Raw genomic sequence first — 62,921 nt, 5'->3', positions numbered from 1 at the left:
TAATTTTACGGCTGTCAAGTATAATTGAGGGAAAGAAATGTCCTCTTTTAACTTTATCGCTGCTCTCATTTCATATAAGCTGCTTCTATAACCTCAAGTGAAGCAATAAGCCAAAAACTGTTCCGGCCTCCCCTTAGAGAGCTTATGTGTCTTTATTCATCCTTAAAAAGGAGGGAGATGACGCAAGCGGGCAGCAGACACTTGACAAGATCCTTTCGGCTCCATTCCGGGTGCTGCTTGACGCAGATGTATTTTATTTCCTCCTCTCCGATTCATAAAAGCTACCTATTCAGTACCAACCACCCCCCCCCCGCCCTCCCCTCGCCTTTTTCTATGTGAGGAGGCGTGCTTGGATTGAGCGATGATAGTGAGGTTGTGGGGCAGAAGCTGAGTCAGAGTGAGATTGAGTGGGTGTGATAGATGAGACATTTTGCAGACAACACACACCCGGGGCTCTATGGCTGCCTGAGGTGCCCAAAGCCAAAAGGAGCCTTATATAATGAAGATGCATTCACAACGTTGTCATAAGTGTTTAGGAAAAAAAATTTAAAAGGTGGTGATTTGCTGCTGAGAGAGCCTCCAAAGCCTTCCAAGCTCTTTTTCTATATTTTGGCCTTGGACTGCATGACTTTGGTCCTCATCATGTACGAACGGCTGCGTAAGCCGCGCGCCTCTGCATAAAGCGTCCATCCGTCCATCCATTTTCCACACTGCACATGAGGTTCATGATCAGCGGCATCGCTTCTCAGCTATGGGTGAAAGGCGTAATACAGCCCAGATTGACATATGTGACAACCTCCAATTCCTCTTTTCGGAGACAAATCAGGAGTGAAAAGGTCAGGACACATTGAAAAATAGCGGGTGGGGGGGGGGACTTTACATTTACACAGTGTTTTTCAGAGTATGACTCACCATTCTTACATCATGCCCGTTTATTATTACAAAAAAATGGGGGGAAGGTAAAACAATGATCATTTGTAGAATTATCCATATTTGAATTCTTGACATGGGTGCGCCGTTAGTGTCTCCCTCCCTCTGTTCCTTGCTGTGTTCCTCGAGAATGTAAATGTTTTCAGTTTACTGGAAAAATGGCCGGTTCAATTTCGATGAAAATTCAATGTTTTCATTCACAGTCACATACTTTATTTATTTATTTATTTATTTTACTGCATTTACCGCTTCGTTCTGTCTTTTCCCTCTGCAACCACGTTCTGCCCAACTGCGTTTTTTCCAATATCCATCATCATGCATATAACCACGGAGTGAGTATATAAAACTCCTCTGTTAAACAGAAAAATGCATATACTCTCTCCCGAATGACCAACCAGATGCACAGGACGGTTTTATAAAACAAGCAAACACACGAGCAAACAAACAAAATGGCTGCAGGACAAACACAAACGGTGAATAAACAGTCAGCAGGGCTGAAAAAACAAAACAGTACCTAAAAAAAAAAACTGGTACACAAAATAGGAAGGCAATAGAGGAAAGCAATGAACAAACAATGTGCCACGCTCCGGCATTGTCCGACAACAACGGCGCTTAGATATCAGATGATTAAAAGCAGCAGTAAATGAGTTCGGGAAAATTTTGAGTATCAACAATCGCCGCGGCAGCTGAGGAAACAGACAAGCCAGCAGAATAGGCAGGCAAAAAAACAGGAACATTTTGACATGGTATCTCAACAGTTTATTCATAGTCGGTAGTAATGGCAAATGACAACCAATAAGTATCGGAAATCATTAGCTTTGATCGTGGCTAGATTTCACATCTATTCAAGTGTTTCTCATGTCTTCTTGTGAAGAGACATTCACATGTCCTGAGTTTAATGTGTCAATTGAAACGTTTAAATCAGTTCATATTCGATCATAATTTGATTTTATTGTCTATTTCATAGCGCAAACTGTTAGACGTTTGGGTTTAACATGTGAGCGTAAGACCTCTGTGTCTGTTTTTCCTTTTTCGTAATGCGACCGCATTTGTTGTTAGTCGTCGATCTTTGACGTCACAGGTTATCGTTGCAGTCGGTTCAGAAATAGACGCGTGCGTGAGTGCCGTCCAACCACTCGAGGCTTGGAAGACTTTCGTCTGTTTACCACTCACACATGCAAAACTCGATCCCTCACTCCGAGGAGAGAACTTTATAAAAGCAAGAAAAGTAAGACTGGTTCGCTGGCTGTCTAGCTGCACACAGTGACGTGTCGTAAGGACAGCACAGAGTTGCCTACCATTGTTATGCTCTTAATCGCTCTTGTAGAATGCGGGGCGCTTCTGCAAATCTCCCCATACATGAAGAACGCTTCATGAAATAACCCTATTAGGGTGACAGCTATCGAAATAAGTCCATTAGTGGGAAACATTCAACCGTTTGTCCTGCGTCTTCTGTTGTGAAATCTGTCACGTTAATGAAACGATTTTCAAACTCAAAACGTCATTAAATGTCACCGTGGGCTGCTGAGATGCATCTTGAGATCCGTCTTCCATTTCTAATCTTTTGGCTTGCCTCGGAGCTAGACTGCGCGTTATCGTCCTTGTGCCAGAACTCAGTTTGTCTGGAGCTGTCAATCACACCGATACGCTTCCCTCGCCTGCTTCAGTATGATGAGCTTTTAGATGTCAATTTCTGCTTTCTAAATCACTTTTGCTTTGAGACGCAACAGGAAGCTAACCATGATTGTCTAGCTTCCATAATACAAGATAGGACAGCAAGTCATGGCTGTTTATGGAGCAATACATCATTTCTTTGGCACTAGGATCAAGGTCTGTTGCTGACTCTTTAGTTATTGTACGAGCGATACGCATTTTCTCTTCCAATTCGTACCTTGGCACTCAACATTTCTATTTTCACATTACATTTGCTTGGCCGTGAGAGCGGTACAGAAGTGGCTGTTTATTCCTCGTGGATGTAGCGGTGTAACATCTAATTCGCGCAGCTTGGAATGACTGATTTAGGAGCTGCTCTCGTGAAACACTGTGATAAATCACAGGGACCCGAGTTAGGCTTCCTATTTCTGCCCAAAAAAGGTGTTTACAACATCGCTTGCAGCAAACTCCCGTCTCAAGCCGTTTGGGGGAAGGCGGGCTTCCTATTTTTATTGAGTCTTGACAGACTGCAACTGGCAGACGACCAATTCAGGACGGATCCCGCTTCTCACCCAAAATCAGCTGCGATACGCTTCACTCAGCAGAACTTAATGATGAAAAGTGGTTCCGTTGTAGTGAGAAGCTTGCTTCCTGTCTGCTTCAAAATATATTTGTTTGATTCATTGTTCTGACATCTGTCCATTTACCAAGCAGAAATGAGTCTTATTTAAACTGCTGTCTATGAAGGGTGGAATGCAATGAAAGTTTGACTTCATGTATTTATTTTCTCATCAACACAATCAGCGCTCTCTCGTCTGGCGTATTTGGTCTTGTGTCGCATAGTGTGACATCACAAACGATCGGTGTATGTGGAGCTGTTCGGACTCAGACGTACCCTGCCCAAATCTGATATGAATCTGTGGTTCTCAACCCGTCTGATTTTATTTTCTTTGGGACTGGTCAGACCAGTGTTTTTCAAACTTTTTGGAGCCAAGGCACACTTCTTTCTTTGAAAAAAATCTCGCAGCACACCACTAGCTGAAAATGTGACCCCCCCCCCCCCCGCTTATTTTAACAATTAATGTGTTATATTGTTACTATAACCGTTTTTAACATTGAAGAATGACGTTATAACAGCTTGAATTGGAATCAAATGAACACAAAGAAAATAGTATTGTATCCTCTTTCATATTTATTGTTTCACCGTCGTCCTGCATTCATGCGTCACAAATTCGCTTGTCTCTCGTCGAACACAAGGCAATTGGCTAGCTGTTGCTGCTCCCTAGCGGTATGGGAGGGTACTGCATGATTACTTTCTGGGCGAAAGACCGCACAGGCATACAAATTGGATATTTTCCCGCGGCACACGGGTTGAAAAACACTGGGCCAGACGACCAAAGAGCCATTCCGTTTCACACTGGTTTGGCTAAAAATCGATTTTGACTTGACAATTAGCGGACTTTTAAGACTTGGCCAAGGAGCACGAAAAGGGGCGGGGGTGAGGGGGGGGCATTACACGAAACCGAACTTAAAACAAAACATGGATCATGACATACACGCAGTTCAGCTCAGCGATCGTCACTCGCATTCTACCACCCGGAAGTGGACTTGGAAAAAGTCGCGACTTGCTCTCATTTTGAGGGAGAGAGAAGACCTCAGTTGTTTGCCACACGCGTTTCAACCTGCTCTGATTGGGCTTCACTTTGGCTCCCTCTGCAGGTTTTACTGCCAAGGAACAGAGAGAGATTGGCGGAGGGAAGGGGGCAGGCGGGAGAGGGAGACAGGTAGAGTCTGAGCAGGGGCGGGGAGGGGAAGCGTAGTCGCGGCTTCTCGCCGGGACACATTAAAAGAAGGTCAACGAGAAGATGTGATGGATTGCTGATGGCCGTCTCTCCTCTCCGTCATCTAATTGCACGCGCAGAAAGCAGGTGGTGTCCAGCCTACTACAAGCTTTCCCGTCTACGTCTACGTCTGCACGCGCCGCGCCTTGCCATCCGCCGCCGGATTTTACGCGCCGGAGAAGGAAAGAAAGAGACGTCATGATCAATGAGACGCCGAGCGTCTTTTTATTGCAGCGCGCGCCGACGCCGATGTGCTCGTGTTCCCGGGACCGCATTTAAAGGCCAGATGACTTAAAGCGGTCATCGCACGCGAGGTTGTAACTACGGCACTTGTTCCCTCCAAAGATCATTGTTACAAACCATGGCTGACCAGGTAAGGCGACACCTCCTGTTTTCCACACAGCACCTAATAGCCTCCCCTCGGACACGCGCGCACACAACAACATAGTCGATTAGTATCAAACTATTGGTTCTTTTTCGGCTTTTTTTCTTTGTTTGTTTGTTTTGTTTACCTGCCATTGTCTCGGTCTTGGTGTGGTAAATAAATGACCGTTCACTGTGTGCAGCTTAAGATTCACTCACTTAAGGTTAGTGCATGTGGAAAGTATGCTTCTCCATAAATGAGTTTTTACTCTTCAGTCACGTTACGTCAACTGTTTAACTGTGATAGCAAACCGTCGGTAAAAAAAAAAATCAAAATCACCAATGCCATTTTATCCTGCATTTCGTCCCTCCGTAGCCTATAAAAGACTCTGCACGGCTGCCTTTTACCCAGATGCAGCTGAAGAGCAGAAGCACGAAAAACATTGGCTGGAGAATTAAATTTGCATCGCGCGCTGTTGTTTGGCCTAGTTTTTTCTCCAGCCTGCAGAGAGAGGCAGATTAACCCCTGACAACTGGCTCAGCCTGCGGTCAGGGTTACCTCAGCCTGCACGTATGGCTCCCCTGAGCCTGCTGACAACGGAGGCCATGCTTAATTGATTAACCCTTTCAATTAACCGAAATGACCTCGCTGAGTAAGCCATGTGTAATGTGTAACATGTGTAAAAAAAATAAATAAAATACTACTACTCTGCGAATACAATAAATCGCTTTAAAGCATCGCACAATATTCTAAATTACCGCACTGCGCCGTACTATATTGCACTGTACTGCACTAACATTGCATAACTTATATGAACATTACATGCACCACCGTGTGCTATTATTTTATACATTTTGTATAGGTATATATATATTATAATTGGACATTGACGCTGTGTGCTCCTTTACTGTGATATACCTGCGATCTAAATTGGCAGATCGATGCACATCAGACACAGTGTCAATGTGGTTCCCGGTGTTTTAAGGCGCAGTCGAATACAAAATCAAAGTTCCCCCAGTTCATAAAAGCGAGTGGATTCTGTGAGGTTTGTTCCCACTTTGTAAGGCAGGTGTTAATTGAATATTGTCGTGGAGAAGTGAAGGGACTAAATGACACATTTGCTCTAATTCCGTGTCACTAAAGCACTTAGCTGTGGCCTGCAGGCAAACGTGTGGGGATCTGCAAGACAAAAATCGATTTTTGTCTTCATATTGATGAGCGTCGCCGTTGCCTGACCGGCTGCAGCACTCGCACAAGGTGCTTGTGTGTTAACATTTTCTCAGGCCGGGTATAATTCGGAACCACATTATCATCTTAAAAATTTTTTTTTAAATTATTATAATTTTTTTTCAAGGACATAATGTTAGATTTTTCAATCGCAAGGCATGCACCACCCTTGTTTTTCTGTCCCGCCTTTGTCTTTTTTTTTTTTGCGCGTCCATCAGGATTTGTTTCTTGTCTTAATCTCTCCTCGCCTTATCAACCTGCTGTTGTTTAACATCGACATTCTTTCAGCAGCTCCGAGAGTGTCCGACGCTACTTTGGGTCCTCACACTCACACACACACACAAATGCATATGATAAAATGCCATTTGTTTTCATCTACACATCTTTTTTTTTTTTTTTTTTACCCATCTAGTACAGTATGTTTCTCACCACCGCACCCCCCCTGCGACGAGGAAGCACACCCCTTCCCGTCAAGCACCAGCTGCGGAGAGAAGAGGCCGTGTCCGAGGACTGCGATTGGATCCCGGGATTGGAGGAACCTGCCACCTTGCCGATCAGTGACACGACATTGCCCGGCGATGAATCGTTCGGTCAAACGCCAGCCGGCCAGTCCACTTACCACAGTCAGGGAGGGGCACTGAAGATTGTGCTACTGGGACAGAACGGTGTGGGCAAGTCGTCACTGGCCTTGTCGCTGGCCGGCCAGTCGGACAGATCGCTCTCCGTAGACTCCGAGACCCAAGCATGCGGTAATGGCTCATACGTGTGTTGCTGAGTGCGTGTGAAGTACACGGCATGGAAGTTCTCCCGTCAGTCGCGGCTCGAATCGTGTTTTTGAGAGGATTTGCTCGGAAAATTGCACTTTTCGGCGGGGCGGAGGATATATGCTACAATGAGTCGTGCCCCTTTAGCACTGGAAACTAACAATGAAGCAGTGAGAAACCTTTTGTACGTCGATTCTATACAACATGTAGGGAGAGACACCACGACCTCAATTATTTAGTGCTAAATTCCCCCGCCATCCCCTTCCACCTCTTCCTCCTGCTCCAGTGACCTCAATTAGTCAATAGAACTGCCTGTCAAACTGTAATGTTAATAATCAGTCCTCAATCACCCGTTTATTGAATCCCTCCGCCGCTGCCCACGAGGTGCATCTTCACTTCTGCGCAGTGCTCAGACTCGCAGCAGAAAAAAAAAAATTCTCACTCTTCGCTGCTTGGTGACTTTTGTGCTTGCTCACTGGACAGATGTCGGCTTCATCTGTGCAGACCGTTTATTGCGTTCCTTCTGCAAAATGTGCGTTGGGCTGCTTCGCCCTCCTCTGAAAATCCGACCCAAAAAAAAAAAAACCTGTACAGGACTTAATTCGCACGCTGCGATGATCGGGGTGCCACAATATCAGTTTCATCAGTGGATGCGTACTTTTTTTGCAATCAAAACATGGTCCGATCAAGTGATTGGCAGTGCAAGACGGCTCAAGGCTGTTTGCGGCTAAAATAAGTGAGTCATTGATCGGAGGCTTTTCCGGTCTTTGCGGTGGCTTGGGCTTTAATGTAGTATTTTTAAAAGTGTAATCATTCGTGGAAGCTTGTAGTTTACTCGATAGCAGGTGTCGTAGCGTTGGTGCAGAAATAAAAGCAAATTACACAACAGTCAGTGCTCAAACGGGAAAAAAAAGTGACTGACTGGCAAAGGATCACCCACTAGCCTAACTGGTCGCAGTCTAAATATTATTTCACACGTTTAAAAAAAAATGTGGCCAATGTGGAAACCCCACTTGATGGCACGCATTCACACCATCACCACACTCGCTCGCTGCCAAATTTAGAAAATTTCGACGACGTAGTCAAGGACGTTTGCTGCAACTTTGATTGGCATTTTCTGAAATGTTAATGTAGCCTGAAAAATGTTTTTCGGAGAGCAGATGAGACGGTTGACATTTGATTCCGGTCCAGGTGTCTTTCTTCTCATCTTTGTTTTTGCCGCATCTTATTTTCCATACCGACGTCTCATGCGGTGAATATTCACTGTGCCCGTTTGACTACTTGCTTGCAGGCGAGGGCTACGAGTGCATGGTCACGATTGATGACGAGGACAGCAAAATCGTCGTTTTTGACAATTGGAAACAGGTGAGTGATCGGTTTTCGGCTTCCCATGTCAGTCGCGAGTCGCGGCGCCTCACAACACTTAGTCCTTGGCCCTTTGGCCTCGCGAACTGGACTTTGTGGTTCCTTATTTAGCAGGGACAGCGGTATTAAATAAACAGCAGCATAAAAGGGTGGGAAAGGTTAGCCTTTAGGTTTAGGGGGTGTGGTTTAGCGTCTTCTTTCACGCGCACCCTTCCCCCTTTTAACGTCTGCCTTTCCTCTCTGTAAGCAGCTTGTCGGCACAGCATCAGTCAGCCGAGCCGAGCGCTCATTCAAGTCACACGACAACATTGACAAATTTAGGACTCGGTGGTGAGATAAGGTGCCTCTCATTATTAGCCCCCCTGGCCATTTTGGAGCAAACTGAAGACTTAAGTGTGCCTTATGGTCTTGAACATATGATAGCTAGAACGCAAACCATACAAAAGATGTGGAAGAATTTGATGCGTGTGATACAGATACAGATATATTTTTTGAAAGCATGATGTAATCACTGCCTATTCATCTAATTGGCAAGGGCTTCGGCTAAGTCTGGATGTAACCTAGTCCAGATGTCCACCGTGGCCCTCAGGGGCTCCCACCTCGAGTTGAAATTATTCACGCTCATCTTTGAGAACTCAAGTGAGAGCACGCCGGCTTGGCCTTGGAGAGTCGCCTCCTTCTCTCTCTAATTGTTTTGACGTTTCCTTCTTGTTGTGGCCGTCCCATCTGAGTCAAGCGATCCCCTCACGCGGCCTTGCAGCTTCGTCCCGCTGGCATTTTTCTGCTCTTAACTCTCCTCGAGCGTTGATTGCCTCGCTTATTCCGTGCGTGTTGAGGCGAGGCGAGGCGAGGCGAGGGTATGAAGGCTGGAGCCTGCGCAGGAGCGGGCCAGTCATCAGTTGGGGAGGGGGGGGCGAAGGACCGGATGGTGTCCTAAATAATCCACCAGTGCATGCTCATATGTCCTTTGTTTGTTTTGGATGAACAGCATGTACGCGTATAATTCCAAACCGAGGGGCGTGTGCAGGCGGATCCTCCACCGCCGCATGACATATGACGCGGCCTTGCCCCCCCCCCCCCCCCCCAAGAAACTTGGAAAACTATGAACACCTCTAACAAAAAACTGTTGAAATGAACCAGACTTATACAAACAAGATCTAAATTGCTTTTTTGACCGACTTTAGCGTGTTTCAAAAAGTGGAAGCGGCCTTTTCAAGTGGCCCTTTCATCATTCCGTTTTTCTGTATGCGGCCCTCAAACGAAAAAGTCCGGACACCCCGGCCGTAGGGCGTCATTTTCTCCCGGGCCAATGTGAGCAGCACATTTTCTTGCCATGCAAACTGCGAAGAGAGCTTCCGGCAAGCTGTTAGATTCCCCCCCCCCCCGCGCGATTGTTCCTTCAAGTGCTTTCTTGGATTGCACTGATTGACACACGAAAGGCCATCAACCCAGCGAAACACTTCACAGCGCTGTGTCGACACCGCGTGTTAGAAAGATATTGGCGTACGCGAGAACGGGGGCGGACCAGACGGCTTGAGTCTTTTCAGTGTTGTTTACGTCACCGGGCGGGTTTAAATAAGTCAGCCGTGATTCCGAAAATAGAAACTCTGGGGCCTGGTCTTGACCCAGCCGGCCGATAATGTCTTCCGCGTGTAGATGAACTTGATTTATGTGATGTCGTTGGCTAAAAGAGAACATTAGCAGTCAGTTATGTAAAGGACCATGAGAGAAATTGAGGTCGCCGAAGACCAGAAGGGTCCTTGCCCGCGTGTGTCCTACATTGGGCTCTCATTTCCGCTTCACGTCGTCCTGGATGTATTCCCGTACCCGTATCGGATGTCCTCCGTTTTGATGTGATGGATTCAGATTCCAATACTGACTCACGCCAACCGAAAGGTACAGCCCGAGAAATGCACGACAGTGATGCTGATTTGCAGCAAAGGGTGAGAAGAGCGGAAAACAAATGCTCGTCCCTTACGGGGCAGAATGTGCATCGTGTTGAAGACAGTCACGGGGTGTGGGGGGGGGGGGGGACTGAATTTGGAGGGAGTTCATCGCCGCTTGAGTACATTTCTGTTTGTTTACTACTCAAGGCCTGGACGAATTGTGCATTTTAAATGTCGAGGGAGCTTTGGCGATGAGCTTCTTTTTGAGAAGGTTTTGTATCTTCCAGCCTTGACTGACTTGTTCTGAACTATCCGCCGTTGTCGGTTTCTCGCCCTCATCCACTGAAACGGTTACACCTCATCACTTTGTTTTCATCTGAAATATTTCCACTTGTGTGTCAAGATATCGATCAAGATATCAACATTTGCAGCCCTCGAACCAAATGCATTCCTCTTCAAATGGTTTCAGCTGAAATGCACCACCTTGCGCTGTTTGTCAATCAGAAAAACAACCACTTTGTTTCAATGAGGATGTTCGACTTTGGCTAGTGTGATGAAAAGAAGTTTTTCTTTTTTGTTTTTTCTCAATTTCAACCCTGTGTTGATGTTGATCGCATCACAAAAGACTTTCATCCTACAGATCGAGTAAACGCTTGATAGTATTTGTTGAATACCACTGGCTATTTTTCCTCTTGCAGTGAGCTGAAGTTAGCTGAACAGAGGGAGGGGGGGTTTGCCCAACCTTTTTTTGACCGGCACTGTCGGTTCAAGGGGACCTGCTTTTTTATTTTAGTTTTTTAAAATCCTGACATGAAAATGAAACTAATCGGATGCTTAGGGTGCAGTGTGCACTACCCCCAAAATATATCCTATTAATTTCCCATTCCCCCCTACTACCCCTCGCGATCGACTTGGGACCAGTCCGCGGGCTCCCAGTTGATCACGATTGACCGGTTGGCCACCCCTGCTGTAGAAGAAATATTTTTGTAATTGTTTTTATTAAGCACTAATGTTTCCTTGTATCCTGAAGGGCAGCGCAGTGAGTCATGATTTACAAGTCTGCCGCCATGAGAGGTTCTGGGTTCGGACCTCTGCATGGAGGCTGCACCTTCTGCAAATTTTTCTCTCCGCGGCCGAACGCTCGGACTTTGGTCGACATTCAGAAACATGCTTGCTAGTTGATTACCGAAGGCCGAAACTTGTCCACCGGTGTGAATATGAGTCTGAATCGTCGTTCATAAAGCCAAATATAAAGGCACTGCGAACGAGTGGGGCCCAAGAATGCGGGATAGGCTCCGGCTCACCCGTGACCCGAATGAAATGGAAAACGCGTAAATGGAATTGAAATCCCCTTGGATCTCTTCCAACAATGAAAACGAAGGTCAGTCAGCATTTTTGATGGTGGTGGGGATTTACGAATAAGCGCAGGCAGATGGAGGGGGGCAGGTGATGAGTCAGTGCCGGCCAGATGGCCTCGAGTAGTCTCCTCCCTCGGGGGGCGGGGGGTGTTTTCTCTGCAGCAGTAAACAAGGCAGAGAAAAAGAAGGAGATATGAACTCAGCATTCTTCGCCTTGTCATCCTATTACGAGATCTCAGCCGTGTGGAGAGAGCAAGCGCTTCATTTGCATTTCCACACAGTCGGGGTTCTCCTCACTCCCGATCTCACTTTTGCCGCTTTCCTCCCCCATAGTCTTATGGAGCATCTTCACGACTTTGCTTATTTGATTTCCCTGTGAATGACTCTTTATTTGGACACGGTGACATGCAGAGAGACCCCAAAGGCAGCAAGTGCAAAAGTGGTTTGAAGACACATTGTCAGCGTCCCGCTTTGCGTGTTGGGCGTACGCACGGCGGCGATGCATCGGAGCTTCGGTCTCCATTTAAAAACCTTCAAGATGATTGACTTGTTGTGTCAGTCGTGGGCATCGGTTTCAGTTGTGCATAGTAGAGACGGAGAATGGTATGAACCGCACACACGGGGGAAACTGCCGCCTCTAAAAATAGCGGAATCATAGTTGGTCTCAAGGAGGAGTTGCGCGTCATGCAAATGATGTCTGATAAGTGAGTCATTGTCCTCAATTCAAGTTTGTGTGCCATCGCGTTTGGCTGGTGGGTGCTTGTGACTTGGGGACGGATCGCTTGATTGTTTCCAAGAAAAGAAAGAAAGAGCCTGTATTTGTCCCGGATGGGGAAACAAAATGATTCCCACGCATTTGACAGTCCCCCTTTGAAGCCGAAAGCTGCAATCAGAAGAGCGTCCTGCTTCGAGTTTAGAAAAATGGAAACATTGGAGTAACCTCGAGTTTCAAGAGGCGGCCTTTTTTCCCCCACACTGACATCATTGATGCTGCTCGCCTTGACATCTGTCTGAATATCAGAATATGAAGATTTTTTGGGGGGGGCAGGGGGGGGGTTAAAAATAGCCAGATTATATGTACTAGAATATTAACAGAGTTGAGCTCAATCCTTCTGAACGTTTCTTTTCGACACCCGCAGCAGAAATTGAGCAATTCTCCGAACCATTTTCCACTGCTAGAACAGATTGGCCTGTCTCATGACAACAACATTTATCTTTGCGCTGGAAGCCCACAACTATTTCTGCACAAGATCAACAACACAAATGAAAAAGAAAGAGGCCATTTTGGGGGATTGACCATCATATCAACATCATCACTCTGTCGAGTTAGCCAGCAGTGGGGCAAAGCAAATAACCACAAAAGTCCTATCTGGAAATTATCCGCAACGCAGGGCACGCCCCAGAACGCTACAAGTGGTCAATTATCGGAGTGATCAATTTCTTTGATCTACCTCCGTAATATTCCACTCACAAAACGCAAAATCCTCCTTAATATACTGTACATGGTCGTTTTTTTTTCGGGAAAAAACGCCTAACTATACATGGTCCTTTTTTTGGCTAAAAACGGCTTAATATACTGTACATGGTCGTTTTTTTCCTCCACAAATGCCTTACTATGCATGGTGGGGGTTTTTTAAAGCAAAAAACGCCTTCCTATACATGGTCAATTTTTTTTGGCTAAAAATGCCTTACTATACTTGGTCATTTTTTTCGGCTAAAAATGCCTTACTATACATGGTCGTTTTTTTTCGGCTAAAAACGCCTTACTATACATGGTTGTTTTTTTCGGCTAAAAATGCCTTACTATACATGGTTGTTGTTTTTCGGCTAACAACGCCTTACTATACATGGTTGTTTTTTTCGGCTAAAAATGCCTTACTATTCATGGTCGTTTTTTCGGCTAAAAACGCCTTACTATACATGGTCCTTTTTTCTGGCTAAAAATTCCTTACTATACATGGTCGTTTTTTTGGCCTAAAAACGCCTTACTATACATGGTCGTTTTTTTCGGCTCAAAACGGCTTGCTATACATGGTCGTTTTTTTCGACTAAAAACGGCTTACTATACATGGTCGTTTTTTTCGGCTAAAAATGCCTTACTATACATGGTCGTTTTTTTCGGCTAAAACGCCTTACTACTCACGGTCGTTTTTTTCGACTAAAAACGCCTTACTATACATGGTCGTTTTTTTCGGCTAAAAATGCCTTACTATACGTGGTCATTTTTTTCGGCTAAAAATGCCTTACTATACATGGTCGTTTTTTTCGGCTAAAAATGCCTTACTATACATGGTCGTTTTTTTCCGGCTAAAAACGCCTTACTATACATGGTTGTTTTTTTCGGCTAAAAACGCCTTACTATACATGGTCGTTTTTTTCGGCTAAAAACGCCTTACTATACATGGTTGTTTTTTTCGGCTAAAAACGCCTTACTATACATGGTCGTTTTTTTCGGCTAAAAAATGCCTTACTATACATGGTCGTTTTTTTTGGGCTAAAAATGCCTTACTATACATGGTCGTTTTTTTCGGCTAAAAACGCCTTACTATACACGGTCGTTTTTTTCGGCAGGCTAAAAACGCCTTACTATACATGGGCGTTTTTTTCGGCTAAAAACGCCTTACTATACATGGTGTTTTTTTTCGGCTAAAAATGGCTTACTATTCATGGTCGTTTTTTTTCGGCTAAAAACGCCTTACTATACATGGTCGTTTTTTGGCCTAAAACCGCCTTACTATACATGGTCGTTTTTTTCGGCTAAAAACGCCTTACTATACATGGTCTTTTTTTTCGGCTAAAAACGCCTTACTATACATGGTCGTTTTTTGGGCTAAAAACGTCTTACTATACATGGTCGCTTTTTTCGGCTAAAAACGCCTTACTATACATGGTCGTTTTTTTGGGCTAAAAACGCCTTACTATTCATGGTCGTTTTTTTCGGCTAAAAATGCCTTACTATACATGGTCCTTTTTTCTGGCAAAAAATTCCTTACTATACATGGTCGTTTTTTTGGGCTAAAAACGCCTTACTATACATGGTCGTTTTTTTTCGGCTCAAAACGGCTTACTATACATGGTCGTTTTTTTCGGCTCAAAACGCCTTACTATACATGGTCGTTTTTTTCGGCTAAAAACGCCTTCCTATACATGGTCGTTTTTTTTCGGCTCAAAACGGCTTACTATACATGGTCGTTTTTTTTTCCGGCTCAAAACGCCTTACTATACATGGTCGTTTTTTTCGGCTAAAAACGCCTTACTATACATGGTCGTTTTTTTCAGCTAAAAACGCCTTACTATACATGGTCCTTTTTTCTGGCTAAAAATTCCTTACTATACATGGTCCTTTTTTTGGGCTAAAAACGCCTTACTATACATGGTCGTTTTTTTCGGCTCAAAACGCCTTACTATACATGGTCGTTTTTTTCGACTAAAAACGGCTTACTATACATGGTCGTTTTTTTCGGCTAAAAACGCCTTACTATACATGGTCGTTTTTCTCGGCTCAAAATGCCTTACTATACATGGTAGTTTTTTTCGGCTAAAAACGCCTTACTATACGTGGTCGTTTTTTTCGGCTAAAAACGCCTTACTATACATGGTTGTTTTTTTCGTCTAAAAACGCCTTACTATACATGGTCGTTTCTTTTCGGCTAAAAAATGCCTTACTATACATGGTCGTTTTTTTCGGCTAAAAATGCCTTACTATACATGGTCGTTTTTTTGGGCTAAAAACGCCTTACTATACATGGTCGTTTTTTTCGGCTAAAAACGCCTTACTATTCACGGTCGTTTTTTTCGACTAAAAACGCCTTACTATACATGGTCGTTTTTTTCGGCTAAAAACGCCTTACTATTCACGGTCGTTTTTTCGACTAAAACGCCTTACTATACATGGTCGTTTTTTTCGGCTAAAAACGCCTTACTATTCACGGTCGTTTTTTTCGACTAAAAACGCCGTACTATACATGGTCGTTTTTTTCGGCTAAAAACGCCTTACTATTCATGGTCGTTTTTTTTCGGCTAAAAACGCCTTACTATACATGGTCGTTTTTTTGGGCTAAAAATTCCTTACTATACATGGTCGTTTTTTTTGGCTAAAAACGCCTTACTATACATGGTCGTTTTTTTTCCGCTAAAAACGCCTTACTATTCACGGTCGTTTTTTTCGGCTAAAAACGCCGTACTATACATGGTCGTTTTTTTCGGCTAAAAACGCCTTACAATATATTCATGGTCGCTTTTTTTTCGGCTAAAAACGCCTTACTATACATGGTCGTTTTTTTGGGCTAAAAATTCCTTACTATACATGGTCGTTTTTTTGGGCTAAAAACGCCTTATTATACATGGTCGTTTTTTTCGGCTCAAAACGCCTTACTATACAAGGTCGTTTTTTTTCGACTAAAAACGGCTTACTATACATGGTTGTTTTTTTCAGCTAAAAACGCCTCACTATACATGGTCGTTTTTTTCGGCAAAAAACACCTTAATATACATGGTCGTTTTTTTCGGCTCAAAACGCCTTACTATACAAGGTCGTTTTTTTTCGACTAAAAACGGCTTACTATACATGGTTGTTTTTTTCAGCTAAAAACGCCTCACGATACATGGTCGTTTTGTTCGGCAAAAAACACCTTAATATACTGTACATGGTCGTTTTTTCCATCAAAAAATGCCTTACTATGCATGGTGGTTTTTTTTTAAAGCAAAAAACGCCTTCCTATACATGGTCAATTTTTTCGAAAAAAACGACCATGTATAATGCAGTTTTTTATCGAAAAAAAACGACCATGCATAGTAAGGCGTTTTTTGCTGAAAAAAAACGACCATGTATAGAAAGGCGTTTTTTATCGAAAAAAAGACCATGTATAATGCAGTTTTTTATCGAAAAAAAACGACCATGCATAGTAAGGCGTTTTTTGCTGAAAAAAAACGACCATGTCTAGAAAGGCGTTTTTTATCGAAAAAAACGACAATGTTTCGTAGCTCGTTTTTAGCCGAAAAAAAAATGACCATGTATATATAGTAAGGCATTTTTAGCCCAAAACGGCCATGCATTATAGTAAGGTGTTTTTAGATGAAAAAAAGGACCATGTAAAGTAAGGTGTTTTTAGACGAAAAAAACGACCATGTATAGGAAGGCCTTTTTTATCGTAAAAAACGACCATGTATGTTAAGGTGTTTTGAACCGGAAAAAAAAACGACCATTTATAGTAAGGCGTTCTATATCGAAAAAAAACCAACCATGTAGAGTAAGGCCTCTTTAGCCGAAAAAAAGGACCATGAATAGTAAGGCTATTTTAGCTGAAAAAAACGACCATGCATAGTAAGGCGTTTTAGCCCAAAAAAACGACCATGTATAGTAAGGCATTTTTAGCCCAAAAAAATGACCATGTGCAGTATATTAAGAAGTTTTTAGCCCCAAAAAAAAGGACCATGTATAGTAAGGCATTTTTAGCTGAAAAAAACGACCATGTATAGTAAGGCGTTTTTAGCCGAAAAAAACGACCATGTGCAGTATATTAAGAAATTTTTAGCCCCAAAAGAAAAAAGACCATGTATAGTAAGGCGTTTTTAGCTGAAAAAAACAACCATGTATAGTGAAGCGTTTTTTTCAATTAAAAACGGCTTACTATAAATGGTCGTTTTTTTCCGGCTAAAAGCGCCTTACCTATACATGGTCGTTTTTTTCAGCTAAAAACGCCTTACTATACATGGTCTTTTTTTTCGGCTAAAAACGCCTTACTATACATGGTCATTTTTTTTCGGCTAAAAACGCCTTACTATACATGGTCGTTTTTTGGCCTAAAACCGCCTTACTATACATGGTCGTTTTTTTCGGCTAAAAACGCCTTACTATACATGGTCTTTTTTTTCGGCTAAAAACGCCTTACTATACATGGTCGTTTTTTGGGCTAAAAACGTCTTACTATACATGGTCGCTTTTTTCGGCTAAAAACGCCTTACTATACATGGTCGTTTTTTTGGGCTAAAAACGCCTTACTATTCATGGTCGTTTTTTTCGGCTAAAAATGCCTTACTATACATGGTCCTTTTTTCTGGCAAAAAATTCCTTACTATACATGGTCGTTTTTTTGGGCTAAAAACGCCTTACTATACATGGTCGTTTTTTTTCGGCTCAAAACGGCTTACTATACATGGTCGTTTTTTTCGGCTCAAAACGCCTTACTATACATGGTCGTTTTTTTCGGCTAAAAACGCCTTCCTATACATGGTCGTTTTTTTCGGCTCAAAACGGCTTACTATACATGGTCGTTTTTTTCGGCTCAAAACGGCTTACTATACATGGTCGTTTTTTTGGCTAAAAATGCCTTACTATACATGGTCGTTTTTTTCGGCTAAAAACGCCTTACTATACATGGTCGTTTTTTTCGGCTCAAAACGCCTTACTATACATGGTCGTTTATTTTGACTAAAAACGGCTTACTATACATGGTCGTTTTTTTCGGCTAAAAACGCCTTACTATACATGGTCGTTTTTTTCGGCTAAAAACGCCTTAATATTTACGGTCGTTTTTTTTCGACTAAAAACGCCTGACTATTTATGGTCGTTTTTTTCGGCTAAAACGCCTTACTATACATGGTCGTTTTTTTCGGCTAAAAATGCCTTACTATACGTGGTCATTTTTTTCGGCTAAAAATGCCTTACTATACGTGGTCATTTTTTTCGGCTAAAAATGCCTTACTATACATGGTAGTTTTTTTTCGGCAAAAAACGCCTTACTATATATACATGGTTGTTTTTTTCGGCTAACAACACCTTACTATACATGGTCAGTTTTTTTCGGCTAAAGATGCCCTACTATATACATGGTCGTTTTTTTCGGCTAAAAACGCCTTACTATTCATGGTCGTTTTTTTCGGCTAAAAACGCCTTACTATACATGGTCCTTTTTTCTGGCTAAAAATTCCTTACTATACATGGTCGTTTTTTTGGGCTAAAAACGCCTTACTATACATGGTCGTTTTTTTCGGCTCAAAACGCCTTACTATACATGGTCGTTTTGTTTCGACTAAAAACGGCTTACTATACATGGTCGTTTTTTTCGGCTAAAAATGCCTTACTATACATGGTCGTTTTTTGGGGCTAAAAACGCCTTACTATACATGGTCGTTTTTTCGGCTAAAAACGCCTTACTATTCACGGTCGTTTTTTTCGGCTAAAAACGCCTTACTATACATGGTCGTTTTTTTCGGCTAAAAACGCCTTACTATTCACGGTCGTTTTTTTCGGCTAAAAACGCCTTACTATACATGGTCGTTTTTTTCGGCTAAAAAATGCCTTACTATACATGGTCGTTTTTTTCGGCTAAAAACGCCTTACTATACATGGTCGTTTTTTTCGACTAAAAATGGCTTACTATACATGGTCGTTTTTTTCGGCTAAAAATGCCTTACTGTACATGGTCGTTTTTTTGGGCTAAAAACGCCTTACTATACATTGTCGTTTTTTTTCAGCTAAAAACGCCTTACTATTCACGGTCGTTTTTTTCGACTCAAAACGCCTTACTATACATGGTCGTTTTTTTCGACTAAAAACGGCTTACTATACATGGTCGTTTCGACTAAAAACACCTTACTATACATGGTCGTTTTTTTCGGCTAAAAACGCCTTACTATTCACGGTCGTTTTCTCCGACTAAAAACGCCTTACTATACATGTTCGTTTTTTTGGGCTAAAAACGCCTTGCTATACATGGTCGTTTTTTTTGGCTAAAAACGCCTTACTATACATGGTCGTTTTATTCGGCTAAAAATGCCTTACTATACGTGGTCATTTTTTTCGGCTAAAAATGCCTTACTATACATGGTCGTTTTTTTCGGCTAAAACCGCCTTACTATACATGGTCGTTTTTTTCGGCTAAAAATGCCTTACTATACATGGTCGTTTTTTTTTCGGCTAAAAACGCCTTACTATACATGGTTGTTTTTTTCGGCTAAAAACGCCTTACTATACATGGTCGTTTTTTTTCGGCTAAAAAATGCCTTACTATACATGGTCGTTTTTTTCGACTAAAAATGGCTTACTATACATGGTCGTTTTTTTCGGCTAAAAATGCCTTACTATACATGGTCGTTTTTTTGGGCTAAAAACGCCTTACTATACATGGTCGTTTTTTTTCGGCTAAAAACGCCTTACTATTCACGGTCGTTTTTTTCGACTCAAAACGCCTTACTATACATGGTCGTTTTTTTCGACTAAAAACGGCTTACTATACATGGTCGTTTTGCAAAAAACGCCTTACTATACATGGTCGTTTTTTTCGGCTAAAAACGCCTTACTATTCACGGTCGTTTTCTCCGACTAAAAACGCCTTACTATACATGTTCGTTTTTTTGGGCTAAAAACGCCTTGCTATACATGGTCGTTTTTTTCGGCCAAAAATGCCTTACTATACGTGCTCATTTTTTCGGCTAAAACCGCCTTACTATACATGGTCGTTTTTTTTGGCTAAAAATGCCTTACTATACATGGTCGTTTTTTTCGGCTAAAACCGCCTTACTGTACATGGTCGTTTTTTTCGGCTCAAAACGCCTTACTATACATGGTCGTTTTTTTCGGCTAAAAATGCCTTACTATACATGGTCGTTTTTTTCGGCTAAAAACGCCTTACTACTCACGGTCGTTTTTTTCGACTAAAAACGCCTTACTATACATGGTCGTTTTTTTCGGCTAAAAACGCCTTACTATACATGGTCGTTTTTTTCGGCTAAAAATGCCTTACTATACGTGGTCGTTTTTCTCGGCTAAAAATGTCTTACTATACATGGTCGTTTTTTTTGGCTAAAAACGCCTTACTATACATGGTCGTTTTTTTCGGCTAAAAATGCCTTACTATACGTGGTCATTTTTTTCGGCTAAAAATGCCTTACTATACATGGTCGTTTTTTTCGGCTAAAACCGCCTTACGATACATGGTCGTTTTTTTTGGCTAAAAATGCCTTACTATACATGGTCGTTTTTTTCGGCTAAAACCGCCTTACTGTACATGGTCGTTTTTTTCGGCTAAAAACGCCTTACTATTCACGGTCGTTTTTTTCGACTCAAAACGCCTTACTATACATGGTCGTTTTTTTCGACTAAAAACGGCTTACTATACATGGTCGTTTCGGCTAAAAACGCCTTACTATACATGGTCGTTTTTTTCGGCTAAAAACGCCTTACTATTCACGGTCGTTTTTTTCGACTCAAAACGCCTTACTATACATGGTCGTTTTTTCCGGCTAAAAACGCCTTACTATACATGGTCGTTTTTTTCGGCTAAAAATGCCTTACTATACATGGTCATTTTTTTCGGCTAAAAATGCCTTACTAAACATGGTCGTTTTTTTCGGCTAAAAATGCCTTACTATATACATGGTCATTTTTTTTCGGCAAAAACGCATTACTATACATGTCTAAAAACGCCTTACTATACATGGTCGTTTTTTTCGGCTAAAAATGCCTTGCTATACATGGTCGTTTTTTTCGTCTAAAAACGCCTTAATATATATGGTCTTTTTTTCGACTAAAAACGCCTTCCTATACATGGTCGTTTTTTTTTCGATAAAAAACGCATTACTTACCATGTTCGTTTTTGCGCTTACACTTATAATCCCACGAGGGAGACTTTAGTCTCGACACTGTTTCCTCCCACAGAAACCAAATATGTGGAAAAAAAATAGCCGTTGTGTGATCCAGCCTATCGTGTGTTGTGCTTGTTATGGTGTATGCACTGCTGTTTGTTTTTTTTTCCTTCCTGTCTGTGAGCCGGTTCTGCACGGGGGATTCGTGGATGACAGATGGCGTGCTCTTGGTGAACAGAGCGAAGCGGCTTTATTAAAAGAAAGGAAAAAAAATGCCAAAGGTTGGCACTGCCCTGTGTTACTCTGCCCATGATTGCATTTACTCGCTTTCCAACGGAGAACTCCATTTGGGGGAGGGGGGATGCACAGCGATTCATCTCTGTGTCGTTCCCTTTGCTGAGCTTGTTTTCATTCTTCTTCCTTCTTCATTGAGATCATGACAGAGGGCTGGCGCCCCCCCCCCCCTCCTGTTTGCTCCTCGTTTCCTTTCTTGTGCTCCGTCAAACAGATCACCAAGACACTCCCCACAAATATCCTGCTCCAGGGTCTGATCTGATACTCCTGGGCCATTTGGGAGATGGTGAATTTTTCAGGCGACTCGAGCTCTCCTGAGGGCAATCGTTTACCTTGGGGACGATGGATGTAGGGCAAGGGCAGTTACGCACTCACGCACAAACGGCACACACAGTCAAGATGCGGTCCAAAGCAAAGCGCTCAAAAGGAGATTCCATTTTCTCCTTTAAGGATGAGACATTTGTTTGTGTCATTTGTTTGGATTTGTTTGCAGAATTTAAAAAAAGAAAAAATATTAGATTGGACATGGTTGTTGGTTTCGTTGTTTTAAAATGAGATTCGACAATTTTTATTCCCTTTTTGATTTTCCCAATTTTTAGGACAATTCTGTGATTTGTACATGTGGTCGCCCTGTACGAAGGGCAGCACGGTAGTGGTTAGCATGTCTACTTCCTTCCGCCTATCTTTCTTCCAATTTTCAAGATGTGTGTGTGTGTGTGAATCGTGATTTGTCTCTATGAACATTGTCGTCGTCTGGTCATTTGGAGGAAATAGTTTGCTCTTCACTCAAGATGACCAGCTTTACTTGAAGAGCAGTATGCACCCACGTGACTGTTACGTCCTTGTCACGCGATGGAAGCCTCAAGCCTCAAAATCTGTTCTGATGTGTTTGATGATATGAGATAAGAATCGGTATATTTGCGTACCCCCACTTGGAGTGATGGCCCCTTGGCGTTGCCGCTCCAAGACACCAACACTAACATGAGCCATTTTATGAAGGCCTACCACTGATCTACGTCGATATACAGTAGCTGATCGATTCGGGGCCAAAAAGCAAGAAAAATGGCCCTTAGCAAGCACAAGTTGCTCTTTCTGCTCCAACCACTCTGGCCAATTGAACCTCTGTGACAGGAAAACCCATCGGGATGTTAGCGTTCACTGCTAAAAGGGTCAGGCGATTTAAAATGGAGCGTGACATGCATGGAAACAAGTTGAGCATATCGTAGGACAGCTATATAAACTTCAGCGCCACCCACCACCTTTCGGTGACCAAGTTCTAACGGAGCAAGGACACATTTCCATTTCGATTGATTGCTTTGGCGAGATCTTTTACTGACCTCTTGTCTTAGCCAAGTAATACTCTGCCCACATCCATCTGCCACAGCTTCATGCCCTTTTACGTGTGCTGTGCGTTTTCACAGGACCTGTGCACTCTGCGGTGCGATGTGTGCATCCTGGTCTTCTCCGTGACTGACAGGCGAAGTTTCCATCGCACCGCGCAGCTCCGCCTTCTCCTTAGGGAGTCCCAGCCTCACACGCCAATCATCCTCGTGGGCAACAAGAGCGACCTTGTTCGCTCTCGTGAAATCAGCACCGAGGGTAGGTACGGCGGATGGAATCGCTCGCGTCCACATGCACACAAACGCATCAACCCAGCCCTCCCATGAAAAGCCATTATCCAGCCATGGTCGAGTGGGCTATCTCGCCCTGGCCAGGCGGCTCACGCTTTGTCGTTTTTTTTCTCCACATATAGCAGCAGTGCACATGTTTTGTTTGTTTTTATTTTGTTACAGCAGATACTGGTATTCTAGGAGGCTAGAACGTGGATCTTCAGATTTCCTAAATCAACAACATATGCACAAAACTACTGCTGCAAACTGAGTGTTATATGTATCAATGGATGCCTACATACTTTATAGATAGACAAGTAGATTTATACACACACACACAATTAATTAAAGGAAACCTACAATGTCAATCATTGTCACTAAAAAAGAGCTTGTCTTTTTTTTTTCCTCCCTGGAAAAACAAAACCAAACCCTGTGCACCTCACCACAGCTAATGGCAGAAACACAATTACCGCCTCCCCGTGGTCAAAATGAAATGATGCTATCCAGTGTGCATCGGAGATGTCCTTAATGGATTTCTCATTTTAAAACGAGACAATAAAGAAGTCTGATGGTTACAGATTCAATCTCTCAGTAATTTTTATTTCATCTCTGTCTTTAACACTTGGAGTCACCAGAGTGGCATGCGATTGTAATTCTTTTCGGGAAAACCAAGTGCCCATTTAATATCTGCCTGGCCCCATATAAAGTCTTATTATGCCGTGTCCAATAGGCGTAACATGGCTCGGGGGAAATTCCACATCTTCGAGATTGATGATTGTCAAGGAAATGAACTCATCATTAAAAAATAAAAATAAAAAGATTTGTGAACCACATTCATGAGCTCCACGAGTAGCTATTCTCGACAATATATTTTCACTTCATATATACTGAACACATCCATCCATGGATGGATGTATTGAACATAGCATTCATTCTGCTTGAAAACGCATAATGGCGATGTGATGGCAAAACAGGCATACAAAACAATAACTAGCATTAGAAAATAAAGACAACTTTGGTGAGCCTTACTATAGTACAGTAGTAATCAGGACATTAAAAAACAAACTACTGACGGGCTCAAATATTGAAATATTGTCAAAAGCAGACTTGATATGGCTGCTTTTACTTTGCTAAACATACAATAGCGGAAAGCTTTTTGTTCCCATGGCTTGGTCCTGAGTTTTCCTGGAAAGGTCATCCCTTTGTCAGGAATCACAATTTCAGCAATCCTTTGCAGAGGTCTTTTTTTTTTCTCAAACAGAAAAAAAAAAAAAGTCATGAATTTTGACCAGGATGTGTTTATAATATTTGAATGCGCCTGACACTTTGTGCAAAATATCCACGAGAAATCAACACCCCTCTTTTTGCATCAGAGGCCCAATCCAGCGCCATGATGTTCGACTGCCACTACCTGGAGCTCTCGGCCTCACTGGAACACGGCACCAACGAGCTGCTGGAGGCGGCCGTCCGGGCCGCCAGGGGCGACTGCGTCGGACCCGCCTGGGCGGACGGCGATCCCGCTTCGGGCCGTCGGGAAAGCTTGACCAGTCGGGCCAAGCGGTTTCTGGCGGGCCTCGTGCCGCGTTCTTACGGGCGAGAGCGTGACAGAGGACGCTATCGGGAGATGAGCCGCCACCGGGGCAGCAAGATCCTTCGCCAGAAGTCTCGCTCCTGCCACGACCTCAGCGCACTGTGACAGACAGACAAGGAGACCGGCTCAAGACACACTTCAACACATTTATATATATATACACACACACACATGCACGCACACCAGTCATGCCGGAGGGGGAGGTGTGAAATGTGAACTGGAAGAAGATACACAGGAGCAGGAACGACAGGGAGATAGAAAAGACGCAAATGGCTGCACATGCTCTCTCAGGCTGAAGCTTTGTGGCCCCTCGTGCTGAACGTCCTTCAAAATCAGCCATTTGGAGATAAAGCAAGGGGGGTGGGGGGGCTCCAAAAGAGTACGTAGCCGGCTGGATCGATTTCATGAAAGAACGTAACCTTGAACTTTCGCACACAAAACCCCCGAATCAGAAAGGGAACACGCTGGAATGAGTTCAGATCCAAACAATAACAACCGTCAGGATTCACTTTGACCTCAAGAAAATAGCACATTTCATTTTTCACCTCAGGAGTGGACATTTTGAAGCCGATATTTTCTCTTTTTTTTTTTTTTAATTCAGTTGACTGGATCTCTTTCAGAGCGCGACCGTGTATTCGTTTGCAAATAATCAGGGATTGAAGATGAGTGGTGAAGTACCTCCGGCGTGATGACTTTTTGTTCTTTTCTTGAGGAGTGCAGCCACGCGGGGTCTTTACAGTCTTTTGTTTTGAATACACGGCACTTCTCCTCTCCCGACTTTTTCCGATCTGATGAAGGATGGAACTAAATCACCACTGCCACATCCCACCTGCTCTTTCTACCTGTTGGGAGATGCAAATGGAAGGACACGAAAAGGACATACGGGAGGAAGGGAGGTCACAAAGAGACACACTCAAGTAGCACGCACCGATGATGCAGACTGATTAGCGAGCTCACGTTAACGTTTTGTGGATCCTGTTTTAGAGCATGCCCAGTAGACGGCTGGCCCTGGAGGTTGATGGGTCGGACTGGACCTCGCTGGCCAATAGGGTAACGCACAATCTAGCTAGTAAAACTATCGCAAAAGCAAGACCCTTTATTTCACCTCCTTAGCCGTTGATGCATTTTTTTTTCCGCCCCTCTCGACATCCTCTCTTTCTCTTCCTGAGTGTTTATCTCTCATGGTTGCCCAAGCCATATGATTGCTGATTGCATCATAAGCAAATCAGCACCGAGAACCCTTTACTGCAAGAAGCGGAGTCAAGAAGGCTTTTCGGGAATGAATAATAGTGAGGTTTGGGGTCAAAGGTCACTCGGAACATTTAGCTTGATCACAGAAAAAAAAATCCAAACTCCCCGTCGACGTTTCATTTCGGTCATGTTTCTCGCTCCATCCGCTGGCATTATTGTGATGTCTGCTCAGGCTGAATACTGTGGAGGGGGCAGCGGCGCAGGTGAGCAGACGAGGACGTTCTGGAAACGAGATCTCACGAGAGGGGCCGTCACCGACACGGGCCCGCTTGTTGGTCACACTCGGCTAAGCACCCACATGGCTTTCCACTGAATAAACTTTGCTTTGACGTCCCAGTATTGCTCGTTTTCTCTTTTGTGACGCTCTCATCACTCCATCACATCTACTCCGCTCGATTCTCCAGCGGTGAACTTTGTTTGACCCCATGGATGGAAATTCACAGCCAGCATGGGTTTCAGAACACAAAAGAGAAATCCTTTCACATCAACCGTTAGAGGAGCCGTCTTCTGCGGGTCAACGCTTAGAAGAAGCGATCTCATTCCTGTGCAGATTAAAAGATATTGCACTTAATAGACGGTTTGGAGCAACTGGAGGCTTGGGAGTCCGACTTGGAATCAGGGACACATTGTCACTGCACTGCTAATCGTAATCTACCGAGAAGGACTTTGTGATTGGATTTAAAACAAAGTACACAACAAAGGCAGTAGCAAAAAGGTACACTTGAGCTCCCTGTGACTCTACCTTGATACCTAAAAGGTATTGGGACACTTAAAAAATATATATTATTTCCCTCCTGCAACCTAGTAGGTCAGAAGTCTGAATAGCAAAAGCTCGGTTTCAATCACTATCAAGGGGATCCACGAGAAGACCCTTGAGAGGAAGAAAAACTGGCAAAGAGACGGGGACTTTGAAAAGAGAGAGAAGAGGTTAGAGAAATGCTTTGAGGAGTAACGGTTGCTTGGATACTGTTGTCTAGGCGACCACGAGTCCCGAAGTCCGTTGGAATCTGGAGTCTTCTCTATACGTATTCATGTTGACCTTCTCCTGTTTAACTGGTTTAACCAGTCGATGAGGGCAGAAGGAGAAAGAAGACCGGATGTGTGTGTGTGTGTGTGTGTTTTTTTAAGGTTGGATTTGATTCCACAAACAATCCGATCCAATTTCATTTTGCGACGCCGGTTCACTCACGCTGTGGCAGCACTCCTGCCGGTCTCTCTCTTTGTCTCTGACTCATTCAGTGGGGATGTACACTCTAATTTCTGGATGAAAATGACATTTCGGGGCGGGGGCACTGCTTAAAAGATGAAAAGCCTCAATTGTTTGCCACTGAATGCTTTTTGAATGATTTCTCACTTTCAGTGATTTTTTATTTTTGCATAAGCAATGAGCTGTACAAGAGCTGCTGACTACACTAGAATACACCACCACCGTGGTGCCAATTTGGCATGGATGGGAAAGGTTTAGATGAAGAAAGATACGGTGTCAGGGGGCAAAAAAAACCGGACTCATCGATGTCTTCATTCTCTCTGTTCAAAGAATTTACATACAAGTAAGGAACATTATGAACGTAAAATATTTTTCAAATCAAACAATGGAACGACAAAAAACAATTTTAAATGTTTTTTTTTGGGGGGGGGGGGGTGTCACGGAAGAAAATCACTGAAAAGCTTGCGTTTCTTCGACTGGCCAGTTTGAATCTCTTGCCACTGGGCTCGTCTGTTGATGAAGTGGGAAAGAGCAAATTTGGCCCATATGTGGCGAGCAAACTGATCTGACCTCAGCTGGCTTTCACTTGGCACTGAAAGGGAGGGAGGAGAGAAGTTCATTAACATATGGTATATACATGGAAACGACCCCAAAAAAATGTACATTCATATTATTACCAAGCTCCTGTGCAATGGTTTGCCTCTGGCTGACCGATGCGCTGCTCCATATGGCCTCCAGTACTCGGCTGCCCAGTTTGGAGCATGCCATTCGAACATACTGACCCTTCATGGAAGGAAATAAATAAATACGATATATTTGGAGATGTGCAGAAGACTATCAGAAAGGATATATATATATATATATACTGTATATATAAAATAAATGTAGGCTTCTTTATATAGAATCTTTTTTAGCATTTTCAGATAACACAAATTTGGGATCTTTCGATTTACTTGAGAAATATTGTACAGTATATCGGTACTGTTTGGTAGAAGCATGCTCCCAGCAAATTTGGTCATAAAAGGGAGCCAGCTATTGTAGCCGGAATTGCATACAGGTGCGTTAAAACGCAGATGAACCAAAAAGCGGGCCATTTTTCACTGTTTGAATGTTTGACCTCTAGGCAGGTCAATAGTTCTCGTTCACAGAATCAAAACGGGGAAAGTGCTCGTACCTCCAGCCTCTTGAGGATCTTGCCTCTTCCCTTGTCGCTGGATGTGCTGATGAGAGCCTGAAGGACGTGGCTGCCGGCGGGGTCAGACGCCAGAGTCAAGAGGTCCGCTGAGGTCAGTGTGCGCAGACTGCTGAGGAGGACGGAGCGCTCCCGGAACCTGGTGAGCGCCTGCACCAGCCGGGAGCCGTGGTAACAGATGGACGACAGAGGGACCTAGACGACACAAGCCACGCCGGAACCCGTTGCGCGTGTGACATTAGTTTAACGTGAAAATGCCCGAGGGCTACGCAGTGGCTCGGCCCATTTTAAAGCCACCGAGGGTGACTAGACCGTTCGTTCACGTGATTGAAGCGCTCGGTGGAAAAACAAGTCCTTTGACGTCGCGTTGAAATATTTACTGAGCCTCAAAGTGGAAAACAAAATCGTCGCACCAAAGACGTGTGAACCGTTCGAAAATAATTAACGTGCAACGTGGCGAAATCAAAAAGCGCAGGGCAGGTTTGACCCCGAAAGAGAAGGCTGGATCTCGTCAGCTCACCTCGAGCTGCACGCCGCCCTCTGCTGTGTCAGAGCGGTAGTACACATCATAGGTCAGGAGGGACATGAAGAGAGGGAGGCAGTGGACCTGCCGGGAGCCGGGCTCTGCGCAGTGAAATGCCTGAGAGAACAGCCGACGATGACGAGAGCTGACTTCGGCAGAATCGGCATACAAGAGGGTTTTGTTGACAAAACAACGTCGAGACGTACACTGAGTAGACACTGCATCAACTCCGCTTGGCGCTCTTCACCTTCCGCACAGCTTTCCGCCAGTTGCACAATCACACCCATGTGACCTGCAGCCATGATGGCTTCCAGGCCTTGGACTAACTCGTCGAATAACCTCGGGAACTTCGAAGAGAGAGAGAAAAGCCTCAGTCACCCTTCCCAGTTGGCCAAATTGGATTTTCATTTGAAGCCTACCAGTTTGCATTTGGCCGAGGCTGCCGTCAGCCTCTGGACGGGGAAGTTGGCGATGGGGTGGAGAGCGAGGCCGACCAGGTGACCCTTGAGGTGATGCTTGTAAAGCTCTCGGAGAAGAGATTTGGGTGAGAGCTGAAGAATGGTCTCAATGAGGTGACTCGAAGCCTGGTCCTTCAGAAAAACCAGAAGGGGACTGAGGAATGGTGGAAAAACAAAACAGAGCAAAATGAGAAATTGCTCCCCCTGCCCTCCTCCTTCTGTTGTGCAAATAGAAAGAGAAAATCCAAGCTGGACCTCATTCCTGGAGCGGCGGGGCAACTTGTCAAGAATTCCACGATGCGCTTAATGAGCCGTTTGCAAAGTTTGGGCCGTTTCCGGTGACACACGGTCAACATGGTCTGGAACACTGCACTGGCAACCGAGTCGGTGATGCTTACTAGCAAGAGAAAACACCAAAAGACATAAATAAATAAGACATTTAAAAAAAGTCTTCAAACTGAAACCTTTGTCTCTCCAATAAAAGCATTTGAATGTGCACAGTTTGTAGTTGAGCCACTAGATGACTGTCCTCCAAATGAGCATTTTCACAGCATCATTGCCGTTCTTATTTCATTTCACCCGCTGACAGCTATCATACAAACGAACGCGCCGAGCTCATCCCTGCGCCGGTGCGTGTACAGCTTTAAAAACAAATCACGTGACCGCTGCGTGAACTGCGTTGAGTCGGCAAAAAACACGCCAAACCGTGCGAGTCTGTGGACGCGATACAACCTGCTGAAACGATTTAAAGCTCACGGTTCCTTCCTCCAGGGGAGACCAAATTTTACTGGATGATGATCTTAAAATGGCATTTTAACATTGAAAAGACACGCCCTGCAAACGGCTTTGTAGTAAGGTTAATGAACACATGGAGGCAAACACTGGAATCTTAAAACATGTTAGTAGATACTGTACTAGCTTGTAAGATCAGTCCAAAAAAAAGGGGGGGGGCAGCATGTATGCTAGACTTACATTTCACGTTGTCCATCAAAGTCTCTGTGAGACTTTTTAGTTCATACCAAAAAGATGTCGGAATCTCAAAGTCAGTCAGCTGAGGAGCAGCATTGCGGTCTTTTGCACCTTGTACAAAAACAAAACAAAAAAACATACACATCAACAACGCCAAATAGCATATCATATACAAAATGTGCGTGAAACCGCATGTGTGCGTGTGTGTGTCTTACCTGGACGTGAATCAGTGCGGGGAGGCCCAACACAGCCTGCCAGCACATGCAAAAGTGTGCGGACGACGTGCGAGCCATGGACATGTCTGATGAACTCTGCGCTGTTGTCCCTCACGACTTGACTTAATGACAACAGCTGGACCTCCAGAGCCTCCTCACGCTCATCTTCATCTTCCTTTGCTCCTATGATTCAACACATACAGTACGAAACAACATGATCAGAACAGCAGTTCTGAGTTTGAGCAATTAGGTGGCTTAAAAAAACAAAAAAAAAACAAACGGAGATGAAAGAAATATGATGAGAGCCACTCGGAAGTAAAGCCATTGAGCATACCTGTCAACCTGGACACCTGTCTGATGGCGCTCTCCACGACATGGCCGCCGCAACGGTCACAGGAGATGCTTTTAAAGTCGCACCCCGATTCTTCACCCAGCTCAGCCATGACTTTTGCCACCTGATCAGGATTTGACAGCGGGAGCAGACGTTGCAGCGTGATACTTCCGGTGCGATCCATTGCCACCAGGCTTGCTTTACCTTTGACTTCACTTAGAACATTTTCGACAAACATATCTGCGGAAAAGACGGGAACGTGTCAAACACAGTTAATGCTGTGCACTGTTAGATGACATTTAATGTGTGTGTGCCTTTGTGATGAAAAGGGTGTCGGAGAATTATTCAATACTACAGTTAAAAAAAATATATAATTATTATTGAAGTCGTAGTTAGTGGCAAGCAGTGTAGAACTGCACTGGAACATACTAAATTGTGACTGCATGTTACCTGTAATGGAGAAAATCTTACTAGATTATAAGGTCTAAAATGATCTCGACATGATATGGCCTGAATCGAATTCTCCATCAAAATGCACTCCAACTTGTGACATGGCTTCAAACTCACCTCTCTCCTCAGCATCTTCAAAGTCTTCATTCAATCGCTCCCCAACTCGCCGGTAATAACCAACACTCAGCGCGTCGAGACGCTTTTTCCCAGCATCTCCTTTGGCTTTTAAGTCATCATCAGCTTTTTTCCTCTTGCTGTCTCCTCCATAGCCTCCTTTCTGGCCTCTCTTTTTATTACCTCCTTTTAGGGGCTTCTTCAGTTCTGCCTTTCCCAACATCCTCTGAATGAGAACAAAATGCAGCTTAGACAATCGACAACAAAATCCTCCTGAGGCCTTTTTTTTATCTTTTAAAATTATTTGGCCAAAAAGGATGACAGATGAAGTGAGACGGTATCAGTTTGGTATTTCGCTGTTCTGCTGACTTTAACTAGAATGTTATGAGAAAACTATTTGGGGGTGCAGGATTCACAACAATAGCAAACGTGCAAAGTGATTTTAAGTGTGGTGTAGTCAGTTCCAAAACAAAAACAGTCTACGTGCAACGACGAACGTCGTCAAAGAAAGGGCGTGTAAACCAAAGCGATTCAAATACGAAACTACTAAATTCATGTTGCCAGTTCTAAAATCTAAACTACTTGTCGCAGTCAATTCGATTTCAATCCACGCTGCAGCAGTTGAATCAATGTAATACTTAACAGTTTCTTCGATTATTATTTGGTGGTGAATTGGCTGAGCACATAAGTGATACAATTGGTTTTGTTGTATATTTTAGAAGCCTCAAATCACATCGAGAAACTTGGTTCATAGTGCCTACTGTATCTGCTGGTTTTGTGAACATGTATAACATAGCTAGGTACTGATAGATTTCGAGTACGTCAAATTAGATATACATCAAAACGTCCTAAATTAGTTATGTAAAGCATTTTAGAACGAAATTTAACATGCATAGCAAAGTCCAAAACACGACAAAAGACGTACTCACGTGCAGTGCACAAGTTGAGCAATCCTACTTCCGGGTGTAGAGCGGAACCTTTCTTCTTCTATGATTTGTCAGATTACAATATTGTAGAATTCCGCCACCTACAGGATCGGAACGTCGCACAAGTGACGTTGACAATGCATTCGTTTCCAGTCGTTTTTTTAAATTTTGCTGCTCATGGATATTTTCCACGAGATGAATATAAAAAACGATCAAACAACACGGCACATTATTTTTTTTATTCTTATATGAATCTTTGTCATACTCATGTACAGTGTAGTTGATGTGTAAAGAATTGTTTTGTAGCATTAAAAAGAGCACTGAACAAGTCTCTCAAGACACCAACATTTCAAAGTTCGTTTTTTTATTTCTTTGCCTCAGTGCAAGGGAACGTTAACAAATTTAAACGTAAAAAAAGGGATTCCGACCATGATCTGTAAGAAATTGTGAACGTGACATTTTTCCCCCCGCTAAATGGTCCAAAATCAGATACATGTCGTGAACTTTCTGTTCCATCTTCTCCTCATCTGCATCTATGAACAAAGCAAACATCAAATTAGTGATACGAAATATTAAATTATTCAACAAGAGTTTCCAGAGAAAGTAAACGGTTCACATAGACACAAGTCACTTCAATAAACTACCACTCCACGAGCTACATAAAAAAGGGCTTGATGGAGGATGACCCAATTTATTATGAATTGTTGTAGTTGGTACATGAACTAAATAATTGTTCTGTATCATTCCAAGTTGTATGTAATGTTTGTTTACCTGGTGGTTTTGTGATGCAAATGGGCCAGTGCTTACTCAGCCCGTCACTGTAGTGTGAGCTCAAGCAGTTTTAAAAGTGAGTGGAAATGTTTCAGACATCGTGACTTTAACGCGATATTTTGCAATTATTTCAAGCAATTTCGTGGCTCTTTCCATAAAGTGACCAGAGAAAAATCTCGTGACTTTTTCTGCTGTTACTAGAAGCTATTCAGGGACTGTGGCTTCTTCCCAGTTGCAGACTAAAGACGACCACTAGGATGATGTATTAAACTCCAATTTGTGTGCAAAACTGTGGAAGTAATGCATGCTATGCACCCATTGATGACAACTTCGCCAAACAATCAAGTTTGTGCCATTTATCAGACCCTGATAATATCATGTCAGCAACTGCGAATCTGAGCATCAGCCCAGGTTAACTTTTGTGCTTTCATGTAGTTTGACCGTTGCTTGAAAATGGTAACCCTTCGTCTAGCTGCCAAGCCTACAGGCAGAGAAAATGTTGCGTTGGAGATATTTCGCAGAAATTCTATCACAATTTCTTCAGTAATAACAGTATCCTTGCAACGCGCAATGGCTCTCTGTATCTGTGGGTTATAATTTTTATTGTTGTTGCTGTAATGCTAGTGTGGCTCAAACGATCAGAGATAAATTCATTGTGTTTTCACTTTAGTAAGTCTGCACAACACTTTGGGGGAAATTTGTGACCACTGGGGCTCAAAGTCAATTATCTAAAAACGTATCACACACACACACACCTTCCATCAAGGGGATACTGCAAATTAAAGCAATATGTTCAACCAATGAAATTCATGACGACGAGATGCAGGACAGTGTGGGCGAACAGAAAGTCAGCAAAGGCTCTCTCTGGTGAGATGGACAAGAAGTCTCCTTTGTTCTGTGGGTTGATCTGGATACGCAGACACACTGCAGAGACATAAGACATACACGATTAGCATTCATGTGTACTGTTCTATTCTTTGCAGCTATAGCACTTTAACCGCAACAGACAATTCTTTGGATAATTAATTGGCACGCCTAACACCTCTGTTATAATTCTGCAAATGCATTATTAGCAGGTTAGCTGACCTCGCTTTTCAAAGCCGTAAAAATGGTCACTTGCCCAACTCGTTCAATGAGAAGTCATCTCAGTCCAATACAGTGTTCTTTTACCGGCGTGAATCATTATTGTGTGCCTACACTATGCTGGCGAACTAGGTCGCAAGTTCGCAGTGCAGATCGGAAAATAGATAGTTACAAAATAAAACATGACACTGTTAAATGACAGTTTACCTGCGAGAATGAAAGAGCCCACGCACGAGATGAAGCCAGATAGAAAGCTGTTGAAGGGGAACGTTCCAACGAGCAGACAGTAGAGGAATTGCAGCGCTCCCGTCAGCATGACATACAACAAATATGCGTCCACCACTTTCAACTTATTGGGCGTCGTAGCGGCGTATTCTTCAAGAAACCGAGAAATGACTGATACAACTGAGGCCGACATGGTTGCGCTTGGTCAATTATTTGGTCAAGTGCGGGCTTCAATGGAGGATTCAGCGCCGTAGAAGCTCGACGTGTCCGTAAAACACGGAAGTGGTCATCGTGCAACAGAAAAAAATCATCCGGCCGCAACGTTGAGTCGGAACGCAAGGAGAGCGAGCATGGATTTGTTGAAACACAGATATGTCACTCTGATACTATTTTACTAAAGCTGTACATGTATTTTAACAACTATCTCTCTTCTTACTAGTCTAAAAAAAAATAATAATAATTCCACATGCCTTTACTGTGTTGGTTTTCTATATAGGTGTTGCTCATTTGAATCTGATTTTGAATTTGATTTTTTTTTAAATATATACATTTAAATAGTTCTGTAGCAATGATGATTATACGTGAGTCCATTCATCCATCCATCCATTTTCCGAACCGCTTGATCCTCACTAGGGTCGCGGGGGGTGCTGGAGCCTATCCCAGCCGTCTTCGGGCAGTAGGCGGGGACACCCTGAATCAGTTGCCAGCCAATCGCAGGGCACACAGAGACGAACAACCATTCACGCCCACACTCACACCTAGGGACAATTTAGAGCGTCCAATCAGCCTGCCATGCATGTTTTTGGAATGTGGGAGGAAACCGGAGCTATACGTGAGTCGTTGAAGTTTAATAAATGTCGTGGTGGTGTTGAAGATTGCGTCATCACGGTGTGAAATGCTTCCGCCGACTCGAGTTGGTTTTGAAACGTGACGTTTGAGTGAGAGCTCCTCTTATTTGTCGATCTTTGTACTAAATCAGCTGATCCAAGAACGCCCAAGTTGCTAAACATTGGAATCTGCAGCAGCTCACGACGAGACGGTGACAGGAAGACGCAAGCACAAATAAATAACGAGTATAACCTGACCTCCTATTGTATGTAGTCACCAGGATACTTCTATGAATGGATCCGACTCCCTCTACTCCGGCACCGGCAGCATTCCAAAGCGACTGCGAGACAGGGTAAGGTTGAAGTTATTTCAATGCCCCTGCTGCACTAATTTGACAGAAGGCAAGGCCTTCGCGATTCATATTTGATTATTTTTTGAGATATGGATGTGAGTGCAATTTGTACAATGAATTGAAGCTGTCGTTGTACTAAATCGTAAACGTGGACACTGTTTGTCAACTAACAATATAGTTTTAGCGTTCGTTAAAAATGGGCATTTTTTATAGTTTGCATGAATAATTCATTATTGCTCAAATAGGAACAGTAATCAAATAAATGTACGTAGCGCACGGGCGCTGTGCTGCCATTAGGTTTGTCGAGCAAGTACATTAACATAATTCATACCTGTCAACTTTTCGGAGCACCAACCTGTATAAACTACCAAAAAAAATCCTTATAAAGGACCTTAAAAAATATCCTTATAACATACCAAAGCATTTTATATGTCAAAATAACGGCAGAAAAAAACCCACGAAATTTTCAATGATATTTATTGTAGATCTCCATAATACAATGTCTGGTTAATGTCTAATCATCATTCTACTTAGTGGCATTACTGTGTTCAGAGTTGTATTCCTGCGTTACTTTTTTCACCAACTCCAAATGCTGACCCATCGGCTCGAAGTTACAGCATCCATTCATATTTACTTTCGAAATGAAAGCATTCGAGTAGACTATCACCATTCTGGGCAAAAGCAAACGGAACTACCTGTTGGGCGGGAAATTTCAGAATCCGTATGATTTGTGCGATACGGCCATATACGTCAGATTCACCACAAAATCCGTATGAACTATGGCTAAACCGTATGAGTTGACAGGTATGATAATTAATCATGTGTCGTGCCAAAGTCTTGAAGCAAAGTGAAGCCTTATTTATTTGCTTTGTTTTTCTTGGACAGGCCAGGTTCTGTTTGGGGCTGGTGGCCTTCCTGGCGCCCAACATCCATGTCCCTATTGAAGGCTACGGAGAGCAAGATTCTTAGCTGTATGGTAGTACTTCCATCTCCTCACGCATCATACACCCCCCCCCCCCCACCCCCCAGCCTTTTCAGGCAGAATCTGAAAGTTTGAACACCTCTGTACCTCCTCAGAGAGAAAGAGAATGCATTTCAATTGTTGGAGAGAAACTAATCTGCTTGCTCAGCATTGTCGGGATGTCGGCATTTTAAAACAAGTGTAAGAAAAGAAGCCATCCTAGCCATTTCTAGCACCCAGTCGGGAGTGTACTTATTTTTTTCCTTAGTTATTCAGAAGAATTACGCAGACATAACACACCGGTAATTGGTTTTCACAAAGCCTGTTTCAGGGATAGCATTATTGGCCTAAGAGTTCCGTTTTGGTGGAGAAATTGTTTCCCACAGCTACATTTTTCAATGGTATAGCTGACGGCACACATTGGGGCTAAGCGGCGCAATGGCCGATTGCATCTTGCACATGGAACTGCTATGGAAAACCTTGTTTTGTGTGGCACTTTGGAATAAGAACAATCCCTTCCTACAGGGCAGTGAAGGAGCAGGAAGAGTTTTTTCCCCCACCTCATGATGAAGACAGACATATTTCGTATTTTTTGTCCTTTGCAGATGTCTGCACTACACTGAGTTCCCTGCTAACTTTCATTGTAAAGGCAAATTGTTGTTGGAACAGCTCATGTATTGAATCACATTAGACTACAGCGATGATGTATCTAAAATGTGTTTCTCAGCTTCCTCAACACCTTCTAGAAGTTTTTTAAAATCTCTCTCTCTTTCATTTTTCTGGTTCCAGGTATTCAAAATAATCTGTGGGCCAGGTTTGTGACCCTTCCGTCCCAAGATCGAATATGGACTCTGACGCTTACCAACAAAACGGTCCCAAAACCCGCAGAGCAAGGTGCTCCTCTCTGCCTATCCTTCTTTCCCACTTGTGTATCAGAGTGCAACATGCCGAATTCTTTCCAGATTTTTCAACTGTATCGTGTATCTTATCCCCACTGTGACACTTGTTCAGGTCGTGGTCTTCTCCAATGTTTACTGTATATGAAGTGACAGCAAGAAACAAAAATTGATATCCCTTTAAGGAGAAATAGCTGAGCAATGACATATCCCAGGGAAATGAAATTACATAGGCCTCATGTTGATAAAGAATTGGTTTTGTTTTTAAAATCCAAACAATTCTGCCAAAAAAAAAAACCAAGCATACTAGTTTGAACATATTCAAACACACAAAATGCCTTTTCGTTGCTCGTGAAAGTCCTTGTTGAACTTGAAGCTTAATTAATCATTAAACAGAGTTTGTTTATTTTCATTCTCACAGTTTCATTCTTGCTCTTGGATTATGAAAATGATGCGGATTCATTTGCACCTGTTGTGTGATAGATTCCAAAATGCCACTGGTGATGGTCCATGGCTTTGGAGGAGGGGTAGGCCTATGGATCCGGAACCTGGATGCGCTGAGCCGCTCGCGGCCTGTGTACGCCTTCGACCTCCTCGGTTTTGGCAGGAGCTCCAGACCTTCCTTCCCTTCTGACGCTGCCAAAGCAGAGGAGCATTTTGTCAACTCCATTGAGCAGTGGAGACAATCCGTAGGCTTGGAGAACATGATTCTGTTGGGCCACAGCTTGGGCGGATACCTGGCGACGTCCTATGCCATCCAACACCCTTCAAGGTCATTCGAAAGATTATTCAAGGCACACAAAGTTGCTCAATGTCATCGATTGGACACACCTAGTTTCTGTGTTGTCGTGGACATCTTACTCGGGACTCGGAATACACAAGTCTCATCCTCATATTCTTGCTTCTTTCACAAACGATATTTGAATTGGGTTTTCTTTTCAGTCAAAGTAGTGCAACTGGACTGCACCTGAACCTGGAATGTAGGCTTTATTTAGTTATTATTCACAAAACTCATATTTCTGTCATGCAGTCACACATCTACAATATGTTTTTTTTTTTTTTTTGCCTTAGATGTTAAAAATACTGTAGCAATCGATTATGCAATCGTGTTCATTCTTGTGCTCTCTTCCAGAGTGTCGCATCTCATCCTGGTCGATCCCTGGGGTTTCCCCGAGAGACCACAGATCCAAAACCATGAGAACCAAGGTCAGACCACAGAGTTGGTCAAGAGGCCGTCTTCACCTCGCTGGGTGAAAGCCATCGTTTCCGTCGTCTCCCTCTTCAATCCTCTGGCTGTCATCCGAGCCGCGGGCCCCTGGGGTAAGACCTACTATCTATGCACGGGCCTTCTTTGCAGCATGTAACCTCCAGGTGTCAAAGTCAAGGCCCGGGGGCCAGATCTGGCCCGCCACATCATTTTATGTGGCCCGTGAAGGCAAGTCAAGCATATCAAGTTCGATGATGCGTGCTAAAGTCTGAACTAAAAATGTCAAATTGTCATATGTAATCCACAATAACAGTCATTATTCTTGACTTCTGATTTTGAAACTAGTTATCCATTAATTTGGTGTGTGCTGTGTATGTAATATGTGGAGGAGATTAAACATGTATATGGTTTCCCCAAATTCATAACGGCCCTCCAAGGGAAACCGTAACTACAATGTGGCCCGCGACAAAAATGAGCTTGACACCCCTGATGTAACCCATCCTCTTACTTCACAGTGTGTCCTTTCTTCAGGTCCGGGTTTGGTGAACCGATTTCGTCCGGATTTCAAAAGAAAATTTGAAGACCTGTTTGATGACGACACCATGACACAGTACATCTACCACTGTAACGCGCAGCCCCCGAGGTATGTCAAGGCACAGTTACACGACAACGAGACGAGTGAAGTTGGGACGTTGCGTTCAACATGAATAAAACCAGAATGTCATGATTTGCAAATCGCGTTCAATCTATAGTGAATTGAATACACCACAAAGACTGATGAACTTTGTTTTTTAGCAAATAATCATTAACTTGGATTTTTTCAAAAAAAGCTGGGACAGGTGGCATCAAACACCCGCAACATCTCACGGGTAAACGGGCGCCATGATTGGCTATTAAAAGGAGCTTGCCTGAATTGTTCAGTCATTCTCAAGCTGAGCTGGGCTGACGTTCACCTCTTTGTGAACAACTGCGTGAGAAAATAGCCAAACGAAGCGCTGTGAGCGTCAACTTCAAAATGAAAGCCAGACAAGTAATACCTGCACCCCGATATCGAAACTCTTTACTTGACCTCCCTTTTCAAATTATGTCCATTTTGTTTTCCTTCTCCGTTCCCAGTGGCGAGGTGGGTTTCCGGGCCATGTCTGAGTCTTTGGGTTGGGCCAAGAGACCTATGCTGCAGCGCATCCATTTGTTACCCAGCTCCATGCCGCTCACCATTCTTTACGGAGCGCAGTCGTGGGTTGATAGTTCCTCTGGGGACAAAGTGGTTCAAGTTCGGAGCCCCGCTCGCACCAAAGTGCTGGTGAGTGCAGCAGTCTCCGTTCCGAGGCAGTTATCGAATTATCAATTGTAAATTGGCTGCCCTGCTTGAAATGACTCTCGCTCTTATGTAATTCACGCTTCAAAAACTATTTATCGGGGAAAGCCATATTGCTCCTGGTGGTCATCTTTATTTCCTTTTACATATCAGTCATCTTGAAATTTGTTTTCCTCTGCAGCTGATAAATGATGCCTCTCACCACGTGTATGCCGACCAACCGGAGAAGTTCAACAGAGTGGTCGAAAATCTATGCGACTCAGTTAACTGAATCGAGTTTGTGGGTAGTAAAACTGTATATGTCCACTACGTACTGTCTGCATAAAGCCAAGTTCCCAAAGGTTTCTGAAAGTGCAGTGTATCTTCGGATAGTCTTCCATGAGTAGGAATGATGTTTTGTCCTCATGTCATATCAATAAGTTTCATTTATTTAATAAAAACTTTTTTTATTGAGCAGTTCATGTCTTTTTCTCTTCAGGCATCCGCAATATTGAACTCTTAAGTGTATTTCCATTCTTGGCGGGAATGAAAAGGCAGGCAATTTGTTGTTTTTCATTTGCTAGATTTAAGCATATATGACTTGGGGAGGGCGGGTGGTGATTATTACTGTAATATTTAGCGTTTTGGCCAGATAAAATATCCATTCATATTTAGTTAGTGTTTTTCTTTTGATGATTGCCTCTGTAAAATTCAGATTTAGCTTGTGACCGAATTTTGTACTTTGAAAATAAAACACTTTCTCTCTGCTGTGTGCGAAGAATGTTTATGAAAAAACAGATTAAACAGAATTATGCATAATCCACGAATAATCCGAATTTAGATTCAGCAATTTTGTTTGTAAATCTTTTCATCATCTTGTACAAAGCGCAATTGGTTGTATGCATTTTTTGTCATGTAGTACCAGCTTGAAATCATTTAGTCCTTTCTAGCCCTAAGGAATTTCTACTGATTTTTGATTTTATACCAGACTTCTTTTTTACGTGGCTCGCTCCTGAAATTGTGCGATTTCAACTCTACCGCTAGATGGCAGCGGTGTTTCTTGGTTAGCCCCACATCTTCGATTTGAAGACAGATGTCCGGGAAAAAAACAAACACACACAGTGTTTGTTTTTGTGACACACTTAACGATCGCCTTATGCGTAGCAATAGTCGCCGTTGAAATCTTTTACAGATTCAAATATGAGTTTGTCATATTTTAAAGTACTGCACGTTGAAGCAGTGTAAACTCAGTGCAATGTCTCTCAAGCATCTGCTTCATTATAGATTGTGAACATAGATTCTGTATAGTGTGGCGATTGATGGGCTAATCTAGATTCTCTGTCCCGATAACTTTGGAACCATCTCAAGTCCGGGAGACATCAGCTCACAAATAACATCTGTATTTGTTTTTAGGCATTTTACTCATGAAAGCACATTTGTTTCCGGAATGCTTTGAGGTTGCTAGGTTCCCACCGAACTGAATAATGTTTTAGGATTCCAAATATGCAGGCTCAGACAAAGTGTTATTGTAAAAATCCATACTAAAGAAAACCGCAGCAACAAAGTATAAACGGAAATCGCTGGTCAGAAGGAGGAACGAACAGCGCATGAAACAAAAAGCACTTGCAAGGTTCAATAGAACACAGAATATTCGCAAAACGAAATGTCAATAACACGAAAACAATCAAGAGCAATAGTAAAATAACAAAATACTTACAAACAGGGAAACGAGAGTGACTACGACTTGTATTATGAGGTCAAGAAAATAACACTTGAAACTCACCAGCAAGCAAGGTCAACAATCCCGACAAGGAATTGCCTAAAACGGAGTCCTTCAATACCCAAACCAAGCTCGATGTGGTAACGAGGCCCAGGTGCACCTGGCTGGAGGGAAACGCCCTTCACTCCAATTGGCGTTGGAGCGCAATCAAGACGGACATGACGGTAGCTATCGTTGCCCTGTTTCTCACTCATGTCATTTATGTTATCCCTTCTCACCTCGACAATTACCGCCTCGCCCAATGGCGAGTGAAAAGAACTCAATTCAACCTTTTAGTGTCCAGCTATAGTTTTATCATCATCATAGGCCATACAAAAAATAAATAGTAAAATGGTAGTGGAACAGGTTCCTTCACATTTTATCGTCAGTTCGGTGAGGTTGAGTAGACTGTAAAAGCAAAAGGGGTCAGCTCCATAGGGGTCAGTGTTTTCCATTCTCACAAGGATACCTGACAGTCTTAACATGATACAGTAGTGTGCTTACTTCATCGTTAGTGTACACATGAACATCAATACTATTGTGAAAGAAGCAAAACAAAGTGTTATAGTCCTCTATGGTAATGCAGGAGGCGACACGTGAATGAGGCTTCTGCATTATGCCCTTTTGAGCAATATTCTTTCACAAACAGGAGAAGTGTGTCTTTTAAGAAATAAAGCAGAAGAAGAAATTGCCACTGAGGCCTTTAAATTACAGTGCATCCAAACCTTCTGTGCTCTCTTGGTGTCCTTATGAGGTTCTCTTTGTCTGGGAACACGTTTCACATGCTTATGTCAGTTACAAACACACAGTAGAAAAGGGAATTAAAAATGTTTGTTCAGTTATGCTTTTTCAGTGCGAAAAAATTGTTTTGACCGTCATCGTAAAATTTTTTTGATTAAACAAAACAAAAAAACAAAAAAACGTCTTTTCAGTAACACGAACACTGTGCGGTGTGTTTGAAGCAAAAATATTATCATTTCCTACTCATGTTTTTTTTGCAGCTGCACAAAGTGCAAATGACCATATATATAAACAGAATACTTCATATTGACTTCATATTTTACAGGCGTCAGTGAAGAATGTGACAAGAGGCGATGCAGCTAGCCGCCCCTCATTGCTCCAGAACAACAATGTCGGCCACTCCGTGCACTTGCGTCAGCTGTTTGCAGTCGAGAGATGCCACCAGTTTCCTGGGCCCGGGTTGGGTCGGGATGAAGTGTTCCGTCAGCGTCACGGTGGAGTGACCGCTCACGTCACTAAGACAAATGAGTGACAAGTCAACCATCAAGTAAACGGATCGATAGAAGGAAGTATGTGTTTGAATTGGATAAGCGGTCCTACCCCACAAACACTTCGTGGCCTTTCTGCAGCCCGAGTCCTTCCACTCTGAAGAGCACGCCATTCAGCATCCTTGGCAGCGGGTTCGTGAACGTGATCTTGGCTGCCATTTCCTTACCGACCACAGCTTCTCCCAAAGGCTGCGGAGCATCGATCCCAAATTGATAAGCACATATGCAAACAAATCTGATCGGGCCGTGAAGTGAAGTGAAAAGCCCACCGTGATGTTGAGATCAGGTGTCAGGAGCCTGAAGCACGTCTGGTTGGCTAACACTTGCTTGGTCTCGTTGACTCTTCCGGACAATGTCAGCATCAGTGCTGCCTGATCCACCAGCTGGTTCTGGTATTGTTGATAAGGCAAAACCCACTCGATGGTGTGTTCTGTGTGAAGACAGAGAGGAACGAGTTGGAAAATGCTGGACCCTCGCGAGCATAGACAACCTTCAACACTCTTCGTTGTTGTTGAAGATGTTACTGCTGCCGGGAATTGGCCAGTGGTCTTACCGGTCCTCTTCTAGAACAGCATATTTGTACAGACGTGTCCTTTTTCACATATACATACGCAAACCATGACAGCGGTGGTATCTTCTTGGAATCAGATGTGACTTTAAGGCTTTGGCGTGACATTTTCACTGCGGATGCTAAGCTCTTTTGTAGTCAAACGATGGGATCACAGCAGTAAAATAGACTCGGTGTGCAATTCACCGGCTGCACTTGCGCAATCAATGAAACATTTCAACAAGAGTTCCATCAATATCGTTTATAATGATGCGGTGCAGTCCCACACCTCTTCAAGCTGAAATCGCACTCGTGGAAACAAACACTGCACTTGTTAACTTTGTAAAGGCTGGATTGTGAGTCTTTTTTGCACTTTCAAATGTTACATAAGACCTGCACATTATTTAATCCATCCATCCATCCATCTATCCAGCCAACCGAATCCAAACCCACTCGTCCCTCCATCTTTTGTGCCATTCGACCCATTGAGGATCACAGGAAGCTGGGGGCTGGGGCCTATCCCAACTGACTTGGGGCAAAAGGCGGACTCCACCCTGAATTGATCACCAGTCAATCATAGTCATCTACAGAGAAACATGCAAACAACATGCAAACACACTCACATTCACACTGTCATGGAGTGGTAACTGAACCCACGCTGCCTGCACGAAAGTCATGCGACTACAGACCACCAGACCGTACTGGAAATCAAGTTTATACCTGAACAATTCAAAGCCACCTCGATGAGCCTCGCGGGTCCATTTTAGTGAAAACCAACCTTCATTCGGCAAAAGCTCCACTGGCAACTGCTCCTTCTTGATGGTGCCCTTCACCACACCGGTGTAGTACATGACAGCCACCTGACAGTGCAACGTAGTTCTACGGGGCTCAGAGCTCAGGTTCTTCACCACGATACCCAGCCGGGCGTCGGCCCCCATTCTGGGCCCCTCTCCCTCCATCCTCACTTCCATACGGACGTCCTCTGCCATGGGCGCGGAGTAGACATCCGGCTTGCTGCCAAAACGACAGGCAGTCTCTACGGCGATACGCTCCTCCTCTGAACCTGGGGAAAAAAAAGAGGCGGGAGAATGAGTCAGCGGATTGTAGAGTGATAATGATAGTGCTTAATCAAAGTTAACAACGATCCATCGTAATGCAGTATTCACCGATGAAGCCCACTTCATGAGCGTAGCACCATTAGAAAAACAAAACAGGCGCTGGTACCTTCTTGATGTTTGTACAAATGAGTGATGTCAGCGCGCTGGTCAGAGCCCACTGCTTTCGTGCTGATAGCGTGGCCAACGGCCTTCTTCTCACTGTGGATCTGGCTGAATGTACCATCGGGATTCCTTTGCCAGTAGATCTTGTCACTGTTGACCTAATAAAGGAGTAACATTCCAACCGTCAGAGAACAGGGTTGACTTGCCTTTTATAGAGCCGATGAAGTCTACAGAAAGCGAGGACATATGACGACTAGCCCACCTCCGCAAAAACAAACGGTGTGTCATGTTTGAGGTAGACTTGGCCAGAGCGGATGGCGGTGACAGAGGCAGGGCCACAGCGGAAGGTACCCTGGCTCGTCTCCTGGGGGGTGGAGTCGACAGCTTGCCAGCCCCCGTGACCGTGGGGCAAGTCTGGCCTGGCCATCCAGCAATCATTCCATACGTGGAAATTCCTAAATAGCAACAGGTATAACATAAATATCATTCTATACATGCTCTAGCTTGGGTTTTTTTCTTGGCAAAATTGAGTTAATGCCAGTATGAAATTGATAACCTGTCACAAGATGTCTGTGAATGTGCTTTTTCTAAACTTGCATAAAATTGTGTAACTTTTGTTGGCAAATACTTGTTAAGAATTGCACCTGGTGGGATGTAATGGATGGATGAATGGCTATCTATCTATCGATTAACTAGCAAAATAGATAGCTAGCTATCTGTCTCTCTAGCTATAATAAAATAGCTAGCTAATATGAAATAGCAAGCTAATATAAAATAGATAGCAATGCCTCGCGCCAGACTTGCACTAATCATGAAAATAGAACTCCGTGAATGAAACAGATTTATGGATGTATGAACCTACAGTGTCGCTTACAAGTTACGTTGCATAATATTCTGTTACTTTTCATAGCTTATCAGTTTAATACGGGCAAACTCATTTTGAGTTAGCTCACAAATTTTGAGAGTATTTTGCAAAATGACCAGTCGCCTTCTTATTGAGAGATGAGAATTTTTCGTGAACTCTAAAAACAGATGATTGAAGTAGCATGACAAGTGCCCCCCCTCAAAGTCAAGTGGATCTTTTAGCATATCTAAATATGAAGTGGACTCTGGTATGGAGCAGGCCATTTTGCCAAAGCATGATGTCCCGGGTCATACCACGTGACGTAACTTACCAGACGGTATCGCTATTGAGGTAGTCGATTGGCTCCATATGCTCATCAAAATAAACATCCGTTGTGAGGGACACATCGGTGTCATGAGCGGACTGGAAGTTGGTCACGCTGCGAGCAGGTATGCCGAGACAACGGAGAACTGTCAACATCAATAAAAAAGACAATGATCTAGTTGTGAAAATGAATTTGAGGGATGATTTCATGTTTCAATTTTGAGTCCAGTTTCCTGAGCACAGCGTGTTATTTCTCTTCCGGTGACATTTGCATGATTGTACTGCACTGTGCTTTGCTGGTTGAGTGAAAGCGATACACGTTGCTGTACGAACGCCCAAAGTAGAAGGTATGACAGGAATGTCAGTGTGAAGTATTTGGGGTGCAAATGAATTATGGCTATCAGTGCTTAGGTCAGCTGCATGGCTACCCTGCGGACACGCACACACATTGAGGTTTGCAGCCTGAGTGAATGAAACGGGCCCGGCAGAGAGAACAGCGCCAGTGTGGAATAGGTCCCACTATAAATGCATCTGGGAGGGGGTCTCGGAGTCTTCGAAATTTCCCAGTCACAAGTAGGAACAAAATGTTTACTCGGAAGACGGCAAATCTGGCACTGCTGAGGTCAACCCTGTCAGCATACAAGAAATATGGCTTCACACTTTCCTTCCTATTTGCTCCCACGCTCACCTGATGTTGTGACTCCAGAGAAGACCCAACATTGCCCATATGACACGGGCATTCCATTGGAGGAGTGGTATTTTCTCAGAATCTCCACACTGCCGCTCCATGCAGCCGGAGACACCCCATCAGAGTAATTCCCGGACCATTTTCCGATTAGAACTCCGTAATCGTCTAGGGCGTTTATCTGGAGAAAATATATGCAATTGATGTACCCCAAATACCCACATAGTCTTCAAGTATGTGTCAATGAGTACGATGCCTTACCATGGCTGATATGACCCTGACAACATTTACAGGATCCCCTCGGCCAGATGGAGGCATGTCACTCTTCTCCAGAATGAATAGACAGGCTTCCAAGATTCCCTCTTGAAACTGCAGCGAAGAGACATGATCATTTTTTTAATGTCATATTTTACATTAACATTTAAGGTATCGGCACTGACACTGACACAAACAACAGGATGACGCCACAAAACAGGGTCTGTTGTCATTTCTATTTTGGCAGGATTTGGCCATTTTTAAAATAAGTGATTTTGTACTATCCAGAGTGTCCTTACTTGACCAAAATTCCATGTGCGGGCTCCAATTTGATTCTCAGTTCCATAATAAATTCTTCCAGTGTCATTCAACACATACTCCTTCCTCTCCTCTTCATCATCCAGGAATACTGTGTCCTCTGAAAGAGACCACCATTTGAAATTGTTACATTTCCTTTGGAGTATGATGATGATTATTATTAAGAGTAGAAGTAGTGGTAGTAGTTGTTGTTTCTCATCCGCATTAGTTTGTCCTTGAGGTCACAGTTTTGGCTTCCTCCCTTTCTGTGAAAGAAGCCCAGAAAGCCTGGCCTTTGATGACTAAATCACTGAAGAATGTGATTCCTTTTCACTCAAAATGGCAGAATTTCAGTAGCGCCAGGAAATGGTTCACAAATATGGGCCCCAGTTTTGCCGGGGCAGAGTTGGATGTTGATCCTGCACATGTGGCATTTTTATCCCAGCTCTTCTATCGGATTGTTGCTACAATGGACGGGAAACATAACACGGCAAAGATAGACAAGCAGACACGGTAAATATAAGGTGTTTATGACACCAAAAAAAAAGTGGAAGGAAGCGCTTCCAGTCATGAGGGACAGTTAAGAGAAAGAGGGGAAGTGTGATTGGGGGAGCGGGGGGGAGTAAAGCGAGCCATCTTGCAGGAGATCTTTGGCATCTGCGATTCTTGCCGTTCACTCCTCATTGAATATTTCTGAAAAGTATGTTGGAACAGAAACTTGCAGGAGGATCGGGAGGAGGGGAGGGTTCTGCGGTGAAAGTTTGTGTGGAGGTCATTGGGTGGGGAGCGGCAAAACTGGGTGGGGGAGTCTTATTTAAGAAAGAGGAAACACAGTTCAGTAGGGTAGAGGACAGGTTGTCACGAGCTGTAGAACTGCATGCGCTTGGATGGCGGTGTTTTACGCATTATTCTGGTCGCACAAGAGCACGAAACGTAAACATTCGCTGCGCTCTGACCACAAGACTTTGATTCCGTTCACTATCTCACCTGCACACCAAGGGTTGAAGAGCATGATGATGTTCTTGCCAGAGGTGTAAATATTTGGAGTTTCATTTTTCAGGGGGCTCGTTGTGACCGTCAGACCATAAAGACCAATCGCAGCATTGGCTGTAGACTTGACAGACAACTTAACCTTGTTGTTTTTCTGCTCTTCAATCTTAGCCCCCCACCGTTTGTTGTCCAAGGTATCCACCAATGGGATGATGACATGGGTCCCTTTGGACACCTGTGGTAGTGGACCTACAAAAAAAAAAAAAAAAAAAGTAAGATGTCAGGCAAATTGAACCAAAGTATTCAAAAAGTAAAAACTGATTTGACAAAATGGAAAGAAATTCATGGTGAGTCAGAAAATGAACTTCCCAGAATACATGCGGTTTCTGGCTTCCCAGAAATGACCAAAATAAAATATCCATCCATTTTCCGAACCGCTTGATCCTCACTAGGGTCGCGGGGGGGCTGGAGCCTATCCCAGCTGTCCTCGGGCAGTGGGCGGGGGACACCCTGAATCGGTTGCCAGCCAATCGCAGGGCACATAGAGACGAACAACCATCCACGCTCACATTCACACCTAGGGACAATTTTAGAGTGTTCAATCAGCCTGCCATGCATGTTTTTGGAATGTGGGAGGAAACCGGAGTACCCGGAGAAAACCCACGCAGGCCCGGGAGAACATGTAAACTCCACACAGGGAGGCCGGAGCTGGAATTGAACCCGGTACCTCTGCACTGTGAAGTCGACGTGCTAACCACTGGACTACCGGGCCGCCCTAAAATAAAATATCTTAAAGAGAAAAATATCTGTCTAGAATTATCGTATTTAACGTTCACATTTCAGAGTCCCGATTTCACGTCATTCATTTTCCATTTGCCGATTTGGCTGACAATGGACACCTTTATAACGTTAACTTCATTATATCGAGCAGATTTAGATGCGTTGTCATGAGGTTTGACTGGATCTACTGTCCTTTTACTTGTAATGAGGAAATGAGAGAATCAAATTGATCAAAATTCCATTGTTCTCCATCTGAGTCCTAACAACGCCACCCTTCCTCTCCCAATGCAGAACATGACCGAAAAGAAAAATCAATAAACCAACTCTCCTTTGTTCATATTGCTTAATCATTGACAAACAAAATCTTTCCTTCTATTTCAACCAGATAAGGACTTGAGAAACTACGGCATGACAACATTCTTTTTCAGCAGATGACGCATTGAAGGTTACACTAATGATGAGTTTGTTTAAAATGACACAGCCGAGATGGGTGTGACGTCCCATTTTTCCGTCGTGATGCAATCGACATTATACTACAGAGAGTGGAGTAGCTCATTGTAGCACACGGCCTGAAATGTATGAAGTGTATGCAGAAAATTGGTGAAGATTGCACGACTGTCTGTGTCCTATGTGTTGTGTTGTGTTGTGTTATTTTGACTTCAAAATGGCGCCGCGAGAGTGGCTGCCTTTCCAGCAGCTCCTATATTTTGTTGTTCTACTTCTTCCTTTCATAACTTTGCTGCTGTGAATTGGGAATTTCTCCATTGCGAGACTAATAAATGTTTTCTTATCTTATCTTAAATGACCAGAGGGAGGTGTCTGATATCTTGAGCTCTGGAAACTGTTAAGACCCTGGGTGGAATCCAAACCTCGTGACATCACCACAGTTGTGTCGTTTAAATCGAATCTCGGCACACTTCCTCCTTTTTGTTTTGGCAGGCGTTGACTTGTTAGACTTAAAATCAGAGATTGTAGAGGCCGTGTCACATTCAGATTCGAGGCTATTGGATTCTTCAAATGAATATCTTTATGGTGAAGGAACTTGAACTTCAAGAGCGCTTTTCCACCGACAACACTTCTACTGACTCCTCATTCACCACTGATGAAGCAGCATTGGGTACAACTGGGGGGTCAGTATCTCTCTATAGGACACTTCGACATAGTCACAGGGTGCCGGGAGTCGAACCCACAACCAGTGGGTTGCAAGATGACTACTCTACCACTGAGCCATGATTAGGTCCTCTACCTTCAGAGGACCTAGATGAGTTTAATCACTCAGTACCTCATAAGTAAAATATCTCTTTTAAGACCACCACTCAAAAGCCTTTGGTACTGACCTCTTAAGACTGCATAGCTTCCATGGATTGTGGAGTGGCAGAGATGTATATTTGAATAGCAGTAGAACGTAGAAACTCATGGACCCTGACGTTTGCAGATAACATGGTGATCTGCAGTGATTCTCGAACATAACGAAACGTTTTCATGCGTAAAATGACCTAACCCCTCACTATGTTTACCGATGTATTTCCCAGAAGATGAACGCCCCAGATCTTATATTGCCCATATGTGCATAGTGGGGACATTACCGTGGGGTAGGTGCGACACACTCATACCTGTTCTGAGATCTAGATGCAACTTGTCGGTGTCAGCGCTGAAGGGCCTGTTGAGCTCTAGCTCGATTTGGAACGTCTGTCCTCTGCGGATGATCAGCTCTTCTGTGTGGTACAGGTCAGTGTGGTGCTCCTGTCTGTTCGTTCCCGTCTTGGAGCTCAGCAAGTCCACAGAGCGCACGGACAACTTCACGACTGCGGTAGAAAGATGGAATGGATTGAAAGATTTGATTACAGGACTTCAATATCACTGACCTCAAACGTTAATGGACATTACCTTCCATTTCCTTTGAGTCTCCATTTTCTGGCTTTGGCCCACCAAGGTCTGGAATAGGTGTGGGAGGGTTTACCAGTTCCACTTTATCCGTGACATCATAGGTATTGCTATTCTGGCATTTACAGCAGCATGGACACATTTTCCGAAACCAGCGGCGGCAAGCCGTGTCCTCTGTTGTTTTTTCCCCTTCCTTGTGAATGGACAACTCCACCCTGGTGGGCGGGGCCGCACCAGGAAAGCGCCCCACATCAGATATGCGTCTGACTGTCAGCCTCTCACCTGGCATCCTTTCAACAACACCATCATAATTTATTTCAGTCAAGACAGATCATCATCAGATTAAAAAGTGAAATATGAGGAGATCGTTAATATTGTCTAGTCTGCTGTGTTTGGAGTCCTGATGCACCTGTCTGGGCGTTCCGGTTTTGGTAACAGAAAGTAGAGTGCGCATGGCGTCAAAACAGGCGCATCTCCAATCATAAAAATCCAATGTTCTAGTTTACCATGTTTGTGAATTTGGTGGACGCGCTTCGCCTCGCTGGGCGTTCCTGCCGCACTGAATCATCAACAGATTAAAATCCCTTCAAATCATGTCGGCCTACATTTTTATTTTTCATTGCTGAAATTCTTTTGGTTTTGGGAAGGAGATACAGAACAGTCCTTAAAGCTTTTGACATGCCGTCTATGAAATATTTCCAAAAATATTGAGCAAGTGCGACGGTCCTGGATCATTAATTGTGCAAACATTATTGTGCAAGTAATTGCAAAAGAAAAAAACCCCACACATTTTTGGCATTCCTCCTTGGATGACCCGAGAGAATGTTCACAATGATTGATGAACAGTGGTTACTGTCCTGTTACTTGTTAAATATTAGCATCTGCATCAAACAGGCTCAAGACTGTGATGTTGGAGGAAAGTCAGCGATGGTGAAGTTATACAGTCCCGTTCAGAGGTCAGAAAACAGCTGAGCGGAGGGTGTGGTTTCTTCAGTCACAGCCACCCTTGAACATCTATTCAAGTATCGAAAGTGTGTGGTTGCTTTGTGTGTGGTAGCTCTCCCTCTCACATTTAGTGTGTGTGTGGGGGGGGGGGGGTGAAATTTGTAATTTTGACTTCCTGAGTTCATCTCTTAGTCAGATGACATTTTGCACAATTGGTTGCTTCCAAATGAAGTACTTCTTTGTAAATATTTGGCTTAACCATTCATAGTCATTGTGATGGAGACAATGGGAGATGTCAACTGTGTGGACAGCATTGTCTTTGGACATCCATCCATAACTACAGCCGTCCTTTAAGACGTTGATGCCTGTTATTTTCGGCTAAAACTAAAAATACATCATTACTAATGGATTAAAAGAACCTTCTGACAACTTAACGATAATTATGAAGAATTGCACCAATGTACGTGCCAGGCCAATACATTTTTGTCTCTTTTCATAACTGGCATAATTCCTGTGCTGCGCATTGTGTATCTGCGCAGAGGCGGGCGATAGCCACATAACTGAGAGGAAAGGCACTGCGAGAGTGGTCACAGCTGACTTCAGTACTTCAAGGAACCAAATATGCTAAATTTTTTTGGGTTGGTTTTCTGCAAGACATTGGACATTTTTGAAAATGTTGAAACCAGAAATACACTGTGGTTTTTGCCTCCAATAACACTTTTTTTAAAATTGCATTTCAGGCTATGCCATATAAATTAAGATCATCATTTTCTTAGCATGGACACTTGAAATAAAGTACTTTGATAAAAATGAATATCAACATTAACACATTACTATAGGAAGGACACCAACAACGGCATATTCGACGAGACGTCAGCTTTCCATTGCCGCGGGAGTCATTTGGGGGAGTTGCGTGCCTTAAGTGTATGTGATAGCTGCTACATTAAACAGATTATGCTATAAACCTTGTGAAACCCCAAATGATGCATTTCAAACCATCTGCCCTGACCCCCTGAGGCATAAAATGTTTTTAACTTGCTTGAAATGAGTTTGGAGCCTTTTTCACTACCCATCACTAGAATGCAAGTCACTTGGTCCTTTCAACTGCATCTACGCACCCACTCCCTCTCTTCTCAGCGAGTTTATGTTGGCAAGGCACCACAACCGGAATGCCGGCTGTCCCCCTGAGATAAGCGCCCAAAACTCCGCTTCTGTCCTTGTATGTGTGCTAACGTCTTGTTCTCTTTGTTCGTCTAACTAACAGACCACCCGATGCCCGTCCCCGCCAAAAAAGATAAAACGCCAAAAGGAGCGGCACACGGCCAGGTTATGCGTCCCGCTCAATTAGACACAACACAACTGGCCAGCTGGCATCTTAACTCTAATCATCTGACAAAGCATAACACGGCAAGCACCATCATCTGATTATTTTTTTTTTTTACAGGATGTGAAGGCTTCTTGTTTGTCATCTAATAGCTGAGGAGAGAAAATTACATTCATCTCGCTGGTGAGCTTCAGCTTCACGCTTGAATCTCTTTTAAATCTACAACAGGATGGTTGTTTCCTTATTTTGCCCGCCCGAGCCTTTTGCAGAAGTAGTCAAGCTGTCCGTTTCTCTCCATGCCTTTTCTCAAGGGAACCCTGCTGTGAACTACCAAAGGTTACGAGGCCCCCCTCTCTTTTGTGGGAAAGGAAGCCGGTATTTACAGTTCTCATCTAGCCGTGAACAAGATCAGTGAAGGAAAAAGGAAACCAAAGTCTTACTTTCTCTGTTAAGGATCAGTGTTGAAGAGTCTGCTTCTTATCCCCTCAAAAAAAACTTTTGAGGAACTGTTCTCTCTTCCACTACTTGCCGAGACTACTAAATATGACAGTCCAGGAATGCACCGCACGGGATTTTAAGCTCTCACACACCCACTGGAACACACTCCGCCCCACCGCGAAGGGCTGAAGTTTCTCCCACTCTCACCAAGCTGTCCCTTTCCAGCACTCAGCACGAGTTGGGGATTGCGTAAAACAGAGCACAAAGTTGGGGTGAGAGAGAATTACTGATATGTAACAACTACAATAGTGTAACAATTCACACGATGTATCCAGTAAACAAGTTTGCCTCATATTTTGCGGTTGATAAGTTCCAAATCAGCAGGAGTCAACGCAACTTGAATCGACTTAGCAGAGTATGGATTTCATTAGCCACCAGAATGGTCTGTATTCATTCAGCTTGGAAAACTGCTTTGCACGGTTGACCGTATATTGGGGACCCAAGCATTGTTGTTGTTGTTTTTTTTAAAGACAATATTATGCCGAGATGTACTGAAAACACAGATTACTGCCCACAATTTTTATGAAAAACATGCAAGATGGGAAAATAAGTCAAAATATCGAGGTACGAACCTGAGGTGAACTCCACAATGCACAAGTTATGGTCACAAATTATAACCCCACAACTGAGTGAAGCTGCAACCACCGAACCACATAAAAAGTTGTTTACGGTTGATTCACACATTGCCGAAAGGCTCTTTGTTGCTGATCATAAAAATAAAACTTTGTCATGCCATTCGACTTGTGCTGCAAAAGTCGCACTACACTCTGCTTTTCGATATATCCTGACACTGTAGGGAGACAAAGCTTTCGTTCATGGCATTAGTTCTGAATGGTTTTTTTTTTTTTGCCATAACAAGGGAAGACTTATTACATACACACAACCCCCCCCCCCCAAAAAAAACCCCAAAATAAAACAGAGCATGTAAAGTTTTACTGATCTCGCTGAACCGACAGCAGCGTGATGACCGACAGGGTCAACATTTTCATGTTCTGGCGAGCAGAGTACGTGAATAGAAACATAAGGCGGGTGGTGAATTGGGTTCCCTGGGCATCTGGGGGGATTGGGTTCCGGCTGGCAACCTTTGGGGGAAACCATGGCCAAAAGAAACACCTTGAAATGACGGTTTCATCAACCAGACTCTCCTCGGTGTTATCTGGGGGTATTTGGCATGCACTCTCACTCATTAAGTAGTTCAATTCACATTGATTTGTTCCACCTAAACAAATATTGCACTTAAGCATGAGAACCACTGTACCACAGTTCTGTCAAAAAAAAAAGAAATGAAATGAAATGCAATACGTTGAACAGAATTCTGGAATATAAATCCCGACTACATTTCACTTTCTTCCTGCTTCCCTTTCAAAATCCGATTGATAGCGAAATCTATGAACAACAGAGATCCGCTCCCGCCGATATTGAAGACAATTTTCCTGTGTGCCGAGTCATTTCTTTAACTTTGTCCGAGAAAATCTCTGACAAAGATCCAACTGTGGTTTCGACATCACGGCGGGTTTGGCATGAGTCGTCACGTCCTTCGATGTTTGTCAGCACTCCCGTTACTGGCAGGAGGAGATGATGCCGACCTGCTGTGGGTCGTGAGTCATTTGATTCGTAACAGAGTGACATCAAGAGCCCGGCGTGATTTTCAGTGTGGTGACGAAACGTGGCGGTGTGCTTTCGTGTACCCCGTGCCAAACGTGATGCTTTGAGCTGTTCATTCAGTTTTCAGTGTGTGGCTGATTCATGCGGCGTGGTTGCTGTGGAGATGAAAACAAACAAGAGATCAGCGCATGAGCATTCGCTTTTGTGCCCCTGTCTGCTGTCAGCTGTTTGCCTCACTCTGTCACTTGCCTCCTCTTGCGTTAAAGACAAATTGAGTAATTTAAGGTAATCATGAAATAAATGTTGATGTCAAATTTTCAGCTTCATCTACCTCTGGTGTATTGCCGCAATGTTCTGTTGCACTGCAGTATTATTTTCGGAGCAGGAAAAACAAAAAACTGTTTTACAGCAAAATATCACCAAAACAAAACAAAAGGAGTGTAGCGCAGCTTCAGCGCCTGAAATGGAAATCAAATTATTATCTTTCGTTGCACGTGTATGCACGGAAAAAAAGTCCTTGACTTTAATTGACTTAATTCTAACAAGTAAAATGCGCTTTCACATCAGTATTATTTTGCAAGGAAAAGAGGGGAAAATTACATTTTAAAACATGTGCAACCCGATGTATGGATTAGCTCGAATTAAAGGACAATGGAGACCCCCCGCCCCCCAACCCATCTTTAATACTGTAATTAGTATTGAAAAGGATGTATGAGATTGGGTCCAGGCTGTGGAACCACAAACCACATGGATTCTTTTTCTGTATTTATGACGACTAAATACATGTTACTGTATTGTATGTAACAGTAGATTGCCACTAAAACAAGTAACGCAAACCATCCGTTTCTCATTTCTTCATGAGCATTTGACAACACAACAATGGAATGAATTTGGAAAGTCAACGTTCTCAATTCTTTTAATACTCGTGACCTTCCTCCTTCCAACGTGGAAATCCTCACATTGTGTGGTTCTTATCTGAAAGCGACGGGGTGCCGTCGTGTCATCACCACCGACTCATTCAGCCACAAACCAAAACACAGACTGTAGCCAGGGAGATGCCATTTTTCACAAGAGGCCTAATGATGCCGTCATATTTTGCCTTTGTTTCACGTCATAACCTGAAGTTTTTCCACACATACACTCGCAACGTATTTCATCATAATGTCTCAGACCGCGCATACAATACACATCCAGCATATGATGACGTGTATGAAGTCAAATCACAAGGCACATCTTGGGGTATATTTGGCACACAAATCTGCGATTCATCGACGCGTGCACTTGAATTTGTGCGTAATTTGCAAAGGTCGGGTTTATGTACTGTAGAGGGTGGAGCCAACACAGGCCTCGCCCACCTTCTTCGCACATTACGAACCATGACATAAATAGCTCAGAAAATCACATTTCTTAACACATTTCTGCTCGTTGAGTCTAAATGCTGCCTTGTCCTGCATGTATGAATGTGTGTTTCCTCTCAAGTGCAGTTGTCACTTAGCGAGCAGATTGTAGTCGACATGCTTTGGTTGCGCAAACTCGCATTTGCGAGTTCAACCAAGGCCTCAACGTTTTCTTATCGACCCACGCTACACATCTTGCTGTGAATTGATAAATTCCTACACACACACGCTCTCGCACATAATTTAAAAAAAAATGGATTTTGAATGGCTCAGTGTTGTGATGTGAGGCCAACATAAAGTTAATAGGCTGACCATTCAAAAAAAAAAGGTACATAGTAGATGACCTTGCAGTCTGACAGATATGCTTTTAAGCTTTTTATGCTGTTTGACTCCAACCCATAAAAGACGAAATGTTGCCATGCATAAAATTAAAACGTGCTTCAACAAACTCAGAACTGCTTTGAGCATGAATTTTCCCATTTAAAGGCAAGTCTTATAAACATTACAGTCGGTTATATGATCCACAATTATCATAAAAAGACAGCAGACCATTGCCATTATAATGACATTAACGGAGTAAGACTTAAACGGAATAAGTAATCTGACGATTTGCCAACGGTAAGGGTTTCTTTGTCAACGGAAGGGGCAGGAATTGGCAAGCGCAGGTTACATTTTTGCTGTTTCACACTTGCGAGAGTGAAAAGAATTAAAAACGGCAACCCCGTAAGCAAGTATAAAAGACAGCTGCAATGTTTTTGTGTGTCCTTTTTTTTTTTTTTTTAAGAATAGATACTTTGTCGATTTATTTCTGCGCAATATTTTGGATGGGTCAAACGAATTGCATGAGTATGACATTAGAATTTCAGTGTTCAAAAGCGTTGCACAGCCTGCCATATTTCATCGTTTTTAGGCATGCTAAAACACCGGCAATGGTGCCTATGAAGATCTGGCATCTATGAGGTTAACACACGCAACATCTGGTTCCAACTTTCGATCACATGACCAGTGCGAAGTTGAAATAGCGGAACCTGCTTTCTGAGAAGCACAGACTTGGGAAGGAATTTGGATCGAAACGCATTACCAGTGAAAACATGAAGCAAGTCAGCCGTCTCCTGCTCAGCCTGTTGCCATGGATCCCAGGTAACTTCATTTAAGCCTGTTTTGTGTGTCTTCAAAAAAACATAGTGAGGCAGAATCCAATTTTGGCAAATAAATAAATAAAAAGAACAGGATCGTTTCAGTGAAAAGGAAAGTGAAATTTTCTCCCTCATTGAAAAATGAGGGAGTTCTGCACAAGCTTGGCCCGCGCAGATGACTCCCTCTTGGGGAGCCAGTCTGAGGACAAAGTGACTATTTTTGATGACCCGGAGGAGCGAGTCTTCACGGTGACCATGAAGAATTTAACGGAGGAAGATTCTGGCTGGTACATGTGTGGTGTGGAGCTCGGTGGATTTTGGGAAGCTGACGTCAGAGCCTTCACTTACGTCAAGGTCAGCTCAGGTGAGTGGAGGATGGATTTTAAGATCAACCTGTTATTTGGCACTTTAGTTTTCATGCATTTGCATGACAAGGAAAATTCCATCTGCTTTCTGCAGGAATATCTGTCGTGAACGACAGGCTGAGCGGGGAGGAGGGTCACGGTGTCAAAGTTCAATGTCTCTACAGTCCAAAATACAGGTCTTTACATTCTATTTTGATGTTAAGTGCCTCAATTATTCTTCAATGTGTACGTACCCCGCCTACCACCCGAAAAGAGCTTCGGTAGGCTCCAGCAGGCCTGCGACCCTCGGAGGGGGGGGACATATACCGGTATTGACACAAACGTATATGCGTGTGTGCTCGCAGGCTGTCAGTGGAAGACAAATGTCATTTTATTGTGCACCTCCAATTGTACTAAAAATAAAAACAACAAGAATACGTATGCTCGTACGCAAAACTGCGTATACAACAATTCCTCGATACATTGGTTTTTCCACCAACAGAGAGAGTGAGAAGAAGTGGTGTAGGATTGGAAACCTGAGTTCCTGCCTGGTGACAGACGATGAGGGAAGCTACGAGGACGTGTCTGTGGCCATCACTGATGACAAAATGGGGACTTTCACCGTAACCATAAAGAAGCTGCAGATGAGCGACATGGGCTGGTACTGGTGTGTTGCCGGACCAAAGCAGAGAACAGTGCATGTGCAGGTCTTACCCCGACCATCAACTAGTAAGTCGACAGCAAGTAAGGATCACACAAACTGCATGGAGTTCCTAAAGTCATGTGCAGCTCTGCCATTTATTTGTGAGAGCTCACGAGAATTTAGTCGGCACTTTTACCAAATGTTAAGCACCGTCTTTATGAAGTGAACTATTGATACTATTTATTTGTTGCAACAACAAAAGTTGGAAAGGTCCATACATTTTTTGTGTGGGGGAGCTTGCAGAGCTTTGTTGCATTCTTCGCAATCACCCGCCCAGTGATGTCTTACAGCAAACACTGTAAATGTTGTGAGTCTGTGTGTAGATTATGCGTCACTCGAGGAACAGTCGCGGCACAAAGCGATTGAAGGAGTGCCATTACAACACAGTCAAAAACATCTACACATACCGCCTAACGTACTTGTACTGAAAACTCACCACCGCACGCTCTCATTTGCAGCAGCGGCAGCCTCGACGACGAATTCATTAGCTGCGGCAAAGCCGTCGGTTGCGGATGCAGACGCCCCCAAACAGCGCATCACAAACGATTGCTGCATGCGACAAACGTAAGAAATCTGTTTGGAAATCACCGAAAGGAGCCGAGCATTTCACGTGACTCGGCTTCAGCCGCTCTGGCTTTACAAACCGGACCGTCTTGTAAAAATGATGCCTTTGTGTCTGTGTTGTAGTTTGAGCGGGCAGTCCGTGGTGATGTTTGCTTCATTCATGCTGCTTGTGGCCTTGACTATATTAGCAACGAGGATGTGGAAACGTAGTAAGTTTTCGCTTATACGCATCACATTCTTCATGAGAAGGGTGCTCACTGGGAGCAGATTCCTGAAAAGGCCAAACAATCTTCACTTTATCCTGGCTTGCTTGCAACAAAAATATGTAACAGAGTTAAGGTTATAATCATAATAATAATTCCAATAATAATAGCCCGTGACCCTCGTGTGGATAAGCAAGAGTAACAGAACAGCAATTGTCTGGGATGTCTCGGTCAGCTGCGCCGGCTTTCAAACATGAAGTGTATATCGGAGCACGATCCATGCCTTGAAATGTCTTCCTGATGATTTCCAGAAGAGTTTGCAAAGTTAAGACCAACTATGGGGATGAAAGCAAGAAATAAGGTCAGTCCTCATGAGCAGCATTTCACAAGACTTCCTGCTTCTCGGTTGTACAATTCTTTCTTTCTGTCCCACACAGGATGACTTTGGCATCGTGACCTGCAAAAAAAACCCTGCAGTTTTCGTCACCGTCGATCCAATGGATGCCCAGGCGCACTGAAATAGCAAACCACCGTTTGGTTGTTTTTTTTCCTGACTGCCTGGAGCAAAGAGGAAAAAGGAGATCCCATCACTTCTACGTAAACGTCGAGTCAGTTTGAGAGAATCTATCCATCTATCTTTTATTTTTCTTAAATATATATTTTGTATTTGCATCTTATTTTGTGTTTCACTGTGTTTGAGTGTGTAGTGGTCATACTTTCCTGCTCATAGGCGAGTGGGGGGGGGGGGGGGGGGTTGTCTCATCTAAAAAAAGACCTCAATTTTGGGTTGTTTCTATGAATTGTAGTAGGAACTAATAGACTTACGAATCATTGGAGGGTGGAGATGATGCCGTCAGAAAATCGTGTGCGAGTGAAGTGTGAAATGGAATCAAAAGAATCAAACAGCAGCCAATCAGCCGTTCAAAACTCAAAATGGTTTTGGTGCAACATCGACACTTGATGGTCTTATCTCGAACCATGACGGTTCTCTAGCCTCATGTTGATATGTGCAGCATTGTTTGCTGTGGTGCTTCGGATTCAGCTGCGAAAGGGTTAAAGATGCAGACATTTTCTTTTCACAGAATAGCTGCAGAGTCCTGGTCGTTCTTTCCCCTCCATTGCCTCTGGCAAAAGATTACATGTGCTCTGCTAGATGAACACCTCCCACTCCTGAAGTGGCTATAAAAAAAAATTAAATTAAATTAAAATTTTTTTTTAAAAAAGGAGCCAACAAAACAAAACTGGTACTGTCTTTTTAGGATCACCTTTTCTGTATGTATAATTCACAAGCATTTACTGTACAGTCCTGACAGTACATTTGTTGAATTGTTCAACGCAGCTTCTGAACATGAATCAGGTTTGGGGTTGTGTCTGCGATCCACCTGTGTTAGTGGGCCAAGTGGAGCAGATCAAATCAAATCAAATTGTCAAAGTCATATCCTTATCAATATTACATTCTGTTCCTCTGTAGTCAAAAAAGAGCCACAGCATGTCACTTATCTCAGCCTTGGAGGACTTTTTGATAAGGTCCATGAAAAGGTCACAACCACCTGACAAGCATGTACACAACCTGTCCTTGTCTGAGGACGTTTGGTACCAAACAACAAAAACCAGAACCCAAATATTCACATTACATCGAGCCCTTGACATCAAGATTTCTCTCCGTCAACAGGTCCTACACGGATTGACTATTGATTAAGTGTCCTTTTCACGAGCATTTAAATATCAGGGTCACTATTTTCCAAAACTGTAAAATATACTTGAACAACACACACTTCTCCTGCCATTAGCGAGGATTCAACTGTTTGTCCTTCGCATGCCACACATAAAGTGGAAGCAGCCGGGCCTCCTTTTTTGCCTTTATTTAACCAGGAAAACGACAACAAAAACAAAAACACTGTGCCTCCTTTAGCTTTTGTCATCTAATCTATATGTCATATCTGTATCATATATGACATCTATGACTCACCCGCTGGCCACAGCATTAGATCAAACGCAATAGCGGAATTGTAGAATGAAACTGTTCTGTGATGTTAATGGGCTCAAGTTGGTCTTTTCAAAATGAAGTTTCCTTTTATCCAAAAAAAAAAAAAAAAAAAAAAGGCAAATTAACTTCCAAGTGGAACAAAGTTCACAAACTAAGTTTGTTCCAAGACATGAACTGCAGCTCTGAGCATTTCTTTTTCTCCCCCCCCGCCCCCCCATTAAAACTCAAATGCAGTGAAGCCCTATTTATTGCAGGGAATCTGGTGAAAATAAATAGAGACAAAACAAGCTTTTTATAGTTTCACCCAAGCATGAGATAAACATTTTGAAAACCTTTTTAAAAATAGGCAAACTTATTCAAGCACGAGGCAAAGGAGGCAAAGCATTTGTATTTTTCTCTCCCAGGAAAAGCCAAAGAAAAAGCAAGAGCCCAACTGAGCAAGTGTGCTTTGTATTCCGAAAAAGACGAACTGGTTGAAGATTTGCTGAGGTCTTGCCTGATGGCACACGGCACTACGGTAAATTTCGCATGTGCTGTAAACATAGCATCAGATCGCTCTTATGGATTATTGGAGTACAGTAATCCCTCGTTTATCGCGGTTAATGGGGACCAAAACCACCCGCGATAAACGAAAATCCGCGAAGTAGCGACCAATTAACATATACAGGTAAAAAAAAATATATACATACATATATTTTTTTTAAGTCCGCAAACGGTCCGCGAGAAGCTGCAGAACAACAGAGAGTCACATAGAGCAACACATACAGTACTGTACTCCATGTATTTAAAAAAACAACAAAACAACAAAAACATTTTTTTCAAAAATATATACTGTATATATTTTTTTTTACATGAAAAAATTCGCGATGCACTGAAGCCGCGAGAAACGAACCGCAAAATAGCGAGGGATCACTGTACTCTGGTCGGTGTGCAATGGCACTGCATCATACCCAGACATTTTGCTGGTGTACCTCATGTATGAAGAGTCGGGTGTAAAGTTGATGCATCATGCAAACAAACACCTGCTGCTTCGAGCCTGAATGTTGCATATAAAATTCCAGCCCTGTGCGACGCTACGGAATAATGGCTCTCGAAGATGGATGGATGCGATTTACACCAGAGGTTGTTATTGACTTGAGCGCGATCACTCCTGCATACCGAAGGCCATCTGTGTACGCAGGCCAAGGTTTATTGGAGACAAAGAGTTGGGATTTGCACACGAGCCCTTTATTCATAGGCTCGCAAAGGCAAATCATCATTTTGTGACATGAAAAGTGACAGTGAACTGAGGCAGCGTGTTGCCTTTATGTATCCGCTTCTCAATTTTTGAATGCTTCATATGAGGCAATTCAGAACCGATATATTGTCTCAATGAGTAAAAAAAAAAAACCACACACACACAAAAATTATGCAGCTGTTAAAAATACATGAATACATAAATGACCAAACGGAAAAGACTTGCACTGAGCGGAAATAGTTGAGCCGACTGGTTCGGTCAAGATCCTGTTGTTGGTTAGATTACATTTGGTTTTGTTTCTTCACAGCCTTTTTTTTTTTGGTCTTCCTCATTATGGTTTTGCTTCCACCTGTTTTTATCATCCGGGTCCCTTGTGTGTA

General features: G+C 43.3%; 6 protein-coding genes across 8 annotated transcripts; 3 read left to right on the top strand and 3 right to left on the bottom strand.

The window, feature by feature from the left end:
- Positions 1–4,384: 4,384 nt before the first annotated feature.
- Positions 4,385–26,058, top strand: rem2 (RAS (RAD and GEM)-like GTP binding 2). Its single transcript, XM_086129257.1, has 5 exons — positions 4,385–4,797; positions 6,428–6,764; positions 8,071–8,144; positions 22,689–22,866; positions 24,251–26,058. Exons 1-5 carry the CDS (start codon positions 4,786–4,788, stop codon positions 24,571–24,573), a joined length of 924 nt encoding a protein of 307 aa, XP_085985383.1. The 5' UTR covers positions 4,385–4,785; the 3' UTR covers positions 24,574–26,058.
- Positions 26,059–27,036: 978 nt separating this feature from the next.
- On the bottom strand, positions 27,037–32,235 carry nop9 (NOP9 nucleolar protein). 3 transcript variants are annotated; one of them, XM_086129254.1, is made up of 12 exons: positions 32,108–32,235; positions 31,182–31,404; positions 30,618–30,854; positions 30,284–30,466; positions 30,072–30,179; positions 29,355–29,496; positions 29,061–29,253; positions 28,848–28,988; positions 28,639–28,758; positions 28,101–28,313; positions 27,604–27,709; positions 27,037–27,518 (listed from the first exon to the last, which is right to left on the bottom strand). In XM_086129254.1, exons 2-12 carry the CDS (start codon positions 31,399–31,401, stop codon positions 27,364–27,366), a joined length of 1,818 nt encoding a protein of 605 aa, XP_085985380.1. In that variant the 5' UTR covers positions 31,402–31,404; positions 32,108–32,235; the 3' UTR covers positions 27,037–27,363. The 3 variants fall into 3 exon arrangements, with proteins under 3 accessions (XP_085985380.1, XP_085985381.1, XP_085985382.1); XM_086129255.1 differs by having other exon boundaries at positions 28,639–28,790; positions 28,889–28,988; XM_086129256.1 differs by lacking the exon at positions 32,108–32,235 and having other exon boundaries at positions 30,618–30,738; positions 30,819–30,854; positions 31,182–31,277.
- A 93-nt stretch (positions 32,236–32,328) lies between these two features.
- On the bottom strand, positions 32,329–34,478 carry dad1 (defender against cell death 1). Its single transcript, XM_086130149.1, has 3 exons — positions 34,166–34,478; positions 33,631–33,799; positions 32,329–32,637 (listed from the first exon to the last, which is right to left on the bottom strand). Exons 1-2 carry the CDS (start codon positions 34,374–34,376, stop codon positions 33,669–33,671), a joined length of 342 nt encoding a protein of 113 aa, XP_085986275.1. The 5' UTR covers positions 34,377–34,478; the 3' UTR covers positions 32,329–32,637; positions 33,631–33,668.
- A 550-nt stretch (positions 34,479–35,028) lies between these two features.
- On the top strand, positions 35,029–40,496 carry abhd4 (abhydrolase domain containing 4, N-acyl phospholipase B). The gene is made up of 8 exons (XM_086130001.1): positions 35,029–35,363; positions 36,249–36,334; positions 37,114–37,218; positions 37,704–37,992; positions 38,353–38,540; positions 38,959–39,070; positions 39,544–39,730; positions 39,927–40,496. The coding sequence occupies exons 1-8, from the start codon at positions 35,305–35,307 to the stop codon at positions 40,014–40,016; spliced, it is 1,116 nt and encodes a 371-aa protein (XP_085986127.1). The 5' UTR covers positions 35,029–35,304; the 3' UTR covers positions 40,017–40,496.
- Positions 40,497–41,774: 1,278 nt separating this feature from the next.
- On the bottom strand, positions 41,775–53,440 carry tgm1l1 (transglutaminase 1 like 1). Its single transcript, XM_086129258.1, has 14 exons — positions 53,308–53,440; positions 50,602–50,888; positions 50,328–50,519; positions 47,932–48,183; positions 46,947–47,065; positions 46,654–46,761; positions 46,396–46,573; positions 45,715–45,853; positions 44,802–44,994; positions 44,544–44,697; positions 44,098–44,382; positions 43,042–43,202; positions 42,825–42,961; positions 41,775–42,739 (listed from the first exon to the last, which is right to left on the bottom strand). Exons 2-14 carry the CDS (start codon positions 50,885–50,887, stop codon positions 42,595–42,597), a joined length of 2,349 nt encoding a protein of 782 aa, XP_085985384.1. The 5' UTR covers position 50,888; positions 53,308–53,440; the 3' UTR covers positions 41,775–42,594.
- Positions 53,441–57,384: 3,944 nt separating this feature from the next.
- Positions 57,385–59,994, top strand: pigr (polymeric immunoglobulin receptor). The gene is made up of 8 exons (XM_086129259.1): positions 57,385–57,507; positions 57,650–57,867; positions 57,963–58,044; positions 58,350–58,591; positions 59,009–59,114; positions 59,238–59,323; positions 59,629–59,678; positions 59,755–59,994. Exons 1-8 carry the CDS (start codon positions 57,497–57,499, stop codon positions 59,833–59,835), a joined length of 876 nt encoding a protein of 291 aa, XP_085985385.1. The 5' UTR covers positions 57,385–57,496; the 3' UTR covers positions 59,836–59,994.
- Positions 59,995–62,921: the final 2,927 nt, after the last annotated feature.

Source organism: Hippocampus guttulatus, chromosome 14 (assembly GCF_054856545.1).
Source record: "Hippocampus guttulatus isolate MCC_2025c chromosome 14, RoL_Hgut_1.0, whole genome shotgun sequence".
In the NCBI taxonomy this organism is placed as follows: Eukaryota; Metazoa; Chordata; class Actinopteri; order Syngnathiformes; family Syngnathidae; genus Hippocampus; species Hippocampus guttulatus.
This window is presented reverse-complemented; position numbering and strand designations above follow the sequence as displayed.

Bases quoted from the DNA above. Each gene is read 5' to 3' on its own strand.
- pigr (XM_086129259.1), top strand. The intron at 57,868-57,962 runs GTGAGTGGAGGA...TGCTTTCTGCAG, and splicing joins TTACGTCAAGGTCAGCTCAG to GAATATCTGTCGTGAACGAC. The intron at 59,324-59,628 runs GTAAGTTTTCGC...GATGATTTCCAG, and splicing joins AACGAGGATGTGGAAACGTA to AAGAGTTTGCAAAGTTAAGA.
- dad1 (XM_086130149.1), bottom strand. From the start codon at position 34,376: ATGTCGGCCTCAGTTGTATCAGTCATTTCTCGGTTTCTTGAAGAATAC. The intron at 33,800-34,165 runs GTAAACTGTCAT...ATGTCTCTGCAG, and splicing joins GGGCTCTTTCATTCTCGCAG to TGTGTCTGCGTATCCAGATC.
- abhd4 (XM_086130001.1), top strand. From the start codon at position 35,305: ATGGATCCGACTCCCTCTACTCCGGCACCGGCAGCATTCCAAAGCGAC. The intron at 36,335-37,113 runs GTATGGTAGTAC...TTCTGGTTCCAG, and splicing joins GGAGAGCAAGATTCTTAGCT to GTATTCAAAATAATCTGTGG. The intron at 39,071-39,543 runs GTATGTCAAGGC...CTCCGTTCCCAG, and splicing joins TGTAACGCGCAGCCCCCGAG to TGGCGAGGTGGGTTTCCGGG.
- nop9 (XM_086129254.1), bottom strand. From the start codon at position 31,401: ATGTTGGGAAAGGCAGAACTGAAGAAGCCCCTAAAAGGAGGTAATAAA. The intron at 30,855-31,181 runs GTGAGTTTGAAG...TCTTTTCCGCAG, and splicing joins TGAAGATGCTGAGGAGAGAG to ATATGTTTGTCGAAAATGTT. The intron at 30,467-30,617 runs GTATGCTCAATG...GTTGAATCATAG, and splicing joins ACAGGTGTCCAGGTTGACAG to GAGCAAAGGAAGATGAAGAT.
- tgm1l1 (XM_086129258.1), bottom strand. From the start codon at position 50,887: ATGCCAGGTGAGAGGCTGACAGTCAGACGCATATCTGATGTGGGGCGC. The intron at 46,574-46,653 runs GTAAGGCATCGT...TATTTTCTCCAG, and splicing joins TCAGGGTCATATCAGCCATG to ATAAACGCCCTAGACGATTA. The intron at 42,740-42,824 runs GTAGGACCGCTT...CATTTGTCTTAG, and splicing joins GGCCACGAAGTGTTTGTGGG to TGACGTGAGCGGTCACTCCA.
- rem2 (XM_086129257.1), top strand. The intron at 6,765-8,070 runs GTAATGGCTCAT...ACTTGCTTGCAG, and splicing joins CTCCGAGACCCAAGCATGCG to GCGAGGGCTACGAGTGCATG. The intron at 22,867-24,250 runs GTAGGTACGGCG...TTTTTGCATCAG, and splicing joins TCGTGAAATCAGCACCGAGG to AGGCCCAATCCAGCGCCATG.